At 43.7% G+C, this 61858-nt stretch overlaps 2 protein-coding genes across 3 annotated transcripts; both read right to left on the bottom strand.

The window, feature by feature from the left end:
* Nucleotides 1-21767: 21767 nt before the first annotated feature.
* On the bottom strand, nt 21768-43345 carry NUCKS1 (nuclear casein kinase and cyclin dependent kinase substrate 1). The gene is made up of 8 exons (XM_065403765.1): nt 43043-43345; nt 32069-32118; nt 30820-30925; nt 26553-26608; nt 25936-26085; nt 24744-24896; nt 24108-24257; nt 21768-21971 (listed from the first exon to the last, which is right to left on the bottom strand). The coding sequence occupies exons 1-8, from the start codon at nt 43057-43059 to the stop codon at nt 21769-21771; spliced, it is 885 nt and encodes a 294-aa protein (XP_065259837.1). The 5' UTR covers nt 43060-43345; the 3' UTR covers nt 21768.
* Nucleotides 43346-49042: 5697 nt separating this feature from the next.
* On the bottom strand, nt 49043-60645 carry RAB29 (RAB29, member RAS oncogene family). Of its 2 annotated transcripts, XM_065402838.1 has the most exons (6): nt 60570-60619; nt 59780-60506; nt 55581-55652; nt 53107-53288; nt 50355-50476; nt 49043-49286 (listed from the first exon to the last, which is right to left on the bottom strand). In XM_065402838.1, the coding sequence occupies exons 2-6, from the start codon at nt 59901-59903 to the stop codon at nt 49169-49171; spliced, it is 618 nt and encodes a 205-aa protein (XP_065258910.1). In that variant the 5' UTR covers nt 59904-60506; nt 60570-60619; the 3' UTR covers nt 49043-49168. The 2 variants fall into 2 exon arrangements, with proteins under 2 accessions (XP_065258910.1, XP_065258909.1); XM_065402837.1 differs by having other exon boundaries at nt 59780-60645.
* Between the last annotated feature and the right edge of the window lie 1213 nt (nt 60646-61858).

Here is a 61858-nt window from a genome sequence, read left to right on the forward strand (position 1 = left end):
CTCAGTGGGAGATGCGGGAGCCAGACAGTGCTCTGATCTAATGAGCTTTCCTCCCCCTCCAGGGGAAGGTTTCAGCATTGTGACACCCTGAGAGGGCTCGGAATATAATTTGTGCACACAATAGTTGTGCGTGCACGTGCCTCGTGCAGCATTTCACAAGCATGAGAAGAAAGAGATGAATAGGTTATGGAAAGAAGTCCAGGTCAGCCTTCTGAAACGCAGGAGGAATGTCAGGGAGAGAGGTTCACCCCAGCCCTCTTCATAGGGACAGGAGACTGAAGGGAGATTTTCAAAAGTGCTCAAGTTACTAAGTCCGCCAGGCTAGTCAAGGAACCCTCAGAAGAATGTCACTGACTGCTCTAGGAAACGGAGGGGATGTTATTGGAAGGTCAGTTCCAGCTTTCATGCCTTTTAGACCCTGCAAGAGTGCTCAGCAGGCAGAACTGGGGTGAAGGGGGAGACTCCCAGGAGCTACAGGAATGACACCCGGTGTTTGCTGCCAGTGAGAGGCATGAGGCCAGGCTTCCCAGGGAGGGACATTAACTGCAGCTGGATTGTTGCCAGGCCACACAACGTCTGGGCCTGAAGGTTTGAAAAAACATGTTATGATTTCCTTTTCTCGTGTGTCCCAGCAAATTATAGTGGCCACACAGTGCAGGCTTATTCCTGTGCCCTGGCTAATGGAGCAGCCTCCTCTCTGGGCTGTCTCCCCAGTTCCATGTGGAGAGAGTAGCAGCACTTGGCCAGTTTTACAGAGCTGCCATCTCTCGTGATTTCACTGAGAGTCTTGTGATAGTTGGGTCTTTCGATCGAGGGGCCAGTTCCAGGAGTCATGTGATTGGGGGAGACTCTCCGTTTTTATTAAAAAAATAAAAGCAGGTTTCTAGTCCTCTTGGTTGCAGAGCTTGAAAAGGTGACCTGAGTGCAGCATAACTTCCAACTAGAAGGCAAATGAAAAGAACCCAACATTTATTATTGGGAGTCTCATGATTTTTGGTGTCCATACATGATTTCTGAAGATTTTTTCCCCCTATAGCTTCTAAGGCAGAAGGGACCTTTGTGATCGTCTAGTCTGACCTCCTGTGTAACACAGGCCATAGAACTTCATGTGAGGGGGTTTCACTCACTGCTGTGGCACCTCCTGCTGGCTGTGCTGGGAATTAGCTTAGTTCACCAGTGCGCCCTTGTCGGTGGTGTCTCGCTGCCGTCACGTCTGCTCCAGGAAACGTGTTGTCCCAAAGGACTCGGCGTCCGTTTCGGGACAGAGCCCTCCGGCTGTGTCACACTCTGTTCTCCCCACTGCCAGGGGAACCATAGTTCAGCCACTTCCTCAGTGGCAAGTGGGGGTAGGGAGAGACCTGGGCCCACCCACTACTCCGGGTCCCGGCCCAGGGACCCTGTAGATGGCAGCTGCATGCTGTGTCCCCTCCAACCACGCAGTCTTGTCCCTGGGCCACTTCCCCGCAGCCCCCAGCCCCCTCTCCGTCCCTGTCTCAGGACCCCAGCATGCCAGCAGTCAGCTCGCTCTCATTCCCCTGATCCTGCCCAGCACTGCTCTGTCCAAGGTATTAGCTGCCCTCTGCCTGCAAGGCGGCCAGTCCTCCTCCAGCTCCAGGGAATGCCTGACCTGCTCTGCCCTGCAGTTCTTCTTATATGGGCCTGCCCAGCCCTGATTGGCTGCTCCTCGTAGCCCTCTCCAATTGGCTGTCTCCTTCATAGCCTCCCTAGGGTCTTCTCCAATTGGCTGCCAGTTGCGCAGCCTCCCTAGGGTTCAATTAACCCTTTATGGGCTTGTGTGGGGTAGACGCCCCATCACACTTAACAAAGAAAAGGAATTATTTTGGGGAAGTCAAATAGATTGAGCTCCTTGAGTGTCTCACTATAAGGCACATTTTCTAGTCCTTTCTAGTCATTCCCATGACTCTTCTCTGAAACTTCTCTAAAATATATCAATATCCTTTCTGAGCAGCAAAACTGGACACAGTATTCCAGCAGCAGTTGCACCAGTATCAAGCAGAGGGGTAAAATAACCTCTCTGCTCCTACACGAGATTCTCCTGCTTATGCATTCCAGTACAAAGAGTATTAGCTCTTTTGACCACAGGTCTCACTGAGAGCTCATATCCAGCTGATTATCCCCCACAACCCCAAAATCTTTTTCAGTCCTGGCTTCCCACATCCTGTAAGTATGGCCTACATTCTTTGTTCCTTATTCATTTTCTACAGTTCCTGACTTCTGATTTACTATATTACTATCAATTTCCCCTTTCTTCTATTTGTTATATATTATTTAGGGTTGGCAATGCTGGAGTTAGGTGGAAGCATTTTTCACTGCTGTGTCAAGCCACAGCATGGGATTTCTTGCTATTATTCACTCATGCAGAGCTACAGATGTGCACAATGCTTTACACACAGACACACACAGTTCCTTCTGCTCCAGTGAGCTTAGAATCCCAGGCCCGTATCCTATTCTTTATGTGATCTTACACCATGCTCATCAGGGTAGTATCTGTGCAATGGACGCTGCGTGGGTGGAACCCCACTGAAAGTGAGCAAATTTAGTTCAACGGCGCTCACATGGGGTCTCACTGCAGGACCAGAGCCTAAATCAACATGTCCACATAAGAGGCTTACACCAATGTAGCTAATTGGTGCAGACATTGTGCCTAGGCAAGGCTTAATGGACTAGTTCAGGCAAGGGGACTGCTAATGAGGAGGCGGAGGTGTGAAGAGATGGGATCTGAAGTAGGCAAGAGGAGACCCCTGATGAAGAAAACAGGGATACAGATCTGTCGCATCTTACGAGCATTTAACACGTGCGATTTCAGCTTTACGCGGTCGGCAAAAAAAAAAAAAAAAAAATAACAATTTTAATACTGTACCTGTAGAGCGGGCGATTCCGCCCGCCGTTACACTCAATGTAATTTTGACTATATGCGATTTTCGCTTTACGCGCTGACTGCGGAACGTAACCCCAGCGTAAGATGTGACAGACCTGTAGTGGGTTTAGGCCCAGGAGATAGCATGTAACAGAGGTGAAGCCACAGGAAGAGCTAGGCAAGGATAACGTCAGATAGGGCCTGCCAGACGAGCATGGAGGGAAACCTGCTGCTTACTGCAAGAGGAAGGGATGAGTATTGTATTTGGGGCAGGGACTGGGGATTTTTCAAAGGGCGCAGCAGTCAGTGCCCACAGCTGGGGACAGATTTTCAGGAGCACTCCATGCCTGAGCACAGCGAGTTGGGAAGTGGAGCTTGGTTCCTTGGGAAATGTCAAGTATTCATTAAAAAAAAGCAAAACATTTCAACTGAAAGGTTACTGTTTGTTGGGGGCGGGGGAGGAAGTTGGCGAAAAGTCGGAATTTTCTGCCGAAATCACACACTTCCCGTGAAAAACTGTGTTTAGCTGAAAACCAGATGATTTGGCAAAAAACCCCAAAAACAGTTTTGATAGAAAATTTTGAACCAGGCCCAGGGTTGAGCTCTTTTGAAAATTCTCCACCAGCCTCTCAGAGGGAGCTGTCCGCTTTTGAAAAACCTGGCCCTGGCTGTGGGCACTAGGGTGACCAGATGTCCTGGTTTTATAGGGACAGTCCCAATTTTGGGGTCTTTTTCTTATATAGGATTCTATTACTCCCCACCCCCATCCCGATTTTTCACATTTGCTGTCTGGTCACCCTAGTGGGCACTGACCACTTGGAAATATGGCCCTTAGCAGTGACAGCGGGGGCTGGAGTGGCTGATTATCCCTCTGCATTCTCATGGCTTGCAGCCCCTGTTTCCTGCTCCTCTAGGTCTTCCCTGAGTCTTTTTGAAACCCCAGACACTGAGGTGAAACCCTTACTAAAATCCCAGGGCTCTGCCAACCAAGCAAATAAACTCACTCCCCTGGTTACGTTCCTTATAGATACTGGAAAGGTTCCCAGTGTTGGCAGTCCAGTGTCGCTGCGGCTGCAGCAGGGGATGCGAAAAGCTTCCCACGAAACTTGTTTGATTTTTGCTAAGCGGTGTTTGAAATTCAGGTGTATCTATCCTATTTGCCCAGTGTGAGACAAACACTTTAGCATTCACTCAGCTGCTTGCCAGACTGCATTCTTTACTCTACGGGTGAAAGGAAACAGAGGTTATCACATGTCTTGTAGGCAGCATGTTCAGTCTCCTGCCCTCCCTGGCAGGGGTGCAGCTAGAAGTATGAACAATGTCTACCGTACCCCAGCTGCTCTGTCCTTTGTCCCTGGCCCTGCCCACTGGCTGCAACAAACCAGGAATCCCTGCCAGAAGACATGTCATTGCTACAGATGCATGAGCTGTTTCAAGGGAAATAGCCTGCCCGAGCTGCTGTGTAAAATGCAAACCAAACCTTTTAAAAGAAAGCAATGACCTTCCTGCTAACTTTTTCTTCCTGTAACTTTGCATTGTTGTTGGGTTCCTCTGGTTTCCAGACAGGCCTGAATCTCCTCTTAGTTACACCAGCATCAATGAGAAGTAACCCCACTGAAAGTAATGGATTGACACCAGTGTAAAACAGGTGTACATTAGGAGGACCCAACCCTGTATGAATGAAGCAGGGAACACCAGGCCTTTCCTGGTGTTTTGCAGCCTCTGCAGACCCCAGCGGTGCAGGTTAAACATCTCTTGAGTTTTTGGTTGCTTCTCTGAACCTTAACACAGGTCCTTTGGCAGTTGGCCTGTCACTAATCATTACACACACTCTGATCAATAGCTAACACCTGGCTTCCTGGAGCTCGCCAGCTGATTAACCCTTAGCTCCCCAAGGACAACAGACTTGAGCTAAGGAGACTGCAGTGAGGACAAGCATTATCTTGGTCACCTTTCACCACCCTAACCCCCAACCCAAGGGCAGCCCCCCATCACACCCACTTCCCTCCCTTTCCCTTCCTTAAAATAGATCACATCAGTACATTACCACTTCCCAGCCCGATGAAGACCCCCGCACACATGGGGCAGGGAGCCTCACATTCCTCTCCCAGAATACTGGGCCATTCTGGGTGGATGCTTGGTCCAAGAGAGCCTTGGCAGCAATTCCACCAGGCCCCCCACCAGGTGGGAAATGAGTCCTGCTGTAGAACGGCCAAAACTGACCTGTAACCAGACTAATGGTGAAACGCCCAGACCCTGCTGGACAGACAGCAAACGTGTTTGGCTGCAGTTGGAGAAGCCAAGGCAGAACCTATCTATCGGGGACATCTGCCTGAGCTCCTTCTGAGGGCGTTTCTGACCCTGCCCTACAGTCTTCTCTCCTCCTCCGCCTCCACGTTTACGCTGCTTCCATTCCGCTGTGACATGGGTGTGCTGCCTTGACTGCCTGTGACCCGAGTGAGGTGCCCCGCTGCAGGATTCCTAAGCAACTGGTGGCTGGAGGCCAAAGGAGGCGGGCTCCATCCATCCCACGCTGCTGCATCGCGTTGGGATTCTCCTGAGACCAGCTCCGTGCTGGGCCTGCATTGGTCCCACCTTCCCCTTCCACTAGGTTATTTTACTTCTGCACAGTCTGGGTGCCAGACAATCAAGCCTCTCTGTCACCAGGTGGAGCAGCCAGAGATGTTGGGGCAGGATTTCCAGCTCACTGGGGTGCGGTTGGTGGCACTCTGCTTTATGATTTAATAGCCCAGTTTGATTAGTGGGGCTAGACATAAAAAGAGATGGGAAAATAGCTCTGTTCTCACCTGCGTATTTGCTCCCTGCAAGTCACAGCTGCTCACTTTTCCTCCACTTAGCCCTGCAGAGCCAAAGACAGGGAACTGCTTTCTCTTCTGCCTCATACACCAAGCAAGCTGTCAGCTCCCATCCCCCATCTCCAGACAATCCCTGAAGCATGTTTGCTCCACTTGCAGCTAATGTACTCCGTGAGCCATCCAGTCAATATCCAGGGATGGCTTTAATGAACAGTACTGCCCCCAAAGGATTCCGGGATGCTGGATAGGCAGGTGATGGATGTAAAGGTCCTGGTATGGAAGAAGCTGAGGCGTCCAGATTGGCCAATTACTTATAAATACTTAGTTCTTGGTATCCATAGCTCTCACAGTAACTATCATTATCCCCTACTTTACACATGGGGAAAACTGAGGCACAGAGCAGGGACGTGGCACATCCAAGGTCACATAAAGAGTCAGTGGCAGAGGTGGGAATAGAACACGGATCCCTCATCACCAGCCTTACACGGAATCCATTTGACCATAGCTACACAGCTTGAGGCTGGCGCAGCTGCATGACTCACAGCCCTTCAGTGCCAGGCAAGTAACAGATAGCGGAGTCTCCCTCAAGTTTGCTAATGCCCTATAAGCACTTACATTAAAGGCTTAGGGCTTGTCTACATGGGGAGTTATTCTGGAATAGCTATTCCTGATTAACTGCCTGTGTGGAGACTCTTATTCTGGAATAAGAGTGTCTTATTGTGAATTAGTTCAATCCACTTCTCAGAGGGGAAGGGCAACGCACCATGAGTATTAAAGCACTGCAATACATTTTCAGAACTTCTTATTATTTGTATGATTGTAGCTCCTGCCAACCCCAGTCATGGCCCAGGACTCCGCAGGTGCAAGGCGCTGTACAATCACAGAACAAAAAGGCAGTCTCTGTTCCAAAGAGCTTGCAGTCTAAGTATCTGATGAAAGACAACGGTTGGATGTAAAACACAAACAGGGAGAGTGCAAGCTAAAGTGCCCAGCCCTGTGCTTCCTTGTCCCTGGAGGTGGCCTGTGAGGCATAGATTGTGACAGAGTCTCACTTTCGAAACTTGTCCTTTTATTTGAAGTTCAGCCTTGTGCACACATTCCCCACCCTCAGAGCCTGGGAGGAGGTTTTTCCTCACCGCCCCAAGAGCCTTCCAGGATGTGCATGTGCCACGTTTTATTTATAGCTGGATTTTAATCAAACACAGTTTGGAAGCTGAATTCGGGGGTGGGAGGGCACGCAAAAGGAGAGGACTAGGGCGTGCTGCTGTAGCAGTGTTAACTTCAGGGAGGCTTAATTAAACAAAAGCCAAAAAAGATCATGTGGTAAGGAAGACTCGGGAATATAGATCAATCCAGCTTAAGAACATACCACTTAGCCTCTTGGTCAATGACCCTGTGTCAACCCAGGGCAGACTAAAATATCTTTTTACTAAACAGGCTGACAGCCAGCCTGCCTGGTGGGGAAAAAGTAACCCTATCTCCAGACATCTCAAGAGCCTTGGATTCCCCCTCTCTGCTTCTATGGATAAGAGAAACAGCATCACTCTCCAAATACCCTTCGGCTTAGAGGACTGTGCTCTGGGCTGGGAGCGCATTCTAAGCTGACCTCTTCCACCAACGGTAGCTTATTTTTGTGTGCACTTTAAGACCTTTATCCTCGGGGGGGAGGGATAGCTCAGTGGTTTGAGCATTAGCCTCTTAAGCCTAGGGTTGTGAGCTCAATCATTGAGGGGGCCACTTAGGGATCTGGGGCAAAAATCAGTACTTGGTCCTGCTAGTGAAGGCAGGGGGCTGGACTCGATGACCTTTCAAGGTCCCTTCCAGTTCTATGAGATAGGTATATCCCCATTTATTATTATAACATGGTTTCATACACCTTTACCCTAAAAAGGGAGGCAGGTATCACCCCCCTACTCTCACCCTCCTTTCACAATAAATGAGATGGCAAATGATCACTTTGGCAGAAGCAGGAAGAGAACCCAGACCTCTAACATGGCAGGACCAAGTTGCAGACCTGCTGCCTTTCAGAATGTGTTAGTAAGCAGCAGTCCACACTGCTCTCCCAAGAGCAGAAACAGAATCCAGGAATCCTGATTCCCCCAGCATTCTACTGCTGTTTAGCAAAAAGCTTTGTAAACTCCCATGGCTGTGCGCCCCTGCCCCCAACGGCTTCCCTTCCCAATCCACCCCCTGCAGTATGACAGGGTAGGAAAGCAGGTATCTTGTTGCTGAGGATGCTTACAGCCCTGTTTCCCTAGAGGAGGAACAGGAGGAGGCCCTGTGGGACTGCAGAGACTGGGTCAGAGAGACCTCTGGCTGCTTTGCCCGAGTCTGGGCCTCAGGCCAGTCCCACATTACAGTTTGTATTGAACAGCCCTGCCTCCTGAGCAGACAATATTCTCCCACAGCAGCTGTGCACAGCAGGAGCAGTCACAGCAGGGATGAGGATGGCTATGGAGCTGGATGACTGCAGAGCTGTGGCGTAGTCTGCACCCTGCAGCTTATTTACTGCTCTTCGCGGTGGCGGCGGAAGGAGACCAAGCGCAGCAGTCAGAGACCACACAAATAGGGGCTGCAGGGAGAGAGTGACATTTGCTTTGAATGAAAAGCACCACAAAGGCCTCCTCCATCCTACAGTGGAACCCATGCTAGTGGCACTGGTCCGAGAAACCAGCCTGGAGCCCTGCTATAGTCACAACTGTATTGACACCCGAGCAAAGAAATCTGCAACAAAGCTCTCACGTTGCGGGAGGTTTAAGGATGGTTTTCGCTTAGTGCTGTTTTCGTTACTTTAACAATGCAAAGCCTTTCCTGGGTTGAATGAAAGGCATCTCTTTTTCCTTGCTTTTGCTGGATCCCAGTACGTCAGTTCCATCCCCTGCTAGTAACACCTGCCTAGAAACATGCGTGTGAGAAGAAGGCTTATGCCACATGCATTTGAACATGCAGAGACTATCCATAAACACAGGCATATGCAGACTCATGTATGTACTGTTATGGCAGGAGTCACCAGGAGTTACACGTGGTCTTAGGGCCTGTCTACACAGTGTGGTAATATGCAACAGTGGGTTGTGAATTTGAATGTGCACCAACTAGCTCGTGTAGACCCTGCTGGCGTGCTCTAGAAACTCCCTAGTGTGCATTAATGGAGTACTGGTGTGCCTCCACAGATACGCATTACGGCATCACGTAGAGAAGCCTTTATAAGTTCTAACAACGAGGAGTCCTTGTGGTCCCTTAGAGACTAACAAATTTATTTGGGCATAAGCTTTTGTGGGCTAGAACCCACTTCATCAGATGCATGGAGTGAAAAACACAGGAGCAGGTATAAATACATGAAAGGATGGGGGTTGCTTTACCAAGTGTGAGGTCAGTCTAATGAGATAAATCAATTAGCAGGATACCAAGGGAGGAAAAATAACTATTGAAATGGTAAGAGAGTGGCCCATTACAGACAGTTGACAAGAAGGTGTGAGTAACAGTAGGGAGAAATTAGTATTGGGGAAATTAGGTTTAGGTTTTGTAATAAGTTCTGTTTCTTAGCACATGAGCATTATTCAATCTTTGGAGACGTGCTGTGTTGCTGTGTGACATAATTTTGTATGGAAAAGCTGTTGCAAAAATCAAGAGAGTTTGCTCTCTGCCTTAATTTTTTTCAATGGGAAACTGACCTGCAAGACCCCAACATCCACTAGCATGGCAGCAATATAGATATCCACACACATGTACAGCGTACCACATCCATACGCACAGACTTGTGCACGTGTGCACCCCTGAGACGTGCACAACTCTCAGTTGGCAAACCTGAAAAATGCCTAATCCCCCAGTCTGAATCGGAATCATTTATTTTATTGCCTGTATTAAGATCAAACAGGTAAACACAACCTATGGAGCTGTGGGATAAAGTGCTGCGTTGTATACAAACAATCTGACATGGAGATGGTTGGAGCCAGGATTGCAAGGAGAATTTCCATGGGGACTTGCTCCAGCCACCCACCTGCAGGGGTGGCTGGAGCAGCAAAGAAGCCAACAACCCAGCCAACAGTCAATGATTACTAGATGAAGCAGGAAACCTGGAACATTGACTCAACAAGGAAATATTTGCAGAAATCACCTCAGTCATTTTTCTGCAGGAGAAATTTGTAGTCAAACCAGCTGATCTGGAATCTTTTTTTTGTTTTTTTAATTCCCTTCCCTTTCCCACCTCTACTATTATAAAAGCATTTGATGGCCTGATAAGAAGATATTTGCTCCAGGTAAACACCATGGACCCTGTTTATAAAACACTGTGCAAATATTTCCCAGTGTTTATTCTAAAAGATTTGCACCATGGAAGCAGGAAGTGATCACAGAAGGAAGGCGCTCCAGCTACGTTCATTCACAAAGCGCTGGCTGGAGGCAGCTGTTAGAAATGCTAAATCCTTGCCTGATAACAGGGATGGCTTTTTGGGGCCCTCAGGCTCATAGCAAAGATGGCGAAAACCATCCCCCTGCCCAGAGCAGGATACAGTCCTTAAGGTTTATTGAACTGATACTACAGGAGTGTCAGAATAAGGATGCTGCTCTGTAAATGAAGGAAAAGGCAATATGTGGCAAATATAGGGAGAAGGCCAAGAAGCATGTGGGAGGCTGTGTTCTGCATCTGCAGCCCACCCAAGACAGGTGGCTTGGCACAGGGTGGTCATGTAGCTACAACAGATGATATTTACTTAACTCCATCCTAAAGGCCTGTCTTTTCTCTCTCTCTCCCCTGTCCTTTCCACCCCTTTCTATTTCCCCACCCATCCTTCCAGGGACAGGTGAGTTCTACACTGTTCTAGGAGTCAGGAACTCTGGTGTTCTAATCCCAGCTGTGACACTGATTCCTGTCTAACAATCCTGATCTACCTCACACGGGAGCTGTGATGATTATCTATATAATGGAGAAACATTCACCTCTTGCTCAGCTCCATCGACTCCCACCCAAGGGATGAATGGGCCAATATTTAAAAAAAAATATTGTTTGATAAATCCTACTAAATATTATTACTGATCTTTCAGTTTCAGCCCCAGTAGCCCAGGAAACCTAGGACGGGGTCACTGACATTCAGCAAAGCACTTCTTTATCCAGGGAAGAAAGGGGCCTCAGCCTCGGGATGAAGCACGCAACATCACTGGAAACCCTGGAGCAGCTATCCTAGATGTTGTTTCCCTCTGTCTGATAGAATGAGCACTCAGTTGATGTAACAGGCAGTGTCAGAATTAGGGTTACCATATTTTGAGTGTCCAAAAAGAGGACACTCCACAGGGCCCCGCCCCCGCCCCCAGCCCATGCCCCCGCCCCAACTCCACCCCTTCCCCAAAGTCCCCACCCCAACTCTGCCCCCTCCCCAGCTTCCCGCGAACATTTGATTCGCGGGAAGCCTGAAGCAGGAAGTAGGTAAGCTGCGGGGGGTGAGGGGAGGAGGCGCGGCCCAGTCTGGCCCCCTCCGGCGGCCGGCCCCGGCGTCTCCAGCCTGGCTCGGCTCGGGCCCTGGGGTGCTGGCCCCGGGCCGCCGGCCCCGGGCCAGCCCCCAGGCCAGCACCGCCGGCCCCCGGCCCGGCCCCAGCCCGCGGCCCACCGCGGCCCCGGCCGCGCGCACCCCCGGCGCCGGATTTTCCCGGACATGTTCGGCTTTTTGGGATTTCCCCCCGGACAGGGATTTGAGTCCCAAAAAGCCGGACATGTCCGGGAAAATCCGGACGTATGGTAACCCTAGTCAGAATGGGATCAGAGTAGTTTCCACAACAGCACTAGACAAAATATACAATTCTCAATATTCCCATTTATAAGGAGCATAAATCTCATCCGGAAATGGACTCAGCTGTCCATAATTTGGATTATTATAGGGAAACCTATCAAATGTCAATGTCCAGATGTCAGTGCTGGAAAAAGTCACCTAGGTCTGCTCCCCCAGTTAATGGAGGATTGGTCCCTACCACATATTCTCTAATGGTTTGTCCAGTATTTTTAACAGGTGGGGAAAGTGAAGCAGGGCGAGGGTAAGTAACTAGCCCAGACGAGGGAGGAAACTCTGCAGCACGGCAGGAAATAAAACTTAGAACACGTCTAAGCTGAAGCCCAAGCCCGTCAAATACTCTAGTTTACATGCAAATTCAGAATTCAAGAAAATCATGTCAGCGACTCAGGTACAGGGGTCTAATCAGCGAGGGCTGTTATGCTCTTATGTTAATAGAGCTTGATATAGATTTTATGGACATTTAGAATTGTCTACCAGCACGGATTATTAACCCATTACTTATGTCAGGTCAGGCCTCAGCTACATTCGGGGGTGGGGGGGAAAGAAAAAAAAAAAAAAAAAAGGCAAAATACAGTAATGTATAGTATTCAGAGTGGAGCCAAGATGCCTGGATGGACAACTTACTGCACTGTGTAACTTTGGCCAAATAACTTCAACTTTTGTCTCAGTTTATTATCTGCAGTTTACAGATGGCAAAACAGGAAAAAAAAACCCTAACTTTGCAGGGATGAGAAAAAGCTCAAATGATCTCGTTATAAAACACTGAAACCTTTTGCTGAAAGTCAGTAGAAAGAGTAAAGCATTACAATCAGTATTAACTTCATCTCAGAAAAGGAGATAGGACAGTTCTCATGACCCTAAACTCCCCCATTCATCAAAAATGTTTGAAAGGGAAAATGTTTGTAGTGTACAAAGTTAACAGAACCCAGTGCCGAGAAACCTCTAATTGATAACACTAACTAAAAACTCCTACTAAGGCCTAATATCTAGTTAGAACTGCTTATGGGACAGAGATAGCGTGACAACAGGAAATTCATTGCTGTTAGGAACAGCATCTTATCTATCAAAACATAAATGATGTTATTCAACCTGAAAGACAAAGTGATTATTAAAATAAAATACCAGTCTCCTTTGTGTGAGACACTTGGAAATGAATTTAAGTCAAACTGGGAGTTAAAGCACAATTTATAACTAGGGAATGTAAATGAAATGCCAATAAAAACCCTTCCCAAAATTTGTAGAGAATTGCATCTATATTTCATTCCAGGACATCCTTCATTGTTTATCAAAAATCCTACGCAGACAGAGGACCAAAGTAACGTTAATGGGAACTGCAGGAGTTTAAACTCTAGGTCAGGTTCTGCACTTAGCTTACTCACTGGTGAGTTTAAAAAGAGGCGTAGTTTATTGATCGCTTTAGTTCTAAGGCTAGCTACTCGTGTTCATAGTAGAGATGGGTCCAATGCCTAACCCCCAGGGGGCAGAACAGAATTGGAATAGTGACCTATGTCTATAGATAGAAAACCAAAGTCTAGCATTTCCTGATCTACATAAACTCCAAAGTTGGAAATGTTTATTAGCACGTTATTACCAAGCTAATGAGAAACACTCAGATCGTATCTCGGGTTTTATACATTTGGTGCTCTTATCTAATGCATGAGCTGTATAGGAGACATATACCCTTTTCAGAAGCATGTCTTCTCTTTATTCCATATTCCCTAGGGCAGTATTTCCCCACATTACAGGGGGCTCCAGGTATCGCTCTAGCATCTTTCTCTGCTTGATTCACCTTGACTGCTTGCCACATGGCCTCCAGGTTTCAGTGAAATAAGATTAAATGTAGTTATTTTTGCCATGTGTCACATGAAAACCATACCTAAGAAATTAACCACTACGAGATGCTGGTTTGCTCAGACATCTCACACTTTCTGCAAGGATAAAAGAAAGGCAGTCTCAACCCAGCTAGATGATACAGTAAGGACAGAAAGATGGGGTGTGAAATTATTCTCTCCATTGTGCCCTGTATCAAAAAAAATCATAGCTTGTTATTAAAGGCCATGAAACAGCGATCTCACTACTGCTTTACTAAGGGAGTCTATATTCTTCACTAGGATGGAGAGGGCCTCTAGCTCACTTATTTTTACGAGCCTGTTACCATATACTATGAAAGGTTTGAACTGGGCAGACTTTCATTACAGGATATGCACTTAACATTGGACAGTCCTGTTGTCATATTCGGTGCTGGGGATCTGTTCATCCAGAGACAGCAGGCACTACAGCCATGACAACTCCTGAAAGAGAACTTATTTGACTTGAATATTGCTCCCTTGTTACTACCCCACCCCACACGTCCTTCACTAATGGTACTTAATCCCTATGTAAATAGTACTTTTCCCCCCCAGACACAAAGCCACTATATTTTTGTGTCTTTCAGCACAGCTTCTGCAAAAACAAAATAGCAGGAAGCGAGATGCTCAGCCCGTGTTACATCTGAAGATTCAACAGAGGGGAGGAAGAAGCTAAAAGCCTTAACACACAGGTCCCGAGCCCCTCTTAGATGTGATGCTTTGTGCATGAATAAAGAGTTCGTTGCAGGTATTTACATTGTGCTTAGCTAAAAAATGTCCTGTACTTTCAACTGGCTGCAACACTCCTGATTTATTGTTCCACACAGCTGTACGTACACACTGCACGGCTCAAACGATTGAAAAAAAGCTTTGAGATCCTAATGCTGCAAGAGAGATCCCAACAACCCTATTGTAGAAAGGGCATTGCCAGAGAGCAATCCTACACCTAAAGCACTGCTTGAAAATAATCTGGTCAGCCAGCCCCTGCTTCACATATTTATACTTTGTGCCACTGAAGACGTATTTGCTCGCCAGGCCAAAAAATGCTGCAGCACATGCTACTGGCCTCCCATCCTCTAACTGAAGCAGTTTAACAACGTTTAAGGATTATAATGCTACAGCCACAGCTGCATTCAAAAAGGGACCAATTTCAAGGGACACTATGCAACAAGTTAAATGAGCAATGAGTTAGTATACCTGCCAAGGGCAGGAAATTGGGGGGCATTTAGAAAGAGAGCTGATCAGATTTCAGTTTGAGACTTATTGACCACACTTCAGTATCAGCTGGAAGCCAAATACACAGCTATGCAATGTGCTTATATATTGTACTGCACAGTAGAGAGGGTAATTCAAAACACTTAGAGGAACTTAGCAGCCAGATCCTGTTTTACCACCATCAATGGGAATTCAAGTTCCATTAACACAGAGATATGACAATGCACAAGCAACAGCAGCATTTGAAGCAGATATATACAGCAAATGGCATGAATCAGTCCACACTGCAATTTGGAACATAACTTCCATACCAGCGCAAGCCCCTGATCTAGTTAATCTAGTCCAGTCCAGTCTGACCATAGCTAGTACCAGGTATTTCAGGGGAGGTGTAAGACCCCCATATATAGGCCCCAATTCAGCAAAACACTTAAGGATGTACTCAAGTGCTTTGCTGAATAACAATGAATGCACGTGCTTAGCCGTCCATTGTGGCCCTGATACAATTTTGCAAGACACTTATGGGGGAAAGTTGGTCCTAAGCCCAGAGAGGAAGCAGGTGGCTTCCGTCCTGAAGCACGAGGACACTCCTGATCGGAACGGCAAGATGCCGCAAGATTTAACTAACTGATGATCAAGAGTTGAGTATTTCCAGTTTTCACTTGTTTGAAATAGGCCTTGTAAAATGTACCAGAGCAACTGCCAGCTCATCACAAACAGAAGAAAAAAAAAAGCTTATTGCAATACAATACATTGTAAAACACACCACTCACAAGCTATTTGTACTAGGAGGGAGGGGAAAAAAGATTGTGATAAAGAGATCAAGCTACGCCCTCTGCTGCATGAAAGGAATATTTGCACTGCAAGTGTTGCAAGGTCACCTTGCCTCCTCACGGCAACTTTTTAGAATTTGACAGAGTGATTACAGTCCCAAGAATGTCTAAACAGTGGTAGACTAAGCTTAATATGCTCAAAACAAGACTGGTCAACGGTTTTGGCTTTAAACTTTCTAATAGCTAGAGATGAAATATTTCTTGTAGCAGATTGGAGGGAATTTATCTTTAGCCTGTGTGTACTATCTATACTTAGACATCCTGTAAGATAGGTGGCAACACACCTAGAAATACTGAACGTATTTTGTCACATGCTTATCTTAATTTGAACTGTCACATTTTAAGGACACACACAATGTGCACATGCTGCCTAAATTCTGCTGGGTTCCCTCATCTGACAACCACAGATGAAGAATTCATGTATGATAGTATGTAGTGTTACTGGTAGGAAATATCAGGACAGCCAGGAAAGGCCAGCGATTGCTGCAGGAAGCCCAAAGATGTGTAATATGCAAAGTTAAATAGTGCTGTCTCTCCTCTTCATTGATTTCCATTAAGTTTTCAACACATTTCGAATCCTTAAAGCATGACCCACCACCTCATCTTGCAAAGGAATAGCTGTGTGGGAAGCAGGGTGTGCGCGCTCTGCTCACAAGCAGGAAGGAAATTAGATTCTTTCAATCACTCCCCAGACTGGTGAAACAGCAAAACTGCTCTGGCCAAAGGACCAACTAGCCTCTGAAGATGAAAAGTAAAGCATAAATCTTGCAAAGGAGATGAATAAATAGGTTTACAGTGTTTCAGACATCACTACTGGTCACAAAACAAAGCAAATGCAGAAGAGCTACTATACACTAGAAAACAATCAGTAGCTACTGCCTTAGAATAGCAGAAAAATTACACAAGGCATATTTATGGGTTATAAAAGCCCTTTTATAAAGCCATTTTTAAACAAAACCAAAAAGTTTACAAAAGAAAATAAAAGATACAGAAGAATAAGTTGCTTAATATATTCCAAAAAGAGAAAAATAAGAGGGGACACAATTCCAACATGCTGAACGATAAAGGGTTTTTTCTTTTTCTTTCTTTTTTTCTTTTTTAATACAAAATACAAGCGAAGGATACACATACTTAAAACAGAGCTCGGGAGCAGGTACACAGTCCTGGGAACCCCTCAATAAAAGCAAAGCAGGGTTTTGTTACTTTTTTCTTCTTTGCAGGTACATACAGAGACTGGAATATGTAAAATTAAGTAGCACAAAAGACCATCACACAATTCTACCAATGCAGTTGCATCTATAATTCACGAACATGGTCAACGAAGTCATGTTCACTTCAACCCCTTAAAAAATTTTTTTTTAAATAAAGCATTAACGTTACATTCAAACTTAACTCCTAGTACCATGCTGCAGATCTCATATTGTCAAGGTATTGCAAGGACTGCCAACCCTTATGGGGGTTTTATGCCCAGTGCTGACAGAGCCATGTTTAGCAACACTCTCTCAGGTCATGGACCAGTAGAAAGAGTCCTTTATTTGCAGCCCCTCTCCTTTTTCTGGCCACTAATGGGGGAAGAGGTGCAGAACGTGATGGGGGTTTATTTTAACAAAAGCCCAACAGGGCTATGAATACTCAAGACAAATATTCATTGCATACCACTGAGTGATGCCTTGCTGATGTTAAGGGCCCAATGCCCCACCAGGAGTCTCTTCCTCCTTTGTTTCAGGGTAGTTATTTAGGGTTTGCTGTGACATGTTCATGGTAAAACAAATTATGTAGCTCTTATTTACAATTTTTGTAACAATTGCTTCTGCAGGAAAAAGTAAAATTCACAAATTTCCAGAACACAGAGGGATAAAGTTATCAGACACTCCCATGCGCGCACGCACACACACACAAAATACTTCAGGGGCTTTCACACACATTGGTGTGGCTTAAGTTGACTGAGTATTTCTCCATCCCACCCTGCCCTTCCCAATATATATAAATATATATGTAACCCTTGCCCCTGACATACAAAGCATATGCTCCATGCTGTCTTGCAGTCACACTGAGCATGCTCAGACTGATGGAACCATTCAATTCCCTGCAGTTGTATGGGGCAGGCAGCTTACAGAGATCTTTCCAATAGTGGTTGATACATAGAGTCAGCACACAGGGAGAACTTGACTAGACTTAGAAAGAGAAACATTTATGTTTTCATAAAGATTTTAATGAAAAAGGACATTCAAATGCCAGTCATCGACTGAGGTGGGGAAATCTAAAAGGAGGACACGGTAGATTTTGGAAGGTGCTTTCCAAGGACAGTATCGGTGTCATTATTGTTCTGAAAAGTTTGTAATAGCTGAAGTCAGGGATTAATTTATTTTTTTAAAAACCATGTTCACCAGTATGATTTGTTATAAAAATAAACCTTCCACAAAGAAATTACATAAAGCAAAGCACCAATTTCTACAGCTCAAAAGCTTCCAGCATGTTAGTTTCTCCCCAACCCAGGCGCCTCAGCTAACTGTCCAGTGTACATTTGGATTAACAGACGTTGAAAAGTCAAATATATCTTCTGCTCCCGCCCCTGTACAAACAGTTCTTTGCTTCCTGATGCAGCCACATGGTGGTGCAGAAACTGAGCATGCTTAGAACAATTACCTACCCACCCTTTCATTCACTCCAGGACAGCAGTACTCCATTTCCTCTCCCCCACACACTTCTCTGCTTTAACATGATAGTTTGATTGAACACTGAAATTATTAAAAGCTTCCCAAACTGCTCCTACATCTAAATTCTGCTCTTACCCCCAATCCACTCCAAATCCTAACCCCATCTAATTTTAACTTGAAAAGAGAAAAATCCTCTATTGAAGGGAATTTTGACACTCGTGTTGAATTTATGTTTTTTGGATTTAAACAGAAATTAAATACAGCCATATTTGCATACTAAATCCTAATATCAAACAATCTCCAAGCATCAGTGAAATCTTGTTTGTAAACCTTTGCTGGCCACACCGAATGGACTGTTAAAGACATTACTGTTTGTATACAAATGCAAACTCAAATGTTGTAGTGAGGTCCTGAAGCAGAAAGCTCTGATGGAAGTTAATGGATAAGCTGCCATTTTAGGATGGAAACCAGGACAGGTGCTAGATTAGTGCAACTTTGGAAGCAACCCATTCACATCAGTGGAGGTGCTCCAAAGGTACACCTAGGTAATAGATCAGAATCTATCCCAGGTACTCAACTCTTTACTGACCTGGGGAGATTGGAGGGGTGGGGGATGTGTGTGGAAAAGAGGCAGAAGCCGCAATCTGTTTTGTTCATTGTTTTTAAAGCCTTCTCACAGGAATGAAACTATTTCTGCTCTTTGAAGTAGGAACCCAGTCCTATCCTCCCCCTAAAAAGAGGCACCCTATTACTTTCCTTCATGGAATTAAAATGCTTGAAAACAAAACTTTTAAAAGGACATGTTTAAAAAAAATAGTTAGTCTACTGCTAATCAGAAATGCTCAATTGGTCTTAAAAACAACAAAAACTTTGTCTTCACAATTTTTTTTATCTGCAGGAAAAATGAGCTGCTCTATTTCCAAACGGAGAGGGTAACCTGGAGACAAGTGGATCTAGACCACTATGATTTAGTGTTTGCATGTACTACCAAAACACTAGCCTACAGAGAAATAGTTACAAAGATCCAAACAAAAATGTAGCATTTACATAGTGTTCAGATTGTGACCGATTCAAAATTAAGAATCCTACCATCCTGTCATGTCAGCCATTAGTAATGAATACACAAGCAGAAAAACAACAATTTTACAAAGATTCAGGGCCATAATTGGCAGGTATGAGAGAATCCAGAGTCCAAAGACTTGAGTTCATAACAGAGGTCTAGTCTGAACATTGAATTTCCAGGTTTCAGGTATGTATCACAGCCTGGACATTAGTTTAACTTGTTAAAAAGGAAAAAATACTTTAATGGAAACTACAAAAAACTTACACCCTTCAGAACAGATCTGGTCTAGGGGCGAAGTGTATTTAGACAATTAAAAATACATTTAGCGGATTCACCAGATCTACTACTGGAGGCAATCTACTCTTAGGTAAATCTAGTACACTTAAAAAAAAACAAAAAACCAAGTGCGAACGAACAACCCAATAGACAAGAAAGCCTTAAGTGTGTATACTTGTAGTTTGTACTGAGAGGGACTATCTGCATGGACCAGAAAGTCATTCATGGAGGAGCATGTTACCAAGAGTCAATTTACATGCACAGTGTCCACATAGCTGACCATTAGGAAGTTGTCCATTTAATTTTTTTCTACATTACTAAAGAATTACAGGACTATGATCTGAAAAGTTTCACTTAAGGATTGCAAGAGACTTTTTGCTCTCCTAATATTTGGATGGGAAAGTTATACATTCACTTCTTGCTCAAGTCAGTCACATCACAACCCAGCCTGAAGTTGTACTGCAAAGTTAAACCCCTAAAAGTACAGGTTTACAATGGATAGCCTTTATTATAGTGGCAATGTTAGTCTCCTAGTTGAGAGTTAGAGAACTTAAGATGTATACGCCAAGATAATGTACAGCCTCCCAATGAGGTTCACAGCCGTGAATCAGATAAGACAACGACTTGGTTGCTATTAACATTTCATTCTGTGTCTTTAGACTCCATGGGATACTCTGCCAGGTCTCCTCCCAGATCATAGTAGTGCATCCCATCTGAAAGCTTTCAGAAATCCAACAGCCTTAAAAATCCAACACCACAAGACCAGAAATCCAACTCCCTAGCTGTCCTGTTACCTTGAAGAGGCTGGTTTAAGAACATACATAATTGACTGAAAAGATTATGACCGTCAAGCTTGCCAGCTATGAGAGAACGTGCAAGATATATAGAAAACACAAAGGGTTAAAAAGGTATCAAGTCCAGTTTTTATGTTTCCACTAACAAATACTGCAGTCCCTGTATCAAGGTTTCAAGGAAAAATCCTGTGTACTTTTATTCCTAAGGGTTAAAGGAGATATGGCTGCTTTGATAAAAGCACAATAAAATGCCACTGCACAGACATCAAGTGTCTTGAATTTGGTGGGACAGCCTGCTTTTGTATGCACCACGGTCCTGCTACACTGCCATCAACACTGTTCCCTCCCAGTTTTATCCTATTAGTGCTCCAATTCCTACTCAGCCAGTGTTTTGGCTTCAATAGCAGAAAGCTGACTCATTAGGCGCAGATATAGGGGTGTGGGATCAGCATGAAGAACACTTCCACACTGCAGGAAGGAGGAGAGAGAAGAAATAGAAGTGATGGTGGGGTGAAGTTATGTTCTATACTGGTGGGAGTCTGCCATCCAAACACTACAGCTGGAGAGGGTTGAGAGGTATGACTACACAGCCTTTCTGAGGACAGACAGAAAGAGAGGAGAGAAACACTTAAGCATGACTCATGGGATCTGAGACTGTGGCATTACAGGAATCCATTGCTTCACATTTATATAAAGGCCACCCCCTCATTCCCATAACTAGAGTTTAGTTTGAGATTAAGTTAATTTTTTGCTTAAAATGACTAAGAAAAAACTCCCATACCACCATAAGAAAACCACACTTTAAAATTCTGTTTCAAAACTTTCTCCCATGTTCTGCCTAACTATATCCAGCCATGAAAAGTGACAGGAGTAATGGGTATGAGCAGCTGGTGGGTTGCAGGTCTGGAGCCTAATGAATGCACTTTGCCAAGAGCAGAATGCAATTCTACCGAGCCAGAAACAAAGGATATCATGTCCTTATTGGATAAGTCCTTTCTAAAGGATGAAACACTAAGGTGGACTATTATAAGTCTCCTGAATATTGCCTATTAAAAATAGTTGCATGAACCCAACAAGCTTAAATATGGGTAAAAAGATCTTATTTAGAATTCATTAACCTCCTTTTTTCTGAGGGAATGAATTTATGCCAACTGAAACCACATGATGGAAGGTGAATTTGTTGTGTGTTCCAATAAGGAACAGTAGTTTTAAAGGCCCTTTTCAGCTTTGGGAAATCTATGCTACTTGATGATTTGTAAGTATAATTTTTAAGTATCAGCCTCATATGCTATTGCTTCACAACTGCAACATCCCTTCAAAAATATATATTTTTAGTACGTGATCCATTTAGTTTTAAATGGCTTTCAGATTTGGTGGGGGACAAGAACAGAATGGCCAATAGAGAACAGTGACGTCAAAAAAAACATTACTGTATAAGGGTTTTTTCTTTTTAAAAAATGATACTGTATTAAACAGTTGAAAGCAAAGACAGCATTCAAAGCCCATGAGTCAAGCCACAGCCAAAACCGTGTTCTACCCCTAAGTATGTTTTCTTTTTCTCTTATTTAAAAACAAAAACAAAAAAACAAAAACAAGCTCCCCAAACTGCCATTTAATCTTCACCAGAGGCTGCTTCATCTTCAGACCCTTCATCCCCCGATTTCTCTGGTGGAGGGCTGGCTGATTTTTTTTTCTTTTCTGGGGGGCTCTCAGGCTCTTCATCTTCTTCTTTGGGAGATGGGGTCTTCTCTTTTGATGCCTTTGAAGCTGTGGGGCGGCCTGCTTTCCCTTTGCCTTTCACCGGACTGGGTGTCACTAAAGAAAGCAAAGCACCAGTTTCATGAGATCAGCTACAATTACATAAATAAAGCTTTACACACAGCTTTACACAAACAACCTCTACTTGGAAAATGTATTCTCCAAACCAAATCCAGGTTGTTTTTTGTAAGATGATACTTGCAAAGATGAGTCCTGCATTAATGCCGTTGGAGCAACAAACTGTTAACGTTGGAGCAACAAACTGTTAACGTGGATAATGATGCCATATCCAAAGTAAGAGATGACTTGAGCAATGAGAAATCAGCAGAAGCAGGAAAGCAATTGAAAAGAAAAATCCATAATTCTCATTTACTTTCAAATAAGCTGACAGGAGATAGTAAGGGATAGGCAAATCAGTAGGAGAAGTGTTGAATTTGGCACATACAGTAAAAACTCCATCATTTCATTTTCAATCAGATGAAACTCCAATTTATTGGTTGAAGTCATCACCAGAACTCCTTGATGAAAGCCTATCACATATCAAAAGTCATGCAATTATAGTGTTCTAGTTCAGAGTTAGCCTTCATATTAGGTTTGTCAATAGCACAAATCTGTTTCATTAACAGAGAGCAAACTTCGCAGTCTTCTCAAATGTCCCTCATTTTGAGGGACTTCACTCTTTGTAGTACCAATGTTACCCACACTATGAAGTAAGGGTGTCCTCGCTTTTATAGTTGAAGTTATTTACATCAGAAAAAGAGAATTGTGAAGCACAAGTTACAGAAGAGTTATCTACACTAAAGAAACAAATCTGACAATATTTTAGTTTTGTGATATTAATTTTACTTTGGGTCCATCACCTTGAGTTTGTCACATATTTCAGCCCACACTTGAGCTGGCTTTGACAAGCTAAGAGGCACCATCTTTGGTGCAAGTGAATGCCAATCTACTTATAGTTAATGGCATGCTGTGAGGCCTGTCTTCTGAAGCTTACCCTGAGTGAGAAAAATTACTTTAGGACCAGGCTACTATTTTATTATGGATCCATTTGAATGTTTGTAGGCATTCAGAGGAAAATAAAAAGTGTTAAGACAGATGCCTGATAAATCTAAAAAGGACATTTTACTCTTATGCAAGATTATTTAAGAGCCTGAACTCAAGGGAAAGGGTTTCTAAAAGATATTTACAAACCATTTAATTGCAAGATTTAATGAGCTGCTGGATGGCAGCACTGTGGCATCAAAGTAAGCAGCTACCTGCAACACAAAAGCTGAACTCCATGGCATCTCAGAAAGAGAGAAACTCACTTCCACATAACAATGGAGCTCATGGGCATCCCCTCCCAAAAAACCAAGACCGTTCAAATCCCACTGCTAGTATTCTAAGCTCCCAGCAGGCAACAATATATTATGAACCAAATATCTTTTGAACGTTTCTCCACAACCATGAAGGGAAAAAAATCTTGTTTTGTAACTTTTCTTTTTAAGAAAGCTGCAATTCTGAAGCACAATTTTGCAACATGTTCTGTAGCTGTGAAAAACATAGGGTACAGTAAGGTCGTAGTAGTAATGGTATAGTTTATGGCTGCAAAGGCACTTTCATCATAGACTCCTATTTCAAGGCATTTTCATTTGTTGAAAAGCTTCCTTTAGGCTAACATTTCTCATGCTCACGGTCAGCTAGAAAAGTGGAATAAAAATGCATTCAGTAATTTGAATATCTGTGCACCTCTATATAGCTATGCCTACATCCAGAGGTCTGCATATTGAAATAAATGGAGTGATTATTCAAGGTTGTTAGGCCCAAGTGTCAACTACTTTAAGTCACCACAGGACAAGCTGACTAGAGACAGGACTGGAAGCTAAGAACTCAAGAGTTCTCATCCCAATATTGCCACTGGCATGATCTTTTTTTGGTCTCAATTTCCCTATCAGTAAAACTGATTTAATTCTAATTTACTTCACAAGGCTGTTAGTTAATTCTGAAGTGCTAAGTAGTTTAAAAATCTAATTATGCTTTATTAATCTCCAGAAAAGCGATGATGAAAATCATTTGACTAATGTTCCTTTAAGCAGATGAACAGTTAGGAAAGAGTGACATTTACACACTCAGACACAGCCTTGCTAACTGATCTTTACAGCTGCAAAAATATTCATTTTTTGAAGCAAGTGGCTTCCCGTCCAGTAAGCTCACCTGTAGCCTTTAGCCTGGGCTTAGGCATTTTCTTTTCTTTCCTCTCTGGCTTGGATTTCTTGGCCACCTTTTTTTTGTTCTTTTTTGAACTGCCATAATCACTATCATCATCATCTTCCATGAGGAAGTCTTCATCACTGCCAGAATCTTCTGCAAGGACAGAGAAAGGAAGTGTGTGTTTGTGAAGAAGCCTTTATATCTCTTCCAAGTGCAAAGAAAGGAAAGTGGTCTAGCAGTTAGACTGGTGCATGGGAGAGGAGTAAGAGTCAGGACACTCTAGTTCTATAAGCTGTCACATACTTGTGTCATCTTGGGCAAGCCATTTTACCACTGTGCCTCAGTTTATTACCTGTAAATATTTCATAGCTGACGACAATGTTTGTAAAGATACCTATTTTATGGTGATGACTTAGTATTTGTAAATGGATAGTGTATCAAGTCATGCACCTCTTTGCCCTGAGCTTAAGACAAAAAAAGGATACACTCTACACTACAGCTAAACTTAATTCATCCCTTGAACAGATATGCCTTAACACTGAATGCATTAGTGAGCAGTCTGCATCCAATGCCCAAGAAGTCACACTACTCCAAACAGCTGCTTTAGTATGTTTTTCATTACAATCCCCCTCTACTTACTCTCCTGGAATGGTGCCTCCTCCTCCTCCTGCTCTTCCTCCTCACTGCCCACATCATCCATAAGCATCTCTCGTTGCTTGGAAGCTGCTTTGGATGCTGCCTGCCGTTGCTGGCGGACGTTTTTGTGGTCTTCTTTCTCATCCTCACTGTCCTCTGTAACACAAAATTCACCATGTTGCAATGAAGACTTATGACATAGCTCCTATTGCAAGCCCAGAATACGTGGTAAGAGCAAAATGAAGGCCAAATCATTCCTGATAAAGCAGGAGAACTGAGAGGCTTGCTGGGTAACTATCATAGCTGGTTATTTGAGTGTGGTTAAAATTCTCCCTACATCAAGCATATGTTTTGAAAGGGCTCAACCTTGAGGTCCTGTCCATTAACCATGAACTTAAGAACCAGGACACTTTTTCATAACAGGAATATTTCCTCAGCATCCTGCACCGACCCATTCTTACTACAGAGCAGAGTGCTGCTTAGTGAAAACGTGCTTCCAAGATCCTTTGTAACGAAAGGTGCTCTATAAATGTCAGATATCATTAACGTAAATTTAATAGCAAATGCTATTGTACAATATGACAGTTATGATTCCCCCAGTGAACATAACTGAATACTGACTCAAATTGTTCAAGTCAATGTTGCATTATAGTACTATATTTTCCATTGTAAAAACATTTCACTCATGATGGTTATAGATTATGCGCTCATAAGATATTTTTGTGATTCTAGAGCAGAATAAACTGGGAAATACTGTAGTAAGTTATTTAAACTCTCGTTTCCGTCCAGCTGACAGACTGAAGCTTGAATAAAAATGCGGAAAAGCAGAAGAATCTCAGTACTAACGCTGGGGAGTGAGGTCAGGGAACGGCTTCACACTAGTCAACGATCCTTGAGCTTCCCCTCCTCCCATGTAAGACCCACTTGCTCAAAGCTTAGGGATAAAAGAAGTGGGGGCACAGGACAGCAGGGGTTTCATACTTTTCATCTAAAGGAGGGGTGGAGGGAAGGAAGAGCACATAACTTGCAAGAGAGATGGAGCAAAGAGTATACTTAGTTCCTAACTTCGGATTTTGCTTTCTGGATCTTTGGCATTCAGTCACAACATTTAGGCCAGCTCAGGACTGATTTCAGGGCAACATACCCAAAACAGTCGCTTAACAGTGGGAAAGATCTTTGTTTTTACCCTCTTTACCTGCAGCCCTTTTCCTGGATTTGGAGGCTCTCTTGTTCTTTTCAGGTTTGGCTTTTTTTGCTTTTTTGCTTTTTTGAGAGCTCTCATAGTCACTGTCAGCTTTGCCATCATCTGCTCCTAAGTCATCATCCTCGCTGCCAAAGTCTTCATCTAGGAGAAAATGGTGACAAAATGAAGTCTCAAATACTTCTCAATGGAACATATGCATTGGAGTCATAAGAGTGTGGCAGGCACAGTGGACTAATATTCTTGGCCTTCCCTGCTGGAAGTATTACTCTAGCATTACATGAGCAAGAGCTCTGTATAGCTCAAAAGCTTGTCTCTCTCACCAACAGAAGTTGGTCCAATAAAAGTATTACCTCATCCACCTTGTCTCAGTAGTACTAGATCACAAAGGAAGAAAATCTGGTAGTCTAGTCCACCAGGACTAGAAAGAACAGGAGAATCAAAGATAGCATCCGAGTTAAGGTGCAACGGCAGAGCTATGTATTATGAACACTACTCCTGTCGGCATCATTAGTCCTTTACTTTAATATAATCCTTGTAATATTCCTATTACAAGGATGATATTCCTATAACAAGCCTACTTGGCTATGTGTTAGCAGCTGGGTAACTACCTGGAGAGTGTGAATCATCTTTCTTGGTCTTCACATCTTTTTCTTCTGAATCCTCACTGCAAAGGAGAGAAGGAGAAAGTTTTATCACTATTTTTGAGGATGGATCTGCTGTACTGGGTAAGCCTGTGGTAGCTGCGTGAACTGGTACTTTTAGAGGCTGCCACTTTGTGCTTCAGAATTTAAGCTCTCGTTTAAAAAAAAAAAAGTTATCTAGTCATTATGGTTGTAAAAATAACCACCTTCAAATTGTGAAGCAAGTGTAAACTGACTGATAGCTGAAACAACAGCTCTGAGAAATGAGCTGCACAGTTCAGCTCAATAAACTTAACTCTGAAATGTAAAATAATTACTATTGTAATTAGCTAGAAGAAACAACATGGAGTGAAAGGCTCTTCCTTTCGGATGCTAAAGGGTGTAAATCCAACACAGCAAACCCAGCCTAGGAGTAAACAGTTTTAAATAGGACTGGTGAAAACACAGGTAAAAGCCAGTAATGGTGAAACAAATACGCTCCAGACTACTGAAGGGTTGTGCCAATGGCAAGAATGGATAGGGGACTGTAGAACATAACTAATTCTGAATCTGAAATTTAACACCACACATTTCTGAAGCATGTTTTGATTACTTGAATAAGCTAGTTTGTTTACAAGTTCAAGTCTTGTGGGAACAACAATTAAGTTTGTATCACATATGCATATTTGCCACAGACTGAGAAGGAACAGAACTAGTGGCTCTCATAGCAATCAACATTTAGATGCTTTCAGATCTGATTCTCTCATAAATTAGATCATCTGAAAGTGGCCAAAAATATCTAGATTCCGGTAATATTTGGGAGTAATTCCTGGACAGCAATCTTGGCCTCCAATATTTCTAAGCTACTGGAGCACAGGTAAGTAGAAAACACAGCAGCAGCAGATGTAGACTGCAGCAGTTCTCACAACACTGCATCCCGCAAGCAAAGGCTAAAACAAAAACCACCCAAGAAAGTCATACAAAAGTGCTTGAAGTGCCAGCACTAAAAATCCCTTTGGGTCAGATTCCTACTTACTATTTATGTTGCCGTATTGTGCTAGGATGTTTGTCAAACAGAATAGCACCCTTCCCTGAAGCACCTAGTGTAAAAAGGTCAACATCTCAGACGCAAATGTCCTTGTCTCTATGTTAGCTACTGAAGTTCAAAGCCAGACTGAAATATTTCTCCTCTGCCCCACCCACACCAAGACAGCACATGGGCACACACCACTACCCACTTAATCGTACAACTGCCACTAGCGCTCTTCCTTACTGCCCAGAAACGTAAAAGCACCTCAAACCTTTGTGGAAGAAAACACAGTCTTCACTCTTAGGTTGTTTGCAACAATTCAGAGAGTTTATTCTCAAGCAATTGCAAGAGGGAGAGTATGCACGGACAGGGATTCCCCCTTCCTAGGCAGGTCTCCGCCAGATAAATAATTAGGGCAAGCATTTATACCTTTTGTTGCATACAATAATGATCAGCAGCCGCGTCTTGTTTATACATATTCCTTCCTGATATCTTACTTTTCTCAGCAGTTTCTGCTACAGTCTGCATTCCATTCTCAACTAAAACAAGGTTAAAACAGTATCTCTTACAGTTTTTTCCCCACTCGCCCAGGCCCTGCCTTAAAGTCTCGCGTTATTAGAGTTAGTGTTAGCCTGACTCTTGCTCTATTCTAGAAACTAAGATATCTGCGTTCAAATTCCCTTTATCCACTTCCACACCCTGAAGTAGTGTCCTATTGAAAAATGACCTGCATCCTACCAAATACAGAAGGAAAAAAAAAAAAAAAGATTAATGCCTAGTCTACAGTTAAAATTAGATCAACTGAGCTACATTGCTCAGGCTGTGAAAATTTTTGCACCTTGTGCAACTTACGTTAACCTAACAGGGACTGTAGATGCAGCCAGGTAGATAGAAGAATTTTTCCGTCGATCTAGCTACTGCTTCTTGGAGAGGTGAATTTGGAAAAACCCCTTCCATTGACATAGGAAGCATCTACACTTCAGCACTACAGCTGCACTGCTGTAGCACAGACATGGCTTTAGTTTTTACAGGAAACCCAAGGCAGTCATCACCAAGAAATAGCTGGCATACTTTTGATTTCCAAGACTAATATTCAGCTTGTAAACAGTCATTGGACATTAAGGAACACCATACAACCAGTCATGGTAGGCCAACTTCTTGGTGATGGTTGCCTTGGGTTTACAGTAGAAGTCAAGAGACACTTTTTTGTCCTGTCTGGTAAGATGCAGGTAATTTTTCAACAGGTCTTCCCTTAAGGGGTTGGCTCCCTTTGATTACTGAGGTTGCTCAGAAATGTAAAGTAAGATATTTTCTTGAATTCCAGACAAACTATGAAAATGGAGAACTAATAAGTCTTCACTATTGCTAATGCTTCCACTTCTGTAGAAAGCATTGCTAATAATAGTTGAGGGGCTTTTTCTGTCAGATCCAACAATGACTGTAAAGCACTATAAAACTACGGAGAGACTGAAATATATCAAACTGGTAGCCCGCCTACTCTTGTCCTGTGTCAAGATTTTTGTAGCTCATGCAACTCTACTTGCTCCTGTTCTAGTTGCCTAGCTCTGGAACGTGATTTTAATGCTGAAGCACTAGTGACATATGCTTTATGCCTGGCTTCACTGCTGGTTTGAAAAGGAAAGAGAACCTCAGTGTCCAATCCCCTTTTGCTGGCTTGGTCAGCAACAGTCCTGCCATTTTAGGAAGCTTACACAGACTATGCACCCTACCCACAATCATGTTTGTTATGACCCGGCTCCCTCAATACATTCAAATGTTTCAACTCAGCACAGATCCAGTCCTGCATTCCAACAGACCCTAGAGTTCTGCTGAAGACTCCTCTGCTCTACAGTAGATGGGATGCTCCAATATTCTTTTGACTCAGGTTAGATCTCTTGGACCAACAGATGGAGCTAGGAGCTCTATGCCTAGAATCAAGTTTGCTATTACACAACATGGAGTCTGCACCTTTCCAGATTCACAGAATGAGTTTGCCAGCATGTAGCACAGACATAACATGCTCTTCTTGCGGGACCTTTCTGCCCTTTTTTCTCTCAGCAAGAAGGCTGTAGGATCTATCAGGCCTTCAGGATTTAGGAGTAAAAGTCCCAAAAAACACATTAATGGGATTCCTTAGACCAGAGGTTCTCAAACTGTGGACCACGGACGACCAGTGGTCCGCGAGCTCCATTCAAGTGGTTCGCAGATAATTCCTTCTAAGGCGCGTGCCTGGGCGGCCGCACACGAGAGAATGAACGGCCAATCACCTAATTAGAGGAGCTGCGCAGGCATGGCTCCACTAATTAGGTGCCTGGACCCCGGAGAAGACGCACATGTAAAGTGAGGTGGTGACCTTGGCGGGACAGGAGGTAGGTGGGAGGAGGCAGTGGGGTGAGAAGAGGGGGTGGGGGAGAATTAGGGACGTGCAGGGATGTGGCAGCCAGAGAAAGAGGTGACTTTCCCCAGCTCCAGGGCTGTGGCTGCTGGGGAGAGAGAGCCCTCCTTCCCAGCCCCAGCTCGGGGGATGCTGCGGTTGGGGAGAGAGGAAGAAACCCCCTTCCTTCCAAGTCCCAGCTTGGGGGCTGCCACGGTGGGGGAGGGATGGCACATCCATTGCATTAGAAAGGTAAGACTACTGATATTAAATGATGAGTTGTGTGCTTTTATTTGGAGAACAAAAAAAAATGTTTATTATTATTAAGTTTTTTTTATAGCACTTTTATCCAAAGCCCGCCGAGACCCTCAGCAATTTTCAAGTGGTCTGCGAAAAAAAAGTTTGAGAACCACTGCCTTAGACAGCAGCCTCCATTAATAAATTTCAATGTCCAGTTAGTCACTTGCAAGTGGAAATTCACATACAACCTAGAGGCAGATTCTCTAGATTCTCTGAAGAGTAGAAGAATGTCAAACAGAGTGAAAAAAAAAAAAGAAAAAGCACCACACATTGCCAGATCTCTTTCAAACTGCTAGGATACTATTTAACTGGAGATGCCTATACACCCTAAGCTTCAAGTAACTGAGCCTTAGATGCAAGGTAAGGGGACCATTCCATGACTAAGATTTCTTTACTCATTCTAGAACCCCTTGAAAGCTCATCACCATACCAACTAGCATCGAAGGCTTCAGTGCAATGAAGTGCACATCACTTACGATTGTTGCGACCTACATGGCAAGACTGGTTTAGCTAATGTTGGGCTATCAGAAGTAACAGAAACAACTTCTTACCTGTCCTCCTGAGAATTCTTTCCAGGCCGCCTCTTATTTTTAGCCTCCCGGGGAGATGAACGGATTTTCTTGGCTGGAGGGCCAGAATCTCTTCCATAATCTTCATCTGAACAGTACACCAGAGGAAATGGTTTTGAAAAGAAGCAAACTATGCTATAACTTCCAGCAACCCAAATAGAGTACTACCTCTTCAAGTACACCTCTACCCAGATATAACACAACCTGATTTAACACGAATTCGGATATAACGCGGTAAAGCAGCGCTTGGGGGGGGAAGATTGCGCGCGCCGGCGGATCAAAGCAAGTTCGACATAACACGGTTTCACCTATAATGCAGTAAGATTTTTTGGCTCCTGATGGCAGCGTTGTATCGGGGTAGAGGTGTATATTTAAAGTTACCAAGCCATGTCATTTTTAAGGAGGTCAGATCAGCATCCTGTCAAAAATCCAAATCTTCAAAACTTCAATTCAACTTTACAAAAGAGACACATTATACTCAACCTGTATATCTGCAAACTGCATAATAAGTTAACAAGTTTAAGAAGCAGAAGTCATAGGAAATACTGCAGAAAAGGCTTCATGGCAAGAGAAAAGTTGATCTGAATTTTATGGAAAATCAGAACCGTACATTCTTATATTCAGAATCATACACAAATCCATTAAAATTTGCACCTATTTCTTATCTTAGGTGCTCCGAAAAAAACCACTGTTTAGATATGACAAAAATAGACAGGTGTAAGGTCTTTCACAAAATCGTTTAAGTTCCAAATTACGCACAACGATTACAGGATACTACCAATAGTACTGCAGTTAAGAACTAGGCAAGCCTCAGTCATATTTTCTTTCCACTAAATGTCAATATAACCTCAATTAGCAGAGCAGCAGCATGTCTACTTTCCAAAAAAAATAAAACATTATGATATTTTTGGAAGCCATACGGATAATCTAATTCACATGAATATGCAAATAACTAAAAAAGGATGATTCACAGAAAAGCCTGTGTGCTAGGATCAACTATATAAACTAATAAATTGGCTGTGGTAAAATATGAGGAAGTAATTTCAGGAAGATTCTGCCAATAACAAACCAAGAAAGGCCTTTAGAAGCTGTCACAATATAAGCATTAAAATAGTTTTTTACTACATTAAAAAATATTGGGGTACACATTTACAAACCCTTATCAATTCACGGCCATGGTAAAGAGTGAACATTTTGTAATTTTTTTCTGAAAAAGAACAAAATAGTTTACCAGCATCGTCTGATTCCTGAAACTGTGAATAATCGACCACCTTCCTGTTCCTGTTTAAAAAAAAAAAAGTTTAGTTTAATTAACAATTTATGATCTTGGAAAGACAGATTTTTTCAAATCAACAAAAAAGCACCACTCTCGTTTTCTGATATATAATTCAAAGTCTGCAAAGTCATTACTCACCAATACCTCCAAAGGGCAACCCTAAAAACACTTCCAGAAACTCAGCCATCTATATCTTAACAGTCAGAAATTAATGCAGGATAAACGCTCTAGCACAGGAGTTCTCAAACTTCATTGCACCGCAACCTCTTTCTGACAACAAAAATTACTACATGATGCCAGGAGAGGGGACTGAAGCCTGAGCCCGCCGGAGCCTTGCTGCCCAGGGTGGGGAGGCCAAAGTCAAAGGGCTTCAGCCCCAGGTTGGAGGCCTGTAACCTGAGCCCTACCATCCAGGCCTGAAGATGTGAGGCTCAGGCCCCAGGCCCCAGCAAATCTAACGCCAGCGAGACTCCATTAAAACAGGATTGCGACCGACTTTGGGGTCCCGACCCCTAGTTTCAGAACTGCTGCTCTAGCAACTTCCTCTGGAGCTGTTAGGATTTATAAGGCTGGATAAGTTTTCATTAAAATATATATATGGTAAATTTCCAGTTTCTATTAGAGATTGCTAACAGGTATCCATCACTTTGCTTTTGCCACTAAGTTTTTGAACAGTATTCTTTGTGCAGCTTAAGAGCACAATTAACAGAGCCACCCTCACCTGTGCATTTTTACATAGTCCCTTTACTCTACAATGAAATCATACCCAGTGTTGTGTTGCTGTAATATATTCAACTACAGTTCTTGAGAACCACCTTTAAAGCACCCTAAGATTAAAGTGAGTTTTCACTACCCCTTAAAAAACAAAACAAAAACACCAACCTGTTCACAGGTCAGGAAACATTCAGTTTAGTCAATAACTGGTTTTAGATATTTTCTAAATATCTACCTCCCTATTGATACTGCATTTGTTACACTAGTTACGTATTAGGGTTTATGAAATCTAGAAGTTGCACTATTTTAAATTAAAATAGTTAACCCCCCCAAACACCTTTAGTTAGGGTATGTCTATACGTACAGCGCTGTAGTTGTACCATACAGATGTGACGCTGCAGTGCATCTGGTGAAGACACTCATAAAAAAAGGCCACCTCCGCAAGCGGCAGACGCTCTCGTGCTGACATAGTGCTGTACACGAGCACTTATGTTGGTGTAACTTATGTCACTCAGAGGGGTGGAACATTCACACCCTTGAGTGACAAAGTTTTGCGGATATAGGCCTTAGGCATAGCCTGAAACGGGTGGAACTTTGTTTAGACCAGACCTAGGAGTTCCTACATCCATCTGTTTCTCCCCTCCACCTCCAATCTTTAGCCTCAGACATGAAACGGTTGCTGTAGAAATAGTATCAAAGATTGACTTCCAGGTATAGACTGAGCAGGTGAACTGACAATGTCATGCACATGCCATTAATACAGAGTCCTCAAGACAGGGAGAATTGCTTGTACAAAAATAAAGTTTTCCATAGGGTATTAGCTGCTCTTTACACAAAATTCAGTGACCTCCAACTGAATTTTTAAACAGGACAGTGAGGGAGAAACTGCAAATGTTTTTGTTTTTTTAAATAAAAGAAAACAGTGACAAAGCCTGTCATTTCACAATGCTTTGGCCATTATATTTGAAGCTTCTTCACAGAATAAGCCTACAATCAAAATATTTGAATATGCCAAGCAGACAAATATAGCATTTTCAAAATTAAGAAAGTCAGTCCTTGAAAAGGAAGAGAAAAAGATTTGTGCTCCCTCCTCCTTGTTTAATTTCTTTTGGGATATATATATAAAAGAATGCCTGAAAGGTTTTAAAAAAAAAAAATGCAGATTCCACCTATCCTTTAAGACTTCATAATGACTAGAGAACAATGAGGCAAGACTGAAAGTTGACCAGTTAAGAGTGAAAGTTGGGGTTTTTTTAGAGTCATGTTTAAAATTTTGGTTTCTCATGGTTAACACCAACTTAATTTCAGTGATAAAATAAAAATTTGGAAGAAAAAAAAATTATTACACTGGACCTTTGTGAGTTCAAAGTATCACTACCCCTCCCACTGACTGAAGCAGCAGTTGGGAGCAACTTTTTATTGGAACTCAACTAGTGACAAGGATAGAGAAGTGCTCCACTCCTCACACAGCTTCTCCTGTGGAGACTTCCCTACTTAGTCTTCTGGAGAGTGAGGGAACAAGTAGATCAACGTGGCTTCCATTAGGGGCTCTCTGGGTATACAATGTGCCCTGCCAGTTGGCTATTTTGAGATTGTAGCCCTGCAAATATGAGGTGCTCCTCTGGTGAACTGTATTATGGACAGCCCCAGAAAGGGAAAGACAGTTTTAAGAAGCTATTCACAGTATGTTTGAGTGGAGAGGTGAGCATGGATGCTGCATCTTAGAGTTTCACTTTCTCCCTCATGCCCCATGGCTCTTATCCTTCCTAGAAGTTATGGGACAGAGATCTGGCAACCTCCCCTGAGAGAACACTTAGTTAAGGTATGCCCTCATACATAATCCACACCCTCAGCAAAGTCAGGGACAACCAGACCTTACATTCATGGTATTTCTTGTGTTAAAGCTTTTCTTGAAAAACCCTTTCTGGTTCTCCTTCTACATTATTACCAAAAAAGACAAAACAAAATGGGGCACAAGGCATGTTTCAAAAATTCTGATAGACAATTATGCTTGATTAGAAAAGGTAAGTAATTATAGCTGTAACAATGCACTATGAGCGCCAATTTTTGGCAGATTTGGTTGGCTAATACTATAGAAATGACTTAGCAGACACTTCCCAATTCCTCTTCATTTGCCTAGAAAATGTGAGACCTGTACTTAGTAGACCAAAGTCTAAAAAATTATATTAAAATGTAATTTATTGAGATCTAAGTAGAGATCATATTCAGCATCTGACCCATTTACGCTAGTGATGAGGTATTACTACTTTTCAGTTCTGTTAGCCCTGTACAACCAATACAACTACGCAAGTGCTTACTGGATTCTATTCAGGGTCATAAAATAATATTGTTAATGAAGTTCCAATTGCACGGCCAGATTCTGACTTTGCTATCTAATATAAGTGATTGACTTAGATCCTAGGATATGCAGCAGGTAGGAAAGTTCTTTTAAAAAAAATAAAGGAATCTAAAAAAGCATAGGCTTTTATATGACAATCACTGCAGTATCAGAAATCCAAAAGTGATGAGGAACTTATCCTCACAAATGCATTTATGAGGTTGGGTAGTTCTCACTTTTACAGATGGCAAGAGTGAAGTTTAAGACTTTAAGTGACTTGCCCAATATTACACAGACTGGAAGAGTGCTATGATTAGAAAGCAGCTCTGAGACTCAAACCTGCACCTGAACCACAACTCCATCCCTCCTCTTAAATTTCACATGGTGCCACTAAATCAAACAGAACCACACAATGCCATTTTACATACACTTTCCAGAAAGGAGCAGCACTTTGAGATTAATACACTGTACTCTTGGCAAGGCTTTTTGCTAGGATACCCCTAAAAATCATACTTTGACTACAGCTGTCAACTCCTTCAAATTCCTTCTAAGCTTCCTTTCTCGGCATGCACCTCAATTCATAGCTATTAGGAACAGCCTTAGAGAAAGAGGAAGTACCATAATTCAATTAAACCAACCCTAAACAAACCCTCTCAAAAAAGAGGCAAGAGGTGGACAGTCAGACTTTCGCAATGTTGAATCCAAATCAAGTGACAAGAGGGGATTTAAGTACAGCTGTAATGTATCACACTACCCACTCATCTGTAGTCTGAATGTTGTAAAATATGAATTTGGGAATATAACTACTGGCAGGATTCACTGAGAAGAGTAGAGGCCAGGCCACAAAAACTCACTTTTTAATTTCAGTTTCAACTATTAGCCTTCCTGGGGCTTTTTCGCTGTGAAGCGGGACAAGGATTTATATTTTTAAAATATGTAGAGAGAAGCATGAACACTAAACGATGAGATAAAGGTTAATCTTGTGCCCATCCACTTATTTTGTGTGCATGAGTGGAACAGACATTTCCCCCTTAAAACAAAAACTGAGGGTAATTTTGCTGCACACTCAGTCTATCAATTTCACAAGGCAATTGTCTTCACATTTCACTAACCTACTGAGCATAATGTAAATTGCAGGATAAACACCTTGCAAGAAACAAGCAGTCATAAAGGGCTTCACCTAGCTTATTCATATTATTAGAATATAATGTAGCATACACATTTAAAACGCAAAATATTATGTCAGGCAAATAACGAAAACATTCTAAGCTTCTTTTCTGCTTCCAAGCACTAAGCCCTACAGGTTGAGCTAGCAAGATGGTCCCTACTGTGCTCCCTCATTACATTGTCTACAGCAATATTGATTTTTAGAGGAAGTGTGATAAAAATCAGTAGACAACTGTACAGCGAAGGCTGTTCCTTTTTGCCTTGCAGGAGAGAATGACTACAGAGACATAAGAGGGTAGATACAGAAAGATAAACTCCTGGAAAGGAGTCTTCTCAAAAGAACAGGTGCAAAGAGCACACAAACATTCAAGGACTGTTTAACTATAGCTGTTGTCTCTACAAACTGAAGTCAAGCACAAACTGTTCTTCCGTCTAGCATTCTTATTCTGGGCTCAACATTCACTACATCTACCAACCCCATGTCATGTTTGTATCATTTAAGGTGAGCATAAATACAGTCTCTAACAGCCATTGGCAGAAAAATGGCAAGGGTGTCATGAAGATAGAAGGTGCTAGAACACAGAAGCCATTCTAATAATTCCAAGGCACAGGACAGTATGTTTGTGTATAGTGTTGAATGTTGGCTCACTAGGTAAGTATATGCATATAGATGAATTTCTTAAGACCACTATGTCCAAGAAGCCCTTCGTGTAATCCTCATAGTACATCTCATTGGACCACTAGACACCAGTTTTAAGAGGTTTTTGCCTGTGGCGGAAAGACTATTGCCACACGTTTAGAACCAAGAAGTTGGCTATAGAATATATTTCTAAGTATTGCTTGAGTAGTTGTATACCATCTTCAGCAAAAAAAAAAAAAAAAAAAAGGCACTCCCAGACCCAATATTAGTGCATACAAGTCATCATGTTAGCGGATAAAAGCTCAATAGGGTGGCGTGTGGATATCTTAGGAAGGCAGATTAGAATGATTTATCCCTGCCTTATGAGGTGCTTAACCTCAAGGTCTCGCCCTGGCACTACAGTGACATATGAAGTTTGAAATTCAAATTAAAAGAAGAAAAGAAAACCTCCAAGAAAATTTGGCTCATGCCTGCAGAGGGAATGCAGCTGGCAGAGCCATCCCGTCCATAGGACAGACTGTGGCAACCACCCCAGGCTTTGGGACACGCGGCCCAGGGCAGCCTAGAGGGTTAGCTGGGGGCCTGGCGCCGGCAGCAGCGAGCGACCTGGCCCCAGCCTGCCCCACTGGCTTCTGGCGTTGCTCGAGGGAGGGGGCAGAAGCCAGAAAGAAGCAGGACGGGGGTTTGGGGGAAAGGGGTGGAATGGGGGCAGGGAGGGGGCTGAGCAGGGGTGGGAAGAGATGGGGCCTGGGCTGGAGGGGGTTGTCCCAGGCCCTGCACCAGGACAGCCCTGGCAGCTGGGGAAGAAGAGTAAATCCTAAAAAGCCAACAACTGGCTACATTGCCTAGCAAATTTGTTAAATGAATGCTGGCAGAAACAGTTACCTCTCAGGCAATGCCAGAGAATAAAATATGAGCAAGACTAATTAGGTAGACTGATCAGAGACTGTTAAGGTAAGTAATTCAAAAAATATTATTCAGTGTCCAGCCAACACCATTATAAATAACATGAAATATTTACTAAAACATAGGTAAGCTTTTCACTAATTTATGTTACTGCCTTTTTGGATTCCATTCAGCCTGGACTGCTAAACAGAAGAGTGTTCAGTTTCACTTTCTGGTTCTCATCCAGTTGATGGGGAGCTGTAGTTTGGTTTCAATAACAGTGCAGGGAAGCATTCCCATATGGGTGTTTTACATCTAAGAAATATTTCTATACATATTTGTTTTGCCATGCTTGAATATAATGCTATATTTCTGGCCTTAACTCAATAGACAAACTTATAACAATTCTTTATTTCCAATGCTTATGCCTAACAACAGTTATTTGCCTAAGACAACTCACTATTTGTGTGAGGGATAATCTACGCTAGAATCGCTACAGCAGCGCAGCTGCATCAAGGCAGCTGTAGCGCTGCTAGTGCAGACGCTCTATGCCAATGGGAGAGAGCGCTACCATCAACATAAATCCACTTCTGTGAGAGGCTGTAGCTATGTCGGTGGGAGAAGCACCCCCATCCACATAGCGCTGTCCACACTGGCGCTTAGGTCCGTGTAACTCATGTCGCTCAGGGGGTGGCTTTTTCACATCCCTAAGTGACATCAGTTATACCAACATAAGTGCTAGTGCGTACAATTCTCTTTAAAACGACATAACTGTACTCAAATAAGACTGATAGCCTAGAGGTCTCCAACTACAGAAAGTGATCCTTTAGGCCAGGACCTGGTGCAACAAGCCATCTAAGACTGGGCACTGATGGTGGTATCTGCAATTTTAGGGATATGGCTGACTTGCAACTCCATAAAAAAAAACTTAAGTGATTTACACAGTAACAGTTTAAGCAGCCTTGTGCATATCCTCCATTTAAGCCAACTACTGAGGAGAATATTTTAGGAAACAAGAGAGAAATATTATGAGGATAAAAGTACAGGAAAGATACAACTGACTTTCAGCCACATGTGCTATTTGGGTGTTACTTTATGTATGCTGTACCCACTTACCACTACCCTTTGCCTGTCTCTTTACTGCTCAGGTGTTCATGCTCTGGGATCATGTCTTTTTTTCCCCCTATTAGAAAAGTATCTGGCATATTGTGGACACTACCAGAAATAATCTATCCCACTCTGAAGGGCAAGCAAGGAAGGGACAATTCTAAGGAAAAGGGGAGCAGGCGAGCTATAATTAAGTTTTCAAGAAGCACTCCACCTTAGTTTGAGCAATTGTTTCTAAGGGTACGTCTACACTTACCTCCGGGTCCGATGGCAGGCAATCGATGTTCTGGGATCGATCCCGGAAGTGCTCGCCGTCGACACTCCAGCTCAGCGAGAGGAGTACACGGCATCGACGGGGGAGCCTGCCTGCCGCGTCTGGACCCGCGGTAAGTTCGGACTAAGGTACTTCGAATTCAGCTACGTTATTAACGTAGCTGAATTTGCGTACCTTAGTCCGAAGTGGGGGGGTAGTGTGGACCAGGCCTTAGATGGCCCAGGTATAGTATTAGGAGTCATATGGTCACATGTAAGTTTTGACCTTAACACCTCTAACTAGGGGAATACTTTCCCTATCACTCTGACAGGAGCACTACCTTAGCAGTAAACATCTAAACCAATGAAAGACTTAGAGTAATATTTACCATTGAAGGGACATGAAAGTTAGACTTGGGTCCAAAAATTCATGTTTTGTGAAATTCAAAGTTTTACAGAACTTTTAAAATAGAAACATATGTATTGATTCAAATATCTTATTTAAAACATACTGGATTTAGATATTTGCCTGTAGCATTTTATTCTACAACATTATATGTGCGAGTAAAAGTGACTACAATTGTGACAAGTGAAACTGACAATTGAGTGAAAGGCAGAAGTGCACTGCATTAATTTTAAAAACAAAACAAAAAAACCCACACAAACCAAATTTTAAATTCTCAAACACACATACAAGATTTAATAATGCAAGGAAATATAAAAGCTGTCTAATTTAACAGCACATAAGATTTACACGTTTCTATATCAATTTACACATCAGAATAGATGAGACAAATATGAGATGATACAACCATGTGCTGTAAATGACCTGGATGCTATTTAGAAATTGTTTGTCATATTATGCAAAGATCCTAGAACAACATCCTCTACTAATTTATCCTTGCAATGTTCTATTGATATTGGTATTAGCATCACTGCACACCTCAAAGATACAGATACACATATTTTTGAAGAAGGATGCTAGCAAAATCAATACAATTAATTTCGTAGTATTTTACTCCAGGGCACCAAAAAATACTAGGCCTGGTGCTAGTTTTTTTTGGATGCCTGTGAAAAGGAAGAAATTGCAAATAAATCAAAATTATTTTTTGTTAAAAGTCAATTTTAGCATTGATTCAGGCTTTGAGACCAAAGTCCTCTAACTACCAGCAGAATAAAGTGGCTGTTCAAGCTTCCCCCACTATCCCAATACTGGTTATCCCCATATTTCATTTAGGGTGATATTTTTTAAATAGATACTTCTTCAGCCAGAAGCAAACTGAGACCATGAATTCATTTCACACAGGCCACTGAACATTTTAATATTCCATCATTGCTGACTTTGGATAAGTTCACCTGTATCTCCCATTAACAATACAAGAAGAAGAGCTTTGCATAAAATTGAAAGCTTGTCTCTTGCACCAATAGAAGCTGGTCCACTAAAAGATACTGCCTTACTCCCCTAGTCTCATTAACAGTACAGTAAAAGATCCAATCCTCAAGTAAATCATACATATTTTCAAACCAAGAGCTTTAAAATTATGTGCAGTTTTCCAATTAACTAACACTGGAGGGGCATGTTGAACACATTTGCAGTTGGAAGATTTATCTTCTATTTTTCATAGGCCTGTTAAGACCAGCTAGACTGTGGATTGCCGGCTCCAATTTTGCAACATCCCAGCAGGTATTCTGCTATTAACATCCCACTGAACGCGGATACTGAACTCTGCTGAAGACCAACACTTGTCTACACATATTAAGGCAAGCTGCATCTTTTACAACTGTGTATGGTTTCCCAATTTTTTTTGTTTAAAGTTGGTTATAATAAAGAATTATGGGTTATTTAATATAGAAAAATTTAGAAACCATACTTTTAAAAATATGCATGTTCCTTACCTGTAGTCAGGCTCCAGTACTGGCAATTAAGTCACCAGCAGGATGTATACTATATCACACTGAGCAGCAAAGTAGTATCATCACTGTATTCCAGGATAGAGGCATTGTCATTCAAGCTCAGACCACTAATCCACCTAGTACAGCATCCTGTCCTGCAAAAGGCCAAGGATGCTTCAGACCCTATTAATGTAGCTAGGCAACTAAGTGTTTCATAAAGCAAGAGGAAAAAAACCCTTCTGGACCCTGGGCAATTACTTTCAGGCATGACCTATGAGATATAATCACCCTTATCTTGGCATGCACAAATTATTGGTCAAAATACACATGAGACCTGAAAACTTAGTTTTCAACTATCAGTGTACTGAATGTCCCTTTTATCCTCCCCATCTGGGGACATTCAGCAAAAATCTTTGCAGACCAGACAAACTTGAATCCCACCTTTAACACACACAAAACTTCTACAGTTCATATTATATTTGTTATTCTAAAATAAAAATCAAGCTAATGCATATTACAATCCTCTTCCACAAACAAAGAATGTGCCATGTTTCAAGATTGGAAAGACACAATCACTAATTTACACTACAATTTCAAGTGCTAGGCACAATATTAATCAATATAGGCAGGCTACAATAATTTACCATGAGAAAACTTCACCGAATTTTACATTTGCAACCGTATCACAATTCAGCATTGTAGTTTATACTCACCGGAAACGCTATCAGAACCCAAGCCCAACTCCATATAACAGGAGTCCTACCTCCTTTTAAACTGGGGAGAAGAAAGCCTGACTAGGGACGAACTTCACTGTTTCCTCATCCCCGAGCCCACAATTTAATGACAGATCTCTCAGGGACTCGGGAATAGTAGGAAACCAACTCCAAGAGGAAGGTTGTTTTACGGCAAAGGAAAAATAAGGGGAGTGTGTTCAAATACCGCTCCCCGCCCGTCCCAGGTGGGCGGCTCCTCCTAACTCCTCCCCCAAACGTGAGGCAAGTTGGCGGCAGCAGTGCCTAGCGAAAGCGGACTCAGAGCCCATCAAAACCTCTCCGTGCCGTGGTCATTATGGCATACTGCATGCATGTCCCCCTCCCAAGAAAACCGTCTGCCCTTCCCTGCCACTCGACTCCTCTCCCCTAAGCAGATGCAGCAAGGTATACTGCATGCCTCTTCCCTGAAAGTGTTAAATATAACACATTGCATCCAGGTACTCCGCATGCTTCCCCCTAAAGTGGGTCATGGCATGCTGCAAATTTTCACCGTTCACCCCCCGAGCAGTAACATGAGGGACAGCTCCCAATAAGCGCACGGCATGCCCTGCTCTCCTCCACCCAATAAGCTTGCAGCAACGCACGTTACCCTTCCACCAAGCGTGCAACAAGGTATGCTGCATGCCTACACCCCTTCCCCCACTACAGGCATGCTGGATTCACGCAACTCCCCCCAGCCTGGGCGAAGCACGCTACATGCACACACACTCCTCCTCCCGCAGTCCTCCTACAGGGTGCAGAAGGGCACGCACACGCTCCTCCCCCTAATGAGCATGTAGCCTCCCCGTCCCCCTTACAGGGTGCAGAAGAACACCACGCTGCAAGCATGTATCCGTCCCTCCCTCCAACGAGCAAGCAGCCTCCCCCTACGGGGTGCACAAGGGCACGCTGCAAAGATGTATCCCTCCCTCCGTCCCTTCAGCACTAGGCAGCCTCCCCCTACAGTGCGCAGCAATGCACGCTCCCTCCATGCATGCCTCCCCTCGGCATGGCCTGCAGCAGGCCGCCTGCCCATCCCATCCCAGAGGATGCAGCGGGGCAGGGCCTAGTTCACCCGTCCCGCTCTCCCCGCAGGGGGGACATTAGAGGAACGCGGAGCACTAGAAGGGGGTTGGGAGTGGGGCCTCCTCCCCCCACCGCGCTAGCTCCCCCAGACTCACCTGACCGGCCTGGACATTTTCTCCAACCCAATCGGGGCCCGAATCGGGCGATGTCGGCCAAGGGGGGGGCGGGGAAATCGACTAGCCTCGATTCGGTGACGGACCCGTCCCCTCCCTCCCGAGAGCAAGCGGGATCCCTGGGCCCAGAGCCTCGGGCCGCGCCGCCGGAACCGCCTTTCCCTCAGCCGCGGCAGGCACCGCTCCCGTCCCTGCCGGAAGGTGCGCCCTGTCCCCACTCTCCACTCCCAACGCCCTCAGTCTGGGTCCCCGCCACTCGCCGCTTCCCTCCCCCCCCCGCAAAATGGTCGCGTTCGCCCAGCCGAGGATATGCGCCGAACGGAGAGGCGGTACAACCTAGCCCGCTGGCACCTCCTCCTTCTCTCATTGGCCGACTGAGCAGCCCGTCCAACGCAATTGGTCCGTTCGAACCATCACGGCGGCTCGGCTCCACCTCTTCCTCCCCGCGGGGCGGGGGGCGAGAAGGACGCCCCACACTCAAGCTGCTATGAGAGGGAACAGCCGATAACAGCGCGCGAGGCCAAGCTGGGATCTCTGCGGCGGTAGATTCGCCACGGGTCGCCCTGCCCGTCGAGCAGCCATGCGGTGGGGCCCGGTCCCAGTTACAAGCCCCCGTCCCCGTCAGGTGTATTCGGCCCCGATTTTATTATTGGTACGGGGTCTGCGGTGGGCCGGGAGATGGAGCCGGATCAGCAGATTCGGCACGCGGCCTGGCTTGCGTAGATTTTGGAGGGAAAATGTAGTCAGGCTGAGCCCCTCCCAACACACACCTACCCTGATAATCCCATACCTTAGCCCCCGCACCAGCCCCCATACCTCTGCCCCTGGCACTGTCAGAGTACCTGAGCATTGCAATAGCTTGGCTATGCCTTGAGCCCCTCTCAGCCCCTATCCATCATCCATGCCTGCTTCCCTTCCCTAGATCTACCCCAGGTCCATACCTTGCTGATTGCTCACCCCATCATCTACAGCCCGCCAGTCTCTCTCCCTCGATATGAATAATACTCTAATGTTTGGGAGGCACTCACATGCTACAATATCAAGCGATCAGAGCCTATGATGACTGGCAGAACCTTTGTTTCTGGTGACAGCAGATGTACAAAAATCCAGTTTACCACCCAAACAGAATCTATAAATAAACGCCACGTCCCTATTTGTAAATAGAACGTTTCATAATAAAATCACGGAAACTCAGGGTGGTAATTTTTTTAGTTACCTTTAGAATCATGCAGCTTTTTAAGTGGACCGTCCTTTTACACCTTCATTTCCCTCCACCCCCTCAAGTTATATCTTTAACACAAAATGTCTACTGGATGGTCTCATGAAATATGGTCAATAGCTACAAGAAGCTTATATCAGTACATCATATTGCTGATTTGCATCCATTACTTCATGTAGAATCAAGGAAAGCTGCAAGTAGATGAATTTTGGCTGGTATCGATTTCACCGTTGCACCAGTGGTGGGTAATATTTTCCTAAAATAGCTCAGCTTTAGTAGAGAATAAACACAACATTGACAGCATGTAGAAATTAGGCAAAATGCAGGAGTCTAGGCTGCATTTCAGTTGCAGGTGCTTGGCTCATTTGAAACCAAAATACATGGTGAAATTCAACAGCTGCAAACACTGCTCTGTTCAAAAGAGCATTAATGTGGTCTAATATCATGACTTTGTCATATCCACAGGCACTGTTGTCCAAACTGGCTTTGGGCCTCAAATACGAACAGGGATGAAAAATGCTGCCTTTATTCCTGACCTGTGGGTACACCTGCCAATTCATCTCCATCTACTTTGGTTCCCCTAAATAGTGCAGTTTCCCAATATAAACAAAGCTAAAGGGACACAAGCTATGATGATCACAAAATACCTGTGCAGTACATAAGAAAACTATAGGTGAAGCTGCGGACTCCTTGGAGACAGCGGAGCTTCAAAGACTCAGACTATGGTTACATTACAAATTACTTCAGTATAACTTACATCGCTCACAGGTGTGAATAAGCCATCCTCCTGAGTGACATAAGTTATACCGACCTAAGCGCCGGTGTAGACATTGCTAGGTCAGCGGGAGAGCTTCTCCTGCCGACATAGCTATGGGCCTCTCGCAGAGGCAGGAGTTATTAAGCCGACGGGAGAGTTCTCTCTTGTCAGACCACTGTAAATGATGTAGTGTAGACAGCCTCAGAGAGGTACATGAAAATTTAAATCTCTGGAATCATAAGAGTCAACAACTTTAACAGCAAATATAACCCTTAACACAATATCATAACAGCAGTGTATTTACATGAAACTGACCGATTTGTGTTGCTGGCATTGTAGGACAGAAACTTTACTTTTGGAGCAGAGAGGGAATAGTTCAATGTTCACACACACAATTATCTTTACTGATACGGTTGTTGACAGTGAAATATTTTTGGTTTGGACTTGTGAACTCATCTGCCGTTAGGACTGTTTAGACAGGAAACCAATAACTACTAAATAAGCAAGAGTAAAAAAAGTCAGAATTTTTATTACAAATTTGTTTCCATGTTTGTGATACTGCCTTGGTTACTGATTGTTACAGAAGAAATCACCAGCTTTTTCCATTTTATATAAACAAAGTAATACTGTAACTTAAGAAACACTAACCAGAATCTTGTCTATAACAAAAAATCCTTGCAAGACTATGCATAACAGCAAATAGTTTAAACAAAAAAACAAAAACAAAACAAAAGAACTCAAGAGTTTTTATATGGTTGACTGGCCCTTTGAACTGTATTCTGTACTCCTCATCTGGAAGTTTTACTGCAGTAAAATTTTCTAGTTATTGGTAGATTTGTAGTAATCCAAGTTTTACAATTTAAAAATGTGTAACTAAATCTAACATAATCTGAGTCCCATGGCTACAGACCAAAGATCTCTGATATTAAGCAATAATGTGGGGGAAAGAGAGAGAGGTCAGTTGGCACAGAATCATGCAAAAAAAGAGTACAAAGTTGTAATAAGCACCGATGAGATGAAAATCCAGTCTCTTTGCTTAAAAACAGTTTCCTACCATATTTCTGCTTGAACAGCTATACAAGCCTGCATAGATGGGGCATAACTTTGTTCAAAGTTTCTAAAAAAAAAAAAAAATTGTCTCACATTAAAACACCCAACAAACTTAAGCTAAAGTATCCCAACCACCATGGACGGGACAATCACATTAGCAGAAACAGTTTCACAAAGCATTGTTTAAGACTGATTGCCTAACATAGCAAAGCCTGAGTTTAGATGGGGCCTTTGAACCCGAGTTTGTTTTGCAGAAGAACTAAACTGAGGTTAACAACAAGCTTGCTTTTTTGTTTTAAGTGCCTTGTGTGTCAGAGAGGCAGCTCTGAAAACACATTTGCACAGTCAGATTGTTTTCCTGTTTGGCTGAGTTTTTAAACAGTTCTCAAGCAAAGACCATTCTTTGTTGCACTGGGTTGATTTTTGACACTTATTTTTTCTATTGCGCCTATTGAGCAGTTACCAAACAGTGAATTATGTGTGAAAACAAAAAAACAAACCTGTGCACATACCAACATTCCACGGCTCTTGGGCAGATCTTTATGTCTTGCATATGAGAAACCTTTAAAGGATTTCAAGCTTTTTGCTTATTTTTGAGAGGCAGTTACTTATGCAAAATTAAGAGGCCCAGGCATTGTAGAGCTGCTGCTGAATATCAGGTTAAAGTGCATCACCACATGTGATGAAATCTATTCCTCCAGGCAATGTAGCCTACTGGATAGGGCACTGGACTTAACTCAGGAGAGCTGGGTTCAATTCCTGGCTCTGCTACTAGCTTACTGTGCCATTATGGGCAAGTCACTTCCTTTCCTGTGCATCAGTTTCCCATCTGTAAAATGGGAATGTTAATAGTGACCTCCCTAGTAAAGCACTGAGATCTATGGATGCTGAGTGCTAGGTATTATTAATTATGATCATCAGAGGAATGCTGTCAAGATCAACCCTTTTAAAAACAAGACCTTTTACTTTTCCTATTTAATCTTCTAGACTTCTAAAAATAGAATTTTTAAAATCCAATTTACTTATATTTTAGGCTGTTTACTTAAAAAAAATAATATATGGAGATATACCTATCTCATAGAACTGGAAGGGACCCTGAAAGGTCATTGAGTCCAGCCTGCTGCCTTCACTAGCAGGACCAAGTACTGATTTTGCCCCAGATCCCTAAGTGGCCCCCACAAGGATTGAACTCACAACCCTGGGTTTAGCAGGCCAATGCTCAAACCACTGAGCTATCCCCCTCCCCTTTTTATATTATACTTTGTTTGGACAATAAAATTAAACTGGTCAGTTCCACTTCATTGCTGGTTAGTTCCCCTTTCCAGTTTTCACATACCTTCTGCACAGTTTGGGCTCACTGTGAATCCTGACTGCAAGTGATGGAATATTTAAATGCATTTAACACAACAAAATCCTTGAATTTTGCTTGTGTCCTATTCTCATATGGATTTTATCCTTTAACAAAATGCTGGGCCTAAATTCCTTATCACTCATCATTTATATAGAACTTTTAAAGTCCAAAGTACATTACAAGCATTCATTAATCTTCAGCTCTTTGTGGTAGTAGGGTAATTAGTCCCATTTTTATATATAAAATGAAGGGTGAAGTAGTTTACTAAAGGCCACAGAAAAGAATACTCCCATAGCAAGCAATGGATCCCATATGTTCCTGGCTCACAGTCCTGTGTTCAGATCACTCTCTTATTTGACAGTAGCCCTTTAATATCCTTCCCCAAACAGCCTTCTTATTGAATCTGCCACAGAAAAATGCCACCCCTGTTTCAGAGGATTCATTTTGCCCTTATTTGAAGTTAGGATTAAAAACCCACTCCATCAATTCATCCCACTCCATGTAACCACTGCTTTACTGGGCTGAGATCCATATAAACTCCTTTATTGGAAACTGCCAAACATGTGCTTTTATGAAACAATCTGAATTTTTTTTTTTTTTTTTGCCCAAAAGTCAGTCAGCAGCCATGATCACATGTAGAATATGCAGGGAGAATAACAGGCATCAAAAGGGCAAAGAGGAGTTTTCTCCATTATTTCCTTCTGACCAGTTAAGTCCCTTTCTTTGCTTTTCCTAGGATCACTAAAAGCAGCAGTTGGGCTTTCAGTCAGCCACACCACGACTTCCACCAAAGACTTTACTCACCACTGCAGAATGGTTGCAAGGAAGTAATTCATCAGCATTTGTAAAGCTATTTGAGATCACAGAATGGAAGGTGCTATAAAAGCAAAGAGTACTGTTGTTCTACAACACAAGAGGGTTTACAACCTTTTTCTCATTCACCGCTGGGTGCCCTAATAAAGTGGCATCAAAAGAGTTATATGTACGGGGTAGAGGGACAAAAAGGGATAACTGGCAAAAGGCAATTGGACAATTCTTGAGACAGAGCAGAAGGCAGGGACAAACTAAGCACTGCAATCAATGTACACGCATGAAAGCTGTGCTACAGAATCTCCCAAATTCACACCAATCCACTTTGCAGATCAGGCAACACCACAGTGGTTGCTAATAGGTATTTTGGCTACCCGCAAGTGTCCTCTTTCAACCCAAGGGTGATTGTCACAGCTGACAAAGGGTCCTGGGCATTTCCACAACAGATAAATTAGTCGTACGCAGATCCAGAGTGTGAAATAACGAGGAGTTACTGTAACGCCATGTCAGGAATCAGGAGACACACGCAAACCGCCAGATCTTCACTTTCAGAACAAAGAAGGTCACTATAACCGTCCCTTCTGGAACAATTCCTCTATGTGTAGCTGGGAGTTAGTGGTATATATTGAAATATTACCTTTCCCCCTCAAGTCCAGTCACTTGTTACAGAAGTAAGTGGAGCGCTCTTACTTCAGAGGTGTTACCCCAAACCATGCAGCTGAACAAAACGATACGAGCAGCAGATAGTTTTAGGGGGCCACGGTGTTGGAATAAAGAGGAATTTTCCCACAGTCATTGACAGCAATGCTTTACTGAGAGTCAGTGTGTGCTGAACAGGAGACAATTCATCACTTAATACAGCCAATATCAGTGAAAAAGACATTCCCTTTTGCTCTGACGCAGACGGAGAAGGGAGCATAGCTAACAGCACCCCCAGCCAGGTGGGGAAGCATCTTTTATGTTAATATAATCCCCGCGGCCAGAAACAGAGAGGTCTCCATCACCCGTGGACGACGCCATCATCTTTTCAATAAGGACTCTAGGAAACAACACACATGTTGTAACAAGCAGCAAGAGACTACACCCCTACAGTCTGGTACACAACTGGATACAGCCACCATTCCTGTGGGAGAACCAACACCCCCCAGGACAGAGCTGGCTGCTGTGGACTTAAAGGGACAATACTAGGTAATACAAATTAGAGCTCTTAATCCAGTTCCCCGGGGGCAAGCGTTCCCAGCACAAACAGCACTATCAGGGACACTAGCTGGCTGATATGCTGGCAGCATCACTAGAGAGGCCAGAGACTGAATGAACCATGGAGACTGAAGTACCCTCCCCACCTCTGGAGGTGAGCCCCTCCTGTTCCGGATCAAGGCACAGCAGCAGGCTTGGATGGGGAAGTCTGCGTTTTCCTGCCATAGCCATTATGTGAGCAGAGAGCTTCGGTGCCCAGGAATGAGAATCCAACACCTTTTCATAAGCCCTAGGAAAAGTAGAAGGGCCAAGTTCTCTGCTGGGATAACTCCACTGAAGGATGACTATGTTACAAACAGATCTCCAGTCTCTTACACCCCGCTCCTATTCTCCCAATAGAGACCGGCAGATAAAAAATATCTGCTGTATTTTGTTAAACCCTGTATTTCCCAATGCCTGTCACAGCTTAGACATGGGCAGGATAACTTCTGACCTTTCCGGCTGCAGTTTCCCTTCAGACTGACTTGCACATTATTACTGCTCTATCGTAAATGCCAACAGTGTGCTCAGTTCCTTAAGAGGTTAACCCTTTAGAGCAGCGATTCTCAGACCTCAGTGGTTCAGGAGCCAAATTAGTGATCAACATTACCCCAAAGAGCCACAGTCGTGTGAATTCATTGTTTCATTTACTATTTTTTATAGAGAGAGAGCAAAATGACTGACCAACTATTATGTTATCAACAACAATTGGTTAATAACATAGTAAAAGCATCCTGATTGGTTAATAATTAAATCACGTGGTGTTTTAATATCATGTGCAGCAAGGAGCTGCAGGAGACACATTAAAGAGCCACTTGCGGCTTCTGAGCATCCCTGCTTTAGAGGCACTCTGAGACGCCATCAGACCTACCTCATAGACTCGTTAATATTCTTGTTTTCCTTGACAGATGTTTCAGTCCAGCCAGAGAAACCGTTCCCTTTGCTGAACCGATCAATCTCTTCCCTGGTCACCGCCCATGAGGAAAGGTCGCACTGTAAAACAAGAGTCGGTCACTTTAAAAGGAGTTGTTTTATTTATTTATTTTAAACAAAAGGAGCAGCCTTCCTTCACCCATCCCAACTTGCTGATGTTAAGACAGCGTGGAGTGCCAGCCCTTCCCATACTTGAGAGCATGATCGGATAGGGGTTCCTAGTGGGATGATGTAACTGCCAGTATGTTTATCTGGTTTGAGAGTAATCTGGCACAAGCATGCATGTGCTGGAGATCCCTCCAGAGTGAGACAGCAAGCAGTGGGGCAGAGAAATGTTCTCCCTCATCCAGGCTAGGTAACACTCTGTCTACATAAAGAAAATTCACATCAACCTAACCACACTTATGCAGTTACACTGATGCTAACATAGAGAAATAAGGTGCAGTGCATCTCCATTAGGGGTTTGCACTGACACAGTTACACTGGTGCAGATTTCCTTAGTGTAGACAGAGCCTGCGTTCTTTAAACTCTGCTGTCAGGAGGAGGTGTTCTCCCCAATGAGAAGGAGAATGACTGGATAACATGCTGTCCCCTTTATCACGCCTTTGATAACCAGCTCTTGGCTAATCTTGAATTTTAGACCTTATCACTCAAACTAGACAAGCCTCCCCAATCTGGACCTTGAAGGGGCCACGGAGCTGATAGCACCCCTGTCACCACAGAAGATTGTATTAAAAAAAAACAAACCAAAGAGAAATAAATCATCGAACAGAGCAGCAAGCGATTTGAACAATGAAGTTTGACACTGTTCACCAATACACAGATGGCATCTCTCTCAGCAAGGGAAGTATCAGGTCACCCATATAGGTGACCTCATTAGAATACTAACCCTTTCCCTGCCCTGCCATACATGTTCGTCCTAACCTGGTGCAAATTAAAGATCTGTGTGGCCAGAAAAGCTTTGCAACCCTCTGAAAGCCACCACGCTCTGGCTCTGATCGCGCAGCAGATTCCAGAGAAGGAATCCTCGTGGGAGAGCTCTCTGCTGCCGGTTCTGAAAGCGATACCTGGCAATCTGAACTGGTGCTGCCCATGGGGCAAGACATGGGCAGCCACCTGACAGCGCACAGCAAACCACACTCCAGTGGAAGATGAGGAAGCAACTCAGAATATTGGGCATCGGCCAAAGCTCCGTCTACATAAGGCTGGCACTGACATTGGCTAACCAGCCTCAGAGGGTTTTATTAAGCCCGACTGATTCTGTTTCAACACAGAACTTGGCCAACAAGACCCTTTTTAAGCTCAGTTTATAAATCACATTGTAGCCTAAGCGGCAAGTGAGGCTAGAGCCCAGTCTAAACATGGTATGGCTCCATCCACAATGGACAGCCCAACCATATTGAAGTATTAGCCTGAACTGGTTAAAAGTGCTTTTCAAGATGGTTTTGCAAACAGTTCAACCCCCCAGCATGGGTGTGATCTGAAAATCTGCTCACAAAAGGACATAACAATCCCTCTCTTCTGACCAATCTTCACTGAACCATTTTGCTGACTCGCCAATTCCACAAGGAGAATCATGGAAAACAGGTGTGGAAGGTGCTCAGATACTGCGGTGATGGATGGCAGTATAAACCCCAAGGAGAAGGGGGTCTATTAGATCCCATTCAATCTATCCTTCCTGTCAATGCAGGCTTGTCTCCTCGAACACATTCTCCAGTGTTTAGCCCAGGCTAGAAAAAAATCACTCTGCTTGTGTCAGACTCAATGTTTTAAATAAGTTGTAAGCAAAGTGGAAGTTAGAAATGCTAACAGGGGAGCCAGTCACAAATCAGACCAGAGGAAGGAAATCTAGCTATGCAGAGGCTGATCCTGCACACACATCGGGGGGGGGGGGGGGGGAAGCTCATGCAGGACTAACCAATCTGTCTGGATGATTTCCACCTCACAAGCTTATCTAACACCCACCTAAATACAAGTGGTTTGGGAGGAATTTGAAGAAACTCCCAGCTGGGTCCCACTTTCTCTTCACTCTTCCCTATACCCAAACTGTTCCTGGGATCAGTTTTCTCAGAGAAAAAATAATGATGCAAATTTCAATCTAGAGGTATGTCTACATTGCAGGTGAAGGGGTGGTTGTAGTGCAGGCCGGTATACCCATACTAGCTTTAATTTAGCTTGCACTGAGAACAATAGTAGAGAAGATGCAGTGGGATGGGTGTTAGCATGGGCAACTAACCAGAGTACGAGGCAGCTGGGAACCCTACGTATGTGCTCTGGTTGCTAGCCAGTGCCACTGCGTCTTCACTGCTACTGTTAGCTGCACTAGCTAGATTAAATGCCCATGTTATAATCACACCTTCCTGGGCAGTACAGACATACCCTAGGAGCCAGTATTGTCCGAATGTCTGCCCAGCCAAGGAACGACCAGGTCTCTTGAACTGATCCACTTCCCTCAAACCTTTACAAGCTAAGTAAAAATAATACCATGCAAGGAGCAGCACTGTCCTAGCTCAGCATTTTAATCACAAGATCCTTGCCAGATAAAGGTGAATGATCAGGGAAGGGATTAGCAAGACAAAATACGTAACAGCTCTGACGAAGTCTAGTGGAGAAGGCGATCTTCCTCACTTCAGTTTAAACCCCCTTTCCCCAAACACACATACACCTGAGGTCCATCTAGACTTGCTCACCTTATTAGCCAGCAGCAAGCAGGGCACCGGGCTTCCATCTGGCAGCGTGAGCTTGCTGTCCAAATCCTGCTTCCACCTCTGGCTGTTGCTGAATGTGCTGAAGTTAGTGACATCAAACATGATAATGCAGGCCGATGCCTCTCTGTAGTACAGCCGGGTCATGGATGTGAAGCGTTCCTGCCCTGCGGGGGTGGGGAGGAAGAGAAGAGGGGAAAGATGTTTTTTAAAGATCGTCTTTTTGGATTGGTCCATGCCGAGGATTTGCCCCAGTTGCAGCCAGCTAGGGCCAGCCACCTCACACTGTGCCTCCAAGTACCCCTCTGAAGAAGGAAGGACCACTCTCCCCATTTTAGAGATGAGGAAATTGAGGCACAGAGAAGATAAATGTCTTGCCCAAGCAATTCAGCGGCATAGCTGATATTAAAGCTTAGAAGTTCCTGACTCCCCCTCACCCCCCCCCACCAATGTGCTCAAGTCACACGTCTCCCAAGCCTCTGTTTTCCAACCACGTTCCTCTCACTGTCATTTTCGTGGCCATTTAAGCCCATCTCATTTCCCACCTGCAGCTTGACCTCATCCACGGTCAAGCCTGGCTAACAGCAGCAATACTTTGTCTGAACACAGCTGTTCGGAGGGTTCGAGTCACATTTTTCCCCGATCAGTCTTCACAGGGATTTTTTCCCAAGTATGTGCTAGCACAACAGCGCTACAGGCTACGTGCTGTATACATCTTGTAATGTTATGAACACTGTTCTCAGAAAATAACCTATCCATGTTAGAGGAACGGCTAGGACCCTGGTAACTATGCAGCTTGTGCAGTACAGTTTTAACCACAGGGTGACCAAGCCCTTTGGGCCTTACTATGCTACCAAAACAACTGTAGCTAGGTCTACAATACCACTTACGTCGATGTAATTTATGTCGCTCAGGGGTGTGAATAAGCCATCCCCGACTTAAGTGCCGGTGTGGACCGTGCTATGTCAGCAGGAGAGCTTCTCCCGCTGACCATAGCTACCACCACTAATTGGGGGTGGATTAATTAAGTCGACGAGAGAGCTCTCCCATCGGCTTAGAGCGGCTCCACTAGAGAGTGGACAGCAGTGCAGCTGCACTGGTCCAGCTGCGTCGCTATGAGCCCTCTAGGTAGCCTTTGTGTTTAAGCAGTGCCTCGCCCTGTAGACAGGACCAAACTATGAAACATTTCTGTTACATGCTTCACTAACACAACTGAAATGGGACTTGGTCAAATCTACACAGACAAACCCTTATCTACCACGGGGTGGATGATGATTGTGTTGTAACAACACAGCACTGTAGGTTTGGAAGCACTTACAGGCTCGTATGCTGGCAGGGGGGTCAGCAATACTACCTTCTCTACTTACCGCCCAACTGCTATTTTCCCTGTGTGCCTTTTAGACTGTAAGCACAGCAGGGCAGGAACTGGCAGTATCTGAGAGTCTTGTACAGCCCTGAGCACATTGCTGGGGGTTAAACAACAATGCAGCAGCCATTAGTCCCACAAACCATAAATGGCCTATTGGGTTTTCAGCTGACATCTGCATGCTGCTGCAATTGGAACAACTTCTCCTTTTTTTAATTATTAGATTGATGCCTGTGACACACACACACACACACACACCGGAAATACTGGAACAGGATAAAGCCACAGCTAGCCACACCAGTCACCCAGTTCCACAATTACGTGCTCCAACCCCCTACCCTGCCCTCCCCCGACACTGCTCTGTCTCTTTTCTTTTTTGCTGCTAAACTTTGATAAAGCTGGAAACTGAGTTCTTCTGGTTCTCTACAGTGGCAGCTGCAATGAAAGTTTTCTCCATCCCATTGTCTCCCAAACAATGTGCCTCACCCCAACCCAGACCCACCAACTCCAGGGCCTGTAGGGGAATCCTGTCTCCATGACCACTTGATTGCGGTCTCTGATATGGACACTTATTCTCTAGGAAATCACTACTCTTTTCACACAGGCCACCAAACAGCTGTCAGATGGTAACTTTCAGGGCCCAATTTTTTTCTCATAGCAGTGGGAGTTACTCCTGATTTAGCACTGAGGGCGAGGAGAATCAGCACTCTACTCATGGCAACCAGCCCGTGCTTTATTCAGACAGGGGATCTAGAGAGGTGAAAAACGCTCCATCCAGATACACATCACCTTCCCTCTCTCCCCATTCAGTCTGTGTTCCTTTTAAATAGTGGAAAGCGTGCTGTGGAATTTACCAATCTATGCTGCTGTGTTCTCTCTAGACTAGCCACAAATGATTCAACATTTAATCACCATTGGAAAAAAATAAAAATAAAAACTGTACACCACAGAACAGAACCTTTGTTTTTTCCAACCCAAAATAAAGTCGTTGGGTTTTTTAAGGGTCTTTCGCTGAAGAAGAAAAAAAAGTCAAACAAGTTGGACACTTGGAAACTCTGTCCTCTTCTGATTCCAGAGGCTTGTATGAGCTCACCTGCGATATCCCATAACTGAAGTCGTACCGTCTCGGACTCTGACCACTGTACCACCTTCAGAGCAAAATCCACTGCGAGGCCCCAAAGAGAGAGGAAATCTGATTAAGGATTATGCAAAACCATTGTGCGTTTCCCCCACCCATTTCTATCAGTGGTTACAGGCATCTTGCTTTACAACTGATGGATGCTTTACTAGCAATGGCAATTTGTAGTGGACTGTAACATGAATGCCACACGACTTTTCTCCTTCTAAACCCTGCTGTTATTTACTCTTTCCCTGGGCACAGCCAACCCCATGTCCATCCTGCTCCTTCTGCATCATGCAAGCTATAGCTTCGCCTACATCAGCATTTTGTGGGAAGTCTCCTGCCATTGCAGCTCCACCAGCACTGGCTGCAGCAGGAGCACTAGCATAGAAAAAGCATTGGGATTGTCACTGCCATGTTGTTTATAGCCACTTTGAGCAGGGTTAGATAACCCAATGCTAGCACTGCTGGGGCTGATATGGTGCAAGATATGGCCCCAAACTGTGGCATAGATGCAGCCCTGCTGTCCTTTAGGAAAGAGGCAAGCAAGGTGGGATTAGCTCGCTGTTGGACTAACTCTGCTCCCACCAAAGCCAGCACTGACTTCAATGGGATCAGTATTCGGGCCACCACTAACCTTTGTGAAAATCCCACCCAAGCTTTTGATTTGCAGAATGGGACTCAAAACCCCACTTGTAAGTCTTATGCTCAACTCGCAATGCTGGGCAAGCACCGTGGCTTGAGTCTTTTGGGGCAGAGAGAGCCTTTTTGTTCTGTTTGTACAGTGCCTCGCACAACAGGGTCCTGGCTAGGGTTCTTAGGTGCTACAGTAGAGGAAATAATAAATGAGACCATCAAAGGAAGATTAAATTCGCAGGGAGAGTTCTGAAGAATAAGCCCTCTCCAGCACCTGATCTTGAGAAATAACAATGTAAACTAAAACAAAATAATACAGGTAATCTTATTACACAGAGAGCTTTACAGGAGACCTCCCCTCCCCCAATCATCCGTATTTACTTTTCATTTCAGTCAAGTGTATTTGGATTGCACATTTTGTGCCCTTGATACACAGTTTCAATGGCAGGCAGGACTAATCAGATCATTTTGATTAGAGGCCAATATACACAATGGGGATAGTTTAAAATGAAAGGTCAGCCTTGCTAATCTTGCTTTTTTTTAAACTGATTGATCCTAGATCAAAACAGAAGAAAATGGCAATTAAACAGCTATGTTTAGTAATCTTTTTAATAAAGCAAAATGTATCAACACATTAAAAATAAGCACTGTCATCTGTCAGAAGCTAGCGTTGGTTCTTCATAAATGCAGAAGAATTTACAAAATTAGCCAATTTTTTGTTTTGTTTTTACTTGTCTCCATTTTGTGCTGGCTGAAACAATTCAGGTGTGTTATCTGAGGAGCAGTTTTTCCTTTCACACACAACCTCCCCACTCCAAACCAAATCAATCCCAAGTGCCCAGTGAGCATAAACACACACACCTGACCTACATTTTTCAGGAGTGACACAAATCGGATAGGCTGCAATCCAAAGGAAGGCTGTCCAGTTGAGCTAATATCTAGTTTAGTGGTTCTGAAACTTTCTAAAGCTAAAGATTTATTTTCTAACGATTGAGGACAAAGAGAGAATGCATCACCCCTGCTGCTGCAAATGATCAAAGCTGTGTGTAAGTGCAAGTTTTGCAAGGCCAAATCCAGGCACTTTGTACATCACTGCCTCAGTGGGGTGCAGGCCCCCAGTTTGAGAACCTCTGACCTAGTTCTTCATCTTGGATTCTCCAGCAGAGATATTAAAGTAAGCATGTGCTTTGAAAAAAGAGGAAAAGCACCAACACTGGCCTCTATTATTCTGTCCCACTCGGACACCGTTTGGATTGAGCCTTAGTGCCTCCTGCACTTGGCCTGTTATTCAACCCTGCTATGTTAACGTATATAACTGGGCTGGACGATGTTTTCAAACACAGGATTGTTTCCACACACTATTAAGGCCCTGTATGCAAAAGTCAACTGTGTTGTGAGTCTCTGTTATGCTGCGCTTGTCCCCAAGACAATTAACACACAGTTCCATTTTAGTGTTAAGTCTATACTTAAATGTTTAGTAGTGATTTAACAATGTTACATAACACAGCCTTAAATTCTAGCATAAACAGGACACAGACATTTGCATCACAGAACAAATATTTGGGTTGCGGCTACACCAGACTTTACAACTGAGTTAATTAACACATCCTACCATCACTAAAAATTCAAGGGCCCGCTTAGCCTTTAAGTGTCAAACACTCTTAACTGTGTTCCCCAACCCTGCTAACCTTGTGCTCATTCAAAATCTCTCCTCTGAGGAATTCAGGATGAAAGACTATTGCGATCCTGCCTACGTGGGAGCTGTCTGTCTATCCCAGTTTGCTTCCAACACGGCCATAACTAGCATGGTTTCATTGCACACAGAAATTTAGTTTCTGCTAGAGTGGCTTCAACTATGTTATAAAATAGGGAACAAGGCCAAGCATGTCCCGTGTCATGGGACTAAGGTGCTGTCACCAGGTCCTCCAACACAGCTGATTCTACAGAGGAGAAAGGACCTCAAACTTATCTAGCAGTGTTAAGAAGTTGTAACATACACTCGCTAGCAGGTTTATTTATAGCTGCAATGCTGCTAGGATGGCCATTTAAACAATATTCCTTTCCACCACGGGCAACAAGACCACGGTGATTAGAGGCACCTTGGAAAATGTATTCCAAAGCAGTTCCCGTACCTGATAACCAACCATAGCTGGTGCTCCCAGCATAGGGAGGGCCTTAAAGAGAAGTTGGCTTCAGGTTTTCATTGGGCAGTTTGTAATGATCAGAGGCCTCAGAGTTAGAACTCATCAGGATGTGTTTGTGCTCAAGTGGCTAGAGTCAGGCTACCCAGATCCTTTCCTGTAGGATCAGAAAAATTACTAGCCCATTTGTCAACAGGGGCCTAATTAAATAACAGGTGTAAAACAACATGAGGTCCTTAGTTGTACGATGCTGCAGGAAATGCAAAATATTATACTTGCAGGCTGAAAACTGCTCCTTTTATTGAGTTACTTCAGGTTTTTACTGCTGGGGGGTATAGGAGAAACAATTTTCACATCTCTGCCTGTGAGCAAAGGACCCTCAATAAATAAGAATAATACAGTACATTTCTACAACAGCTTTCAACTTAAAATGACCCCAGAGCACTTTACAAACACAAGATAAGTTATGGCCTACATTTTCAAGAGTGACTAGCGATTCTGGGAGCCCAATATAAAAGGACCTAATTTTCAGAAAGTCCCAGGCATCCACCCTCTAAAAATCTGGCCTCTTTGCACCACAAATCTCTTTTGAAAATGCAGACCATGAACTATATACAGTGATCTCTTCAACCAGCACTGAAACGTTGGCATTTCTGGGGTGAAACATGGAACACAACAGCTATTTAATGGCACACAGCAACACTAGGCCGCAGCGGTCCACTCATATAGTGAGTGCTAAGATGCAACCATCCTAATTTCCCCCTTTATGCCAACAGTAATTCCTTCCACACATCAATCCTTCATTAAAACTCCTTGCCTTCTCACGAAGGAGACAGCTCACCCTGTTGACAAAAATCCTTGTTGACAAATATGCAGTGGTAAAAGATGTCCAAGGTATCCTCCTTTCTGATAGCTGCTGCCCACTACCATCTTTCTGGGGATCAAATCCTGCAGCTCTTGCTCAGGTCAAACTCTCACTGACATCAATAGGAGTTTTGCCTGCATATATACTGCAGAATGTGCCCCAGTAAGACACTATTGATGGGAAGGCAATGGAAGCCCTAGCAAGGCAATGGAAGCCCTAGAAGTCACACAAAGGACTTCTAACTACAAACCAGCATGTTGTAATAAGCTTAATAATACTTCACAGTGGCACAGTGCTTCCAATCTTCAAAGCAGTGCACAGACATTATAATTTAGCAAATGACAATGCAATCCACAGAAATATATAGCAAGAGGAGAGGGAAATATACATCCCAAGCCAGGAAAATATTCCACATTTAGCGACACGGAACATATAGTTTAGAACAGAGTGGAGGAGTATTGGACAGTTTTGCTGATTTCCCCCCTTACAAATAGATCGCTGCAGACAGCTCTCTTCTGATAATCACTCACCTCCCACGGTGGATTTGTAGTGCTTGTTGAAGCTGTCGTTGGCATATCGCTGGACCAGCGACGTCTTCCCAACCGTGGCATCTCCAATAATGAGAACTTTAAACATATGGTCATTATGCCCCATTTTTATACCAAGCAAACACAACCACCCTCTCTTTATTATTCAAGCATCTTTAGTCTAATCTGAGCACACGTAACTCAAGGGAGGTGGGGGAACCAAAAACCACTTTCTCATGTGGAAAACTCTTACAGAAGTGAACATGCATGTGCTAGCCAAAGTTTGTAAATACTTATTTCCCCTCTCACAGCCATGATCTGCTCTGCACAACACACGCAGACAGTGTGGTCTAGTTTCTGTATAACTTTCTGCTCTTCCCTGGAGATGCAGTGTTTTGTACAGAATGCCCTTCACTTAGAGAGAGGGGCACACCATTACCTAGCTACAGTACATAACTTTCTACTTCCTCCTGCAGACATGGCCTTCTCTGTATCGCTCACTCAGAGAGACAGATCTAGCTTCTTAATAACTTCTGCTCCCTCTTGCAGACGCACGCCCCTCTGTTTGGTTTGCAGGGAAAGCAAGTTAAAAAATAACTAGTCCCAAAGAAGAATTATCCACAGGATGAAGGAGAATAACATAAAATAAATCAACAGCCAAACCCAGAACGTTTCCTGGAATTTCAGTCTTCATGCAATTGCACTGGAGGGACAGCTGAGCCCTGCAACACTCATCACACAGGTTGGGGGGAAAGCTTCCCCACACTACGCAATGGTTGTTTCCCCTGCTTACTACTAGGGATGATGGAGGTAAAGACCGAGCCCTGCTTCCGCCTAGTGGGACAGAGCAGAAGCTGCTCCTCCTTCAGCAGCCACCAGCCCCTTTGCCAGCTGCTGTCATGTGAGAAGGTCAGGTGGCTACACTAGCCCAGCCCCACCCAGAAAACTGCATTACCCATCAGGCACCTCGGGGGAAAGTGAGACAGAGAGGGGAATCTGTGGGCTCAGGGGCTGGTGGGAAGTGTAGTCTGTAGGGAGGAGAAGCGTGACCACTCTCTATTCTTAAAGGGACACGCTGTGCTTTTTGTAAAGCTACTTCTCCCTCTCTCTCTACTGTTGGATCAATGCCCTTTTTTTTTTAGTAAAAGAGCGGCCCCTACACAGGATTGCATTTAGGACATTTACCCAGCACTATGTGTGGTGCAGAAGTAAACTTTTCAGACTGAGAGCCAGGACTCCTGGGTTCTAGTTCCATCTCTGAGAGGCAGGTAGCCTATAAGTAGAGCAGTGGGGGGCAAAGACTCATGGGCTCTAATCTCACCTCTGCGGCTCCCTTGGTGCAGCCTAGGGGATAGTGCGTGGGATGGACTCAGGACTCCTGCATTCTTTTGCCTGATTTGCCACTGACCAGCTGAGTGCCCTTGGACAAGCCACTTCCCCGCCCTGTGCCTCAGTTTCCCAATCTGTAAAAAGGGGATAATGACACTGACCACCTTTGTAAAGTGCTTGGAGAGCTACTGATGAAAAGGTCTATCTAATAGGTATTGATTAAAAGAACAGGAGTACTTGTGGCACCTTAGAGACTAACAAATTTATTAGAGCATAAGCTTTCGTGGGCTACAGCCCACTTCTTCGGATGCATATAGAGTGAAACATATATTGAGGAGATATATATACACACATACAGAGAGCATGACCAGGTGGGCGTTGTCTTACCAACTCTGAGAGGCCAATTAAGTAAGAGAAAAAAACTTTTGAAGTGATAATCAAGATAGCTCAGTACAGACAGTTTGATAAGAAGTATGAGAATACTTACAAGGGGAGATAGATTCAATGTTTGTAATGGCTCAGCCATTCCCAGTCCTTACTAGGTATTGATTGTTGCTTAATGACTTTTTCATTCAAGAAGTCCTTTGTGTGACTTCCCTTTCCTTGCTGAAATTCATTTATTCCACAAAGGCATAGTCATGGACCTCCAAAGGCATAGTCATGGACCTCCACCCCACCCATGAATTTTTTTATTTTAGTTATTGACATTTTTAAAACTTTGATTTTTCAACTTTTTTATCATTGAAATTTCAA

This window comes from Emys orbicularis, chromosome 4 (genome assembly GCF_028017835.1).
Source record: "Emys orbicularis isolate rEmyOrb1 chromosome 4, rEmyOrb1.hap1, whole genome shotgun sequence".
NCBI classification, from domain to species: Eukaryota; Metazoa; Chordata; order Testudines; family Emydidae; genus Emys; species Emys orbicularis.

Bases quoted from the DNA above. Each gene is read 5' to 3' on its own strand.
- RAB29 (XM_065402837.1), bottom strand. From the start codon at position 59,903: ATGGGGCATAATGACCATATGTTTAAAGTTCTCATTATTGGAGATGCC. The intron at 55,653-59,779 runs GTGAGTGATTAT...GGGGCCTCGCAG, and splicing joins CTACAAATCCACCGTGGGAG to TGGATTTTGCTCTGAAGGTG. The intron at 50,477-53,106 runs GTGAGCAAGTCT...CTTGTTTTACAG, and splicing joins GCTTGCTGCTGGCTAATAAG to TGCGACCTTTCCTCATGGGC.
- NUCKS1 (XM_065403765.1), bottom strand. The intron at 24,897-25,935 runs GTAAAGAGGGTA...TTTGTGTTACAG, and splicing joins ATCCAGGAAAAGGGCTGCAG to AGGACAGTGAGGATGAGAAA. The intron at 24,258-24,743 runs GTAAGTAGAGGG...CTGTCCTTGCAG, and splicing joins GGAGGCACCATTCCAGGAGA to AAGATTCTGGCAGTGATGAA.